The sequence below is a fragment of the Vipera berus genome (genome assembly GCF_964194415.1).
Source record: "Vipera berus genome assembly, chromosome: Z".
Classification (NCBI taxonomy): domain Eukaryota; kingdom Metazoa; phylum Chordata; class Lepidosauria; order Squamata; family Viperidae; genus Vipera; species Vipera berus.
The window spans coordinates 17,572,011-17,637,636 of NC_138205.1; the positions used below are offsets into that span (position 1 = coordinate 17,572,011).

The following is a 65,626-nucleotide window of genomic DNA, read 5'->3' on the forward strand; positions in this document are numbered from 1 at the left end:
AGAACCAGCAAAAATCCAGTTGAAGTTTCTCCATACTCATCATGCAAGCAAAGTTTCGGCCATTAGAAAACTGTTTGTTTGTTTTTCTTTGTTTTGAACCAGAAGAGAATAATATATAGCATTCTGCTCTAGTCTGTAGCCAGGGGATTAAAATGCTCTGGATTATACATTCATTGAGTTTTAACTCTGGTCTTCTAAGAGAAGAGATGGCTTAATTGCCAAGATAGTTTGCAGTTATGGGTTAAATAACATGCAGGTCGTACACTGTGGGATATGCCTTAGAGACTGAGATGGATACAGACAAGACCACACTGTTATTGCCCGAGCCATCTTAATTATCATGAGTTAATGGCAACGAACAACAATGTTCTTTTAAATATGAAATCATTTACCATGCTTTTAGTAACTGATTTTTTAATTTTTTTTAATCTTTTTTGTTTCATATACATAACCTTCTTCCTATTTTCCCCATAATAACAACTCCTGTGAGGCGGGTTGGGCAGGCCCAAAGTCACCCAGTTGACTTTCATGCCTAAGGCAGCACTAGAACTCTCCGTCTCCTGGTTTCTAGGCCAGCACCTCAGTCGCTAGACCAAGCTCTCAGTACTCTGCAGGGATTGAAATGGCAAAGGAAACTGTGACATATTTGAATTGGATAGAGATGCAGATAATCAGAAAGAACTTCAAGAGGCTTTTCTCTTGTAGTGAAGAATGGCTACAGCTAGAGAGGTTTTTGTGTGAAATTTTATGTAGAACTGATCATTGTGCTTGCTTTATAATCTGCTTACTTTATATTCAGGGTGCACCAAAAGTCAAGCCCCATAGGCCAATACTGTAGACCAGTGTTTCTCAACCTCAGCAACTTTAGTTGTGTGGACCTCAACTCCCAGAATTCCCCAGCCACACATCTTAAACTTGCTGAGGTTGAGAAACATTGCAATAGAGGATCTGAAGGAGAACAGCACATCAAAATTTGCAAGCATCAGAAAAAAATGTTACTGTTCTTAAGAACGTTCAAGGATAATGCGTCAAGAGAAAAGTCGTAGAGGAAAATGGCAACCAATTCGAACATGCAATTTATAAAATAAACTGTCTATGGGGTCTGACTTTTGACACACCCTGTATATTAAAAATGGGCATAGGTAGTCCTCAACTTATGACCGGTTGCTTAGTGACTGTTCAAAGTTACGATGCATCCCCAAAAGGTACTTAGGATCTGGATTTGAAGCTCTGATAGCTGTTCCCCTTGGCACGTTTTGGGCGCTTGGCAATCGCTCCATATTTAGGGCCATTTGCAGCATCTTGTGCTCACATGACTGTGATTTACAACTGTTTTTGCTGGGCACTGGTGTTCACATCCAGTTTCTGGCAAAAAAGCACCCTTTGCAGACAACGGGTTTACTTAATGACCTTTGCTTTACCACTGCGGTATTCATTTAACAACCACGATGTTCACTTTATGATGGTGTGCTTAACAAACACTGCAAAAAAGGTCATTCATCTGGCATAGTCATATTATAATCCATTTAACAACTGGCATGACTTATGACCATAATTCTGGACTCAATTATGGTCATAAGTTGAGGACTATTTGTATTACAAATTTAATATACTGTAAATTAGAGTTCTCCCTTCTAAGGGAAGCTAAGTCTTAGTATGCTACCCTGTGTTTTTCAGAGATGAGGAAGGCATGTTTAACCATAAATACGCTGTGCCAATTTCATAAAAATCCAGATCAGCAATGTTTAAACTCTCTACTGAGGAGAACTAGATGCTACATAATTAAAACATGTACTGAAGTCGCGTGTTGCTTATTTTACAGGATTTAACAAAGCTTACACAGGTTTTCTGTTTGCTCTGTTGTTTTGCTTATTGTTGACACTGGAAGGGACTGAGTGGGAGGGGGAAATGGGAAAAAGGAACGAAGACCGCAGGAGAAAAAGAAAAATGGAACTATTTATCAAATAAAGAAATGATTCTTTGGTACGCACACTCCAAAAACACCACACGAGTCAACGTCTGAGCGGGATTAAAAAAGCCTTTATTTCTTATGAACACCCTAAAATAGTATCGAAAACCCCAGGCCCACCCCCCAATCTGGATTCTTGGGTCCCTGCCCCACCCAAGCCCTGCCCCATTCTAGTGTGGGGCACTGCCCCATGACCCCTCCCCAGCGAAACCCCTCCCGCTCAAAGAAATACCACCCCCACCCCCTTAACCCGCTCCCTAAAACAGCATTTCTAAAGTTATTACTAAATTGCCCCCCCCTAGGAAAAGGGACCAAGAGAGACACGAGGAAAAAGAGAGAAAGAGAAGGAAAGAGAGAGAGAGAAAAGAGAATAAAAGCACAATTGGGAGAGTGAGGCAGAAATTATGGACTTCTCGATGGGTGTCTATATGTGAGGGGCATTGTGTGTGTGTGGCTCTGAGTTTCCACGTATGGTTGTATCTCTTGTCTTAATTGACATGTACATCACGGAAGTGCATATTCTGCTGCATGTTTTCAAATAGGCTACGGCTTCTTTTGAGTCCCTACTACAGTGTCACTGGAGCCTCTGCGTTTATGGGACATGAAACGAATTGCTGGCATCCAAGCTGGTCCTCTCTGGGGTGCTATGACCATCCATCCTTGGTTGCTATATAGACTAAGGGGCTACTTCACATAAGACGCGGACTCCAGACCCAGGGATGCACAGCGGAAGGAAGTCATTCGCTACATTTCACAAGTGACAAGTTACTTACCTCATGAGAGGGAAAACATCGAGAGAGCCACAGTCCTACCTACAGTCACTCTTCCGAGAATGCACCGCCAGCGTAGGGCGTATGCATGGGTGGGTGACAGTGACCCTGCCTTCCTGCGCTGGGGATGGAGGCCCTGTGCTTGTGACATTGACTGCGGTTCCTTTTCATTTTTTGCTGTGCAGACTCCTTTCAGCCGCACACTAACTCCGTTTGGTGCAACGTGGGTTTCAGTTGCAGAGCTGGACTACTCTTGTCTGCTGGCATGATCGGTGTGTGCTTGTATGCCTTTGTGCTTGACTGCAGATGTGTAACTGGGAGGGTGTGTGTCTCTGTGTGTGTGTGTATATAGAGAGAGAGAGTGAGTGAGAGATTTTCTTGTAGTTCACTGTTTGGCAGTGTGTGCACCAGTTTGGGAGTGACAGTGTATTATTGTGGCACCTGGCACTGGGCCACTCTTGCTGCTACTGTATTGGAGAACTTGGAGGGTTGGGTGGGACTTTGCAGACCCTCAGATCCAACCCCAGCCCTGAGACAGGACGTCCTGTTCCTAAAGCCAGTGCCCCGCCAGCTTAGCATGTTCTATGGCTGAGTAGTTTGGGGTGTGCCAGGACCAGCTGGTTTTCCCAGAAACAGTCTTATTCCCCTTACATCTCCCTTAGGGCTCTATTAATTTTCAAGAACATGAGCACCTCAAGGAAAAATGATGGGAGGACAGGGAATTACTGACACCACAGTGTTTTTTCATTATTGGTGACAAAATGTCATGAGATCAGTGCTTCCTTTAAATCCCAGCGGTGTTCATGAGAGAAACATATCCAATCTCATGTCTTGGGCCGCATTTCACCATCCAGTTTATTAAAAGCTCCTTCTTTTGTGTCTCCTTCATGGGTTCTCTTCCGACACTTTTAAAACAGATGCGAGAACCGCCACCAGGTCTCTCTTCCTTCAACAACTAGATTTTATTTTTCTGGGGCTAAGCAGCCTCGGTTCCTTTAGCATCTCAATGTATAACTTGCCTCTCCCAGACCTTTGATCATCCTTGCTGCTCCCTTCTGCATCTTTCTCAATTTGTCAAGCTCCTGCTCTGACTAAGGGGCTCAAATGAAGTGCAACGCTTCAAACAAGGCCCTGCAAACTGGCATCACTTGGCTCTGAAATGGCGGCGCAAGGAGAGAATCTGATTACTATGTCTGACTGATGGCCTATCTAGCCCAGGGAGTCCTGTCTGAGAGGCAGAAACTGGAAATTTGGTTCCCCTTCTGCAATGAGACGAGTTTAAATTGGCAGTCTGCTGAAGGTTCACAGATGGAAGAATCCAGTACTTGCTTGGTGGTTCGTTCTGTTTCTAGTCTTCCACACAGAAATAGCAGGAACTCCAGTGAGCCGTCGTCTCCTCCTCCTCCTCCTCCTCCAGAATCCTACTAAGCTTGGCAGACTTTGGCAAGCAGACCACAAACCAGCATTAAACATCAAATGAGGCCTGCCCTCTACTCCAAATGGCTGCATTTGCAATCAAAGCATTACTCTGGGAAATGAGAATTTTTAAACCACCTCCCTCCCTGCAGTGCTCCATCAAGAGCAATTTAGAAAATATAAAACAGTAGATTAATTGGAGCTACTCAACAAGCCCCAGAATCTGAAATCCGCCAACTTAAGGAGGATCCATTTAGTGAATTCCCACCTCCAAAGCTGGAGAAACCCCTATCTTCAGACATAGCTTAATCTTTTGAACTGCCTTCCTTCAGTTATATGGACCAGAAATATTAAGAAGGTTCAGGATCTGTAATTCTGGGCCTGACACCGAATACAGTACTGAGCGTGCCTAGAATTGTGCAGATATGCTCAAACACAGTGAAAGGGAAGTTGGGCAAACACAATGCCTGTGGCTGGGGGGGGGGTGAAATTTCTGAAATAAAGGTAAAATTGACTCCCCTAAACACAAGTGTTTCCTTGGCAGAATCTCTGATCGCCCTATTTGTGGAAATGGAAACTGGGAACTTGGAATAAACCTCAAAATGCAGGGTAGGCAACCTTGGCTTTTTTATGACTCGTGGACTTCAACTCCCAGAATTCCTGAGTCAGCCATGCTGAGGGGAAACAGAGAGGTTTCCAAGCTGAGCCATGCTAGCTCAGGAATTCTGGGAGTTGAAGTCCACGAGTCATAAAACAGCCAAGGTTGCCTACCCTTGGATGTTAAAAGAAAGGTCAAACCAAATGACCAAAAATGGGGTTAGTAAGAAAGGTAGTATCAGCACAAAATGAATGCAAAGAAAAAAGGTTTTGAATATTTCTTCTGTTTATGTCTGTGGATTTCCCACCCGTTTGGTCCCCCAAAGGAAAAACTTCTCATCCTAATGGATTTTTATTAGGTTGTCAGGAGGAAATGGACTGCTATAATAAATTACTTTGGTGACAACTATGCCTGGGCCCTCCCCACCCAAAAGTATCTCCTCTGCCATCCCTCCTAACTCTTTATAGTCACTGCTTGATGTCCTTGTCTTATCAAGATGGCCCATTCTATTTGAGGTCTTGGCGGGGGGGACATGGGCCATACCACCTTGGTAGTCACTTCTGAATGGCTAGTCCTTTGTCCTTAGGGCAGCCAAAAATGGCCAGAAAAATTGAGAATCCTTGACTCATTTTACATAAATCTGGCAGTGGCCTGATGGTAACAGAAGGCTCTACCACCATCCAATCTTATTTCTCCCCAAACTTGGTTAGGATACATGCTACATCACACTAGAGAAAAGTTCTAAATAACAGTGGAAGCAAAGAATAACGTCACTTTTTGTAGCACGTTCAATCCTCGCTGATTCCTGGATAATTGCCATTCCACGCTCCTTCCTCTCACACCTACTTATCAGTCATACTGCAGTTTTCCCGACATTTAATTTAAAATTTCACTCCTTGAGAAAATGCAACAATGGTGGCTAATCACATCCTGTTGTAGTGGATCCCGCCAATCAAAGATGGCACATATTTCTCTGCCAACCTGGCTCTTCCTTAGTTTTATCTGGTACATTTGGCACCTGAAGTCAGATTTCATGTGGGGTTATTTCAAGATCTTGGGCTCTGAAGACAAATTTCCATTCCTTTGACCAGTCTTAGCTATAGATACTCCTTGACTTGCAACCGTTTGTTTAGTGAGTCTTCAATGTTACAAGAGCACTGAAAGAAGTAACTTATGACAGGTCCTCTCACTTTTGAACGTTGCAGCATCTCCACAGTCATTTGACTAAAACATGGCTCCATGTATTTACAACCGTTGCAGCATCCCAGGGACATGTAATCGCCATTTGCGACCTCCCCAGCCGCCTTCTGACCAGCAAAGTCAATGGGAGTAGCTGGATTCCCTTCATGATTGTATGATTCAGTTAACAACTTGCTTAACAAGTGTGGCAAAAAGATCACAAAACTGGGTGAGCCTACTTAACAACTGCCTTGCTGAGCAACAAAATTCTGGTCCCAGTTGTGGGTGTAAGTACGTATGGTGATTTTGTGCTTCTTTTGTATGGGAAGAAGCATAAGAAATGTCTGCAAGAGCACTAGCCTATTCAGTTTCCCACACAAAATGGCACAACTACCCCTTTGCAAGGAAAGGACGGGGAAGTCATACAATCGCATCCACATCTTCCGCTTCTGCCCCTGCTGTGTGCACAGAGAAGCCCAGCACAGTTGGCTTAAGACAGTAGATGGAAATGATCATGTACAGCATTTTATCTATTGCATCAGATTTTTTTCTTCTTCTTTTATTGGCTTTGTTTTGCTCGGTTGAAGCGCTGTGCCCTTTTCGGTCAACTGAAGAGCATCCTAGTCCTGTTTTTCTATCATTTTCTATAATCACTCTCTTAACGTGGAGAGCATCAGTGCACTGGTGGATACGGGGCGCAGGTGTTGTGAGAAGGGACCCTTTTGGATAGGACTCGGGTGGGTTGGGTGAAGTGCGGGGTGGCTGCGATTGTTTCATTTACTTATTTACGTCCATCACAGCACCCAGATTGATGAGTCTGCACGTCTCTGCCTACGAGGTGGTATTTGTTTGCCGTGGGTTGCTATCTCCCTAATGAGGGGAGCCCATGATTGCAAAATTTTATATATGCGATGGAGAAAGGGAAGAAATAAAAAAGTAAGCACAAGAAGAGCAAAGAAAGTGAGGCGGGAGAAGAGGAAAATGCGCAGGAAAAAATATCACAGTTTTCTGTTTGAACAAAGTCACAGTTTTGTCTCCTACCATCCTTTCCCACCGCAAGGTCCAAACAGTCATGTGGGGGAGGCCCTCCACCACCCAACCCCCCTGCCCTGGAGCCTGAGATGGCACTAGCTGCTCCAGCTGCCAATCTGTGGGAGGGCAGGGACTCGCCCCCGCCTGCTGGCACCCTCACTCGGCTCTTGTTCAAAGAGGAGCAGCCCTGCTGTTGCAGTAGCCCATTGCCACCGACCAGAGGACCCCACCCCACCGAAGTGCCACAGAGTGGCAGGAAAGCCCTTTTTCTGGATATAAAAGGTCTGTTATGGAAACGCAGGTGGGAACAGCTCCCCTGTACCCCCACCCCCACCCCCGCTGCAAAATGGCTGGTGCAAGGGATTGGGTGCTTTGTCAGGGGGGCTATTCTGGTGGCACTTGGGGTCGCAGTAGCAGAGTGTTGCCCCTCTCTGAGATGTTGTCTCTGTTCTCCCTTCTGATTTTTGTTTTTTTTAAGTGAGAATATTAGTGGTTCCAGTCCCCACTGTGGTTTTTATCTGTGATACTCTTTTGGTTGAACAATTCCCCTTCTCTGTGGCAGGGAGATATATGACACTGTGCCATCTCTTCTTGGTGGCATTATGGCAGCATGCCCTTGGTGGGTTCATTGGTGGCCCTGATCTGCATCCCCCTCTCCGTGGCCATCTTCGTGGTATTGCCTTTGTTCCTGGAGTTGGGCCACGGTGCCATCTCCACCTTCGGAGTCTCAACCACAATTCAGTCTTTTTTTTCTGTTATTTCATCTTAAATGTCTTTCTCTACCCCTCTCCCACGCCCACCCCACCTGGCGCTGGTCATACCTCGGACTCCAGGCTGGAGAAATGGGCCGAACCGCGCCTGGCAAAAAGCTCCCCGCTTCGACTCACCCGGCGTGGCAGCCACTCCGGGGAGAAGCCACCCTGGTGTCGATGGGAAGCCCCACAGCGCATCATGTGGCAGGAGCTCAGGTCCTCCAGACTACGGGAGGTCGGGTGGAGGACTCCACCGCCTGGCCCCAGCTCGCAGGAATGATGGTGGCAGCGTCGGTGGAAGCCGTGGCGATGCCGAGGAACTAGGCAACTGTAGTGGCTACAGTGTCGATGCTCCCAGTCCAGCCGGCGTTCCAAATGCTCTTCCGAGCAGCTTAAATAATGCAAGGCTTCCTTGCGGCACGGCGGAGTGGGTGGCGGGAGCATTTCAAGGCTCAGGCAGTGCTGGCAAGGACCGTGACACCCGTGGCATTTGGCCAACTTGTCGGCCGACCAGTAGTGCAGAGGCTTGTGTGTGGCAAACAGCTGCCTCTCTCGGGAGGGGTAGGTGCAGAAATAATCTGGCGACTGGTACCAGCAGCTGTGGCCATCACTATCCCTCTCACAGATGTCGGAATCAGAGTCTGAAAAGTCCACATAATGACTTTGGCTGTGCAAACTGGCACCGACAGCAAGCGGGTGAGAATGGCTGCGGCAGATGTGAGCCCGGGAGCTCCTCTCGCGGCTTGACGTGGTTGGGCATTTAGCTTCTGGCTCAGCTCGTGGCAGAGACGTCTCCTCAGCATGTCGGTAACGGGGGACCGGCGGGGAACGTTCATCTTCGTAGGAGAGCCGGGTGTAGCCATACCGGCTTCGCTCTTTCCCGAAAGACCGGGAGGTGCCTCTCTCCAACTCACAAGGGCTTTTAGTAGGATAACTGCTTGTAGGGCCGTCATATTTTTTCACCTCAGAAGCTCGGCCAGCCCCTTTCCCTGTTTGGAAACTTTCATACAAACCCCGGAGAGATTTGCGTTGCCAACCTGATGCCACCGGTGGCATGTCTGGAGAATCTTTTTCCCGCACTATAGCAAAGTAGGACGGAGGGTTTTCCAGCCCACGGGAAGGCTGTGGGGGAGAGAGCTGACAGGGTGCCATTTTTTTGCTACTGACATGATCTGAAAGCCCTTCGGGTTCGATGGGGCCATAGAACCGGTGGAAGCCATCGGAGAAAGGACTCTTGAGGCTGTGGCGTGTTGGTTTCGTGGTAGGGAGTTCTGCAGGTGTAGGGGGGTACAAATCCTTGTAACAGTTGGGGCTACGGGCATGACGCCACCGTTCCACAATGCGCCGTTCACGAGGCAGGAAGCTGGAACAGGGAAGCGGAGGCCCAGGAGGACTGGGCAGGGCTGGGGCTGCCCCTCGCGATGGTCCGTAGGTGTGATTCAGGATGGGCAACTGCTGCTGGTCTGGTATTTTGGGGTCTTCACTGCTACAACAACTATACATGCCCTGGAAGAAATGGGAGAAATAGTTAAACACACACACACACACACACACACACACACACACACGAAGGTTCTTCAACTACAGCTATGTTTTTTACGTCTAGCAAGCAGGCAAAACTACCGTATAATGTAGAAAATGCACTGGAAATTTTGCGAACAAGACAGCGCTCCCTAAAATGACACCTGGGCAGGTAGGACAATAAAATACAGGTGTCCTCAATTTATGACTGTAGTTAAAGCTCAGAATTACAGTCGTAAATCATAGTGGTTGCTAAAGCAGGTCATCCCCTGATGATCCCTGATTTTATAACCATTTCTGTGGCAGTCATTAAGCAAACCCATTGTACCCAATAGGCACTTTTTGTGGAAAACCGGAAATAAACATCAGTTTCCGGCAAAAAAAGTTGTAAAATTCAGTCACATGACTGTGGGATGTTACAAACAGTCCTAAATGTGGGCCAGTCCTAAGCACCCAAAATGTAATCACATGACTATGGGGGGTGGGGGGTGGGGTGGAAGTCTGCCACAACTTTGAACAGTCACTAAGTAACCATTCATAAGTAACCGAATAACAGAGTTGGAAGGGACCTTGGAGGTCTTCTAGTCCAACCCTCTGCTCCAGCAGGAAACACTATACCATTTCAGACAAATGGTTCTCCAAGCTCTTCTTAAGTCAAGAACTATCTGTATTAGTTCTGTATCAAGAAAATTCTAAGTTGTGTTCTCAGCATTATCTTTGAATAGCTTGAAAAAAATGCCTGCCTTCACAGAGATTGCCCAGATAAGGGAAACAATAGCCAAGCTAGCTGAGCTGGGGATCTCACTCAAGTTAAAACACCTTTTTATCTACCTGCAATAGCTCCTGACATACACAACAATAATAGTAAAGGTAAAGGTAAAGGTTCCCCCGCACATGCGTGCTAGTCGTTTCCAACTCTAGGGGGCGGTGCTCATCTCCCTTTCAAAGCCGAAGAGCCAGCGCTTGTCCGAGGACGTCTCCGTGGTCATGTGGCCGGCATGACTAGACGCCAAAGGCACACGGAACGCTGTTACCTTCCCACCGTAATTTTTCTACTTGCATTTTTACGTGCTTTCGAACTGCTAGGTTGGCAGAAGCTGGGACGAGTAACAGGCGCTCACTCTGCTACGCGGCACTCGGGATTCGACCCGCCAAACTGCCGACCTTCTGATCGACAAGCTCAGCGTCCTAACCCACTGAGCCACCGCGTCCCCTACACAACAATAATAACAGTATAACAAATCACTGGTCCCCAGTTTTACACAATTATCTTTTTCTAAGTTCAACTTGAGAATTTCAGTGAGATACAGATGACTCCTCTCACCAACCGTATCACTTCTTCCCCACCTGTCCATTTCCTGTGTCACCTCTGCCACCTAACAGCTTTACTCTGAACACAATAATCCAGCATCCAATTCCTCGGCCAATTTGTCTTTTTTGAGTCTCTTTATATCAAATCCCCAGTTTGACAAGCGTCAGCCTAATGAACCCTTGCATAAGATACCTATTCAAGATGTACCAAGGCAGCGCTGTGAATTCCAGAAGAATTGGATTTCTTTACTTTGGTCAGCCCTATAAATTAGACCAGATTAAGAAACAGACATTCTGTAGGCCTAGATCAGGGGTAGGCAACCTTGGCTCTTTTATGACTCATGGACTTCAACTCCCAGAATTCCTGAGCCAGCATGGCTCAGCTTGGAAACCTCTCCCTTTCCCCTCAGCATGGCTGGCTCAGGAATTCTGGGAGTTGAAGTCCGCGAGTCATAAAAGAGCCAAGGTTGCCTACCCCAGGCCTAGATCTACTTTTACTGGAATAGCTATAGTGACAGGATCTTGTAAATTGGAATGCACTTCCCCTCCTCCCTTTTTTATCGTCATGTGAATTTGTGGGGGAGGGAGGTCTGAAGCATTTTTAAAGTACAGGTAGCCTTCAACTGACAACAGTTCATTTAGTGACCATTCAAAGTTACAACAGCACTGAAAAATGTGACTTATGAATGGTTTCCAGAGTTATGACTGTTGACACATCCCAGGGTCATGTGATAAAAATTTGTCCGCTTGGCAATTGGCTCATATTTATAATGGTTGCCGCGTCCCGAAGTCACGTGATCACCTTTTGTGACCTTCTGATCAACAAAGTCAATGGGGAAGCCAGGTGCACTTAACAAACTTGTTATTAACATTAACAATCGCAGTGATTCACTTAACAACCGTGCCAAAAAAGACTGTAAAACAGGGCAAAATTTACTTAACAAATGACTCGTTTAGCAACAGAAATTTTGGGCTCAGTTGTGGTCATAAGTTGAGGACTATTTGTATCTTCCGTGGTATAGGTCAGGGGTAGCCAACCTTGGCTCTTTTATGACTCGTGGACTTCAACTCCCAGAATTCCTGAGCCAGCCATGCTGAGGAGAAAGGGAGAGGTTTCTATGCTTAGCCGTACTGGCTCAGGAATTCTGGGAGTTGAAGTCCACGAGTCAAAAAAGAGCCAAGGTTGGCTACCCCTGGTATAGGTAGTCCTTGACTTACAATCAATCACTTAGCAACTGTTCAAAGTACCAACAGACCTCCCCAGGGTACTTATAATTCAGCTCTGAAGCTCTGATGACCTATAGCTGACCACATTTTGGATGCTTGGCAACTGGCCCGCATGCAGTGGTGGGATTCAAATACGTGAACAACTGGTTCTCTCTGTGGATGCTGCTTCCAGAAGTCCGTTCTGGGCCTGGGCAACAGAAAATTAGCTACCGGTTCTGCCGAAGTGGTGCGAACCGGCTGAATCCCACCAGTGCCTGCATTTATGGCCAGTTGCTGCACCCCATTCATACGACCGTGTTTTACAATGTTCTTGCTGAAAACTGGAAGCAAATACAGGTTTTTGGCAAAACCAGGCCATAGCAAAGAAGTGGCTCACTTAACAACCATGGTGTTTGCTTAATGGCCACCATAAAACAAGGTCATTAAAAAAGGTCGGTGGCCAGGTTTACAATCGTCATGACTTACAGCTGTAATGGGAAAGTTCTATTACAGTCGTAAGTGAAGGACTACTCGTACGGGCTCCAGCCAATTTGATTGTCAACTTGCATCTTCCTTCTGTCTATCAAGGGTGTCCTCCATATCAGTGTTACACAACCTTGGCAAATTTAAGATGGGTGGACTTCAACTCCCAGAATTCCCCAGCCAGGTCTGTATACAATGACCTCTACAATTTTCCGTCTTCTCTCTTACTCGGTTATGGGAGCACCATGTGAATAATCCCACCCTGAACCTAAGTAAGATAATTTCTTTCTTAGATAATACCACTATTGCAAAGATAATTTCCCCCTACAAATAACCTCCTGCTACTGATAAGACACCATCCCCTCATGTTGCTGAATTTGCCTTTCAGTGTAGATATCTGGCTGCAAAGCAAGACCACCAGGCTAATAAATGGAGAGAAGCAGAGAGGAAGAAGAGCAGAAGGGATGGAAGAAATCCAGTTAGACAGTTAGGATTACAAGAGATCAGTGGGAGCAAGCAGAGAAATCAAACGTTAGATTGGATTTCTGCCACTTGGATGAACTGGAGTCTCTCCCACCATTTTTAAACTTAATTTCAGTACAAGACAACAGCAATTTTAATTGGTATTTATAAAGTGATGGACACGTGCAAATAAAAACTACAGACAGCCCTTGACTTGCAACTACAGCTGGAAGTGAAAGTAAGTCACGCCTGATTTTACAACTTTTTGGATTGCGCTGGTTAAGCGACTCCAGCTCCCCCCCCCCCCCGTTGTCCTTGCTTTTTGGGAGCCCCCAGGAAGGTTAAAAATAGTGATCACATGACCTTGGGACTCTGCAACTGTCATAAATACATGCCAGTTGCCAAGTATCCTGCAACGGTCAAAAGTGGGAAAAACCGTCATGAGTCAGTTTTTTCAGCACCACTGTAACTATGAACAGTCACTAAACGAATGGTTGTAAGTCAAGGACTACCTGTAATCGTTTCTTCCTCTAAAATCACATCAGAGCTTGATGTCCCCTAGGCGTCCTTTAGTGGTCTTTCATGAAAGCTTAAAACTAGGCTTTAAAATCAAATACATAACTCCTCTTCTTTCTCCTTCTCCCCAACTTTTTAGAAATCAGTCACCAACTATCTAGATTTCTTTTTTAAAAATTAGAGGCATGGAGTTGTAGGATGCCGATTAACATCACATTAACATTTGATTGATGCATTTCTTCCTCTCCCCCACCCCCACCCCCAGCCCCAACTTCTGGGAGTGAATCTGGCTTCTCTCAGTGTGTCACTGCATTTGATAGACGTACAAATCAGCACGTCGCCACCTCCAGTTCTTCAAACAAGCCAGCCAAATTTCCCCCCTCTCAAGTTGAATGAAAACATATTTATTCGACAGCATGCTAATAGTCTGCCTTAATTTAAAAAGAAGTGCATTTTTTAAAAAAAAAACAACGTTGAGAATTAGGGTTGTTTTTTTTTAACGTTAAAGGCGCTAACAACCGAGTTACGTTGGCAAGCTAGTTTTTGCTAAAGACTACTACAGCCAGGTTTTCCTTAGAAAAGAGATGCCATTTAGTGACCAAAACATGCTGTGTAGGCTTCAAAGGTGGGGCTACCGTGTTTCCCTGAAAGTAACACCCGGTCTTATATTATTTTTGCCTCCAAAAGAGGCCATTAGGTCTTATTTTTGGGCGGTGTCTTATATTTTTCACGACACCTGCCTTGCCTCACGGCGGCGGCATCAACAGGCCCATCCAGCAGGAGCCTGCATGGCTGCTAGCCCACTTCTGCTGCGTCCACTCGTGGCAGGAGGCCACGTGGCACATCGCACCGCTGCTGCCACAATAAGGTAAGGCAGGTGGGGGAGGGGATGGAGCTGCCCCACATGCTCCACACCCGCTTCCTTCAGCTGCCACCCCAGCTAGGCCATTTCTTGCTCCCTTTCACTCCCCTCCCCAGCGGGATTGCCATGCTTCCGTATGGAGGAGGAGCGGGGTAGGCCTGGTCCCCTTCCGCTGTTTCAGAGCCAGGAGGGAAGTGATGGCGAAAGGCGCTGCTGGAGAGGCTTTCTTTACACTCCACCCCACAGATCAACTGTCCGGTGGCTTCTTCTCCTCCGCCAACTTTCCCATGGCTTGCGCCGTGACCGGGTGGCACAAGTCTCTGCTGCCGCCTCCCTCCGTCGCTGCCACTGGAGAGAACGGAGAACGGGAAGTGGAGTGGCTTTGTGGAGCGACGCAGAGCAGAGAAGAGCACTTGCTCACTGCCCTGCATCGCCCCACGTCTCCGTTCTCCAAATGGCAGCCCCATTTCCTGCCGCTTCTCCTCCCGAAAGTAAAAAAAATTCAATACTAACCTGCTTTCCAGCTCTGGCGCGTTTCTCTCCTGCTGAAACCGAGTTCGTGGGACTGAAAAAATGTTCAGTCAGACCTTCCAACTTCTTGCGGGGGGGAAAAAAGATCTCGGGAGAAGTTGGAAGGTCTGACTGAACTTTTTTTAGTTCCACGAACTCTGTTTCAGCGGGAGAGAAACGTGCCAGAGCTGGAAAGCAGCTTAGTGTTGAAATGCAGGGCGGCAAGCAAGTGCTCTTCTCTGCTTTGCATCGCTGAGCAGAGCCGCTCCGCTTCCCGTTCTCCATTCTCTCCAGTGATGGCGACAGAGGGGTGGCGGAGGGAGGCGGCAGGGAAGGCTTGTGCCACCCAGTCACGGCGGAAGCCACAGGACTGTTGGTGGAGAAAGAGTTGGCGGCTGCCGCCGGGCAGGTGATCTGTGGGGCAGAGCATGAAGAAAGCCCCTCCAGCGGCACACAGCGGCAGTGGAGCCTTTCGCCGTCACTCCTGCCTGGCTCAGAAATGGCGGAAGGGGACCAGGCCTACCCCACCCATCCTCCGTACGGTAGCATGGCAGTCCGGCTCAGGAGGGGAGTGAAAGGGAGCAAGGAATGGCCTGGCTAGAAGGGGCCTGAAGGAAGCGGGTGCAGGGCGCGTGGGGCAGTTCCACCCCCTCCCCCACCTGCCTTGCCTCGTCGTGGCGGCAGCGGTGAGATTGCCACGCAGCCTCCTGCCCCACTGAGGCAGCGAGGTGGGAGAGAGTGGGTGGGGTCCTAGTTAGGGCTTATTTTTAGAATAGGGCTTATATTAGGCCCACCCCCACAAATCAGGGTAGGTCTTTTTTTCGGGGCAGGGTTCATTTTCGGGAAAACACGGTATTACTCAATTTATGTTTATCTGTAGACACGCCCAGATAAAGAGATGGGATTGAGGAAAATAGAAGCAGGAATGCATGACCTAAAAACAGCTGATTCCTATCTCAAGTAGGCTAGCTTCCATGTTCTGAACAAATGATATACAGCAAGCAAACCTGTGTAAGTTGATTTCCTTTGCATGATTTAGTTTTAGGTAATGTCAGACCTAACAGTCGCACTTGCAATCTCGACGACCTCCTTGCTCTTGTTTATGAGTTTCCATATTTCATTGCCTATGTACACACACATATCCTCCAAGCCTCCAGGAACATGGTTTTTTTTTAAAAAAAAACAACAAAAAACAACAACCATAAAATTTTAAAAAATTCTGTATCCATTACTCCTCGGAATATTTGAGCAATGCAATCACTGAATTCCTGCAGCTCTAGATAAAAGGAGAGAAGTAAGAGAAACTGGGAAGACGTTCACGCAGAAGGAAGCAAACAGCTCTGGGGCGTACATGGGAACTGCAGCCTCTTTTAGGAACTCACCCTGCTGAAGGCCAGTAGGAAGTCCAGCCGGCCCGTGTGTCTCATGCAGTGGCGCAGTTTCCAGTAGATGAGATGTTCCCAGGCAAAGACGAGCAGGCTCAGCCCCATGGCTACCAAAAGCATGTAGAAGACCCCTGCCATGTTGTCTATATCCAGTTTACTGCTCATCACCTCAATTTTGTCGTTGTGGCAAATCCCTGACAGCCACAGGCGCTCCAGGAGCTCAATCTCATCTGAAACAAAAGAAGGGCAGTGGGTAGAAAAAGATTGCTGTTGGCCCTTTGAGGTGGTCCAGACAAGAAGCAACATCTGTGAGGACTAATGCTTCCTTTATTGCAAATGGAGCCTTCAAACTTGGCCCTTTTATGACTTGTGGACTTCAACTCCCAGAATTCCTCAGCCAGGCACGGGTGCCTGGCTGAGGAATTCTGGGAGTTGAAGTCCACAAGTCATAAAAGGGCCACGTTTGAAGGCCCCTGTTGTAAAGTGACAGCAAAAGAGTCTTTCAGGTCTGAAAGTGTCTCTCCCCTCCTGTACTTTTCCTCTGCTGAAAATTAGGGAGGATCCCTTCTGAGACGCTTTCTCCGTTCTCCTCATTCAGAGTCTGATTTTTGTTTTATCAGACTGGCTGTTGTCTAGTCTGCAGCTCTTCCTCTCGTCTCCCAAAGTCATTGTCACAAACCATTATGATAGGACCTTGCAGATGTCCTTCTCCCCTGTCCTTTCCTTCCTGCCATAAAATGCAAATCCTCTTGTTCTGGACAGAAATTGATTGCCAAGGCCTCAAATGACCAAGCAGCGCTGACCGTCTCACACAGCCTTCCTTAAGGCGTTGCCCTCTGGTTGCATGAGCAGCATAGGCAGTCCTTGACTTACAACCACAACTGAGCCCAAAATTTCTGTTGTTAAGGGCGACATTGCTTAAGTACGGTAAGTGAGTTTTGCCCCATTTTGTGACCTTTCTTGACAGAGTTGCTAAGTGGATCGTGGCAGTTGATAAGTTAGTAAGCTGGTTGTCAAGGGTGTCCGGCTTCCCCATTAACTTTTGCTGGTCAGAAGATCGCAAAAGGGGATCTTTTGGGATCCCTTGGGACACAGCAACGGTCATAAGTATGAACCAGCTGCCAAGCATCTGACTTTTGATGGCGTGACGGTGGGGATGCTACAAAGGGTGTAACGATGGAAAACGTACATGTCACTTTTTCCAGTGCCGTTGCAACTTTGAACGGTCACTGTTGTAAGTTGAGGACAGCCTGTATACAGGAGGGCTAGAGAAATCTGCCAGTGGTGTTCACAAACACAACGGGGGGGGGGGAGCTGATTCAGGACCAGAGCAATATTGGAAGGCCCTTCCACACTGCCTCACTTCCACTCCTCAAACTTTCATCTACTCTTCTTAATGCTGGCCAGTAATTCTCCTCTCTCCTCTCAACCTCAGCAGCAAACAGCATCATATGAGCGAACCTCAATTGACCAGTGGCTGAACAGAGAAACCGGCATCCAATCAGGGCCACGCATCCTATCAGAACTTAAAGGTTCTGCCTATTTATTTAATGTCTTCTAAATCAGGGCTTTTCAACCTTTTCACCCATTGTACCACTTTTAGGATATGGCAACATCCGAGTACCACCAGTCGCCTAGCAAGGTGTCAAAAAATTGATGACCAACAAAAAAGAAAAAAGTGATAAAGTACAGGTAGTCCTCGACTTACAACAGTTCGCTTAGTGGCTGTTCGAAGTTACAATGGCACTGAAAAAATGAATCAGTTGCCAAGCATCTGAAGGTAAATCACAAGACCCTGGAGATGCTGCAACATTCCAGCTGATCGGCGCTTCTTCTGGGCTCAGGAGAAGCGCTGGGATCAGCACCGAGCTCCAGCTGGAGCCTGGCGCTGATCCTGGCGCTTCCGCTGAGCCCTCACAGCTCCGAAGAAGCGCTGATTCTGGCGCTTCCGCTGAGCCCTGACAGCCCCGAAGAAGCGCTGATCCTGGCGCTTCCGCTGAGCTCTGACAGCCCTGCAGCTCCAGCCGTCTATCGCTCAGGCTTGTGCGGTGCTGCCACCAGTTCAGCTCATTCCCCCACTACCACTTTTCTAGGATGGCCGCATACCACCTGCCAGGTGCCAATGTACCACAGGTGATAGTCGTACCACTGGCTGAAAAGCCCTGTTCTAAATAACCAGAGTAACCCAGGCAAAGACTAGCAAAGGATTACCGTGATACTTCACGATGCAGCCCTGGAATGTTGCCAGGGCTGTTGGGGATTCGGAACGAAGTGAGACTTCCCACCCAAGGGAAATTTGAAGCTTAGACACGCTGCAAAACTGAAGCGGCAGAGGCAGAAGTTGTCTCTGCTGTGAACAATGAAGTTGGTGTGTGACCAGAGAGGTTACGGGTAGTCTTCAACATACAACAATTGAGTCCAAAATTTCCATGGTTAAGCAAGACAGTTGCTAAGTGAATTTTGCTCCTTTTTATGACCTCTCTTGCCACCATTGTTAAGTGAACCACTGCAGTTGTTAAGTTAGTAACACGGTTGTTAAGTGAATCTGGCTTCCCCATAAACACCTGCCAGTTGTTAAGCATCCAAATTTTGTTCATGTGACCACAGGAATGCTGCAATGGTCGCAAGTGTGAAAAATGGTCACTTATTTCAGTGCCATTGTAACTTTGAACAGCCTAAGTGAATGGTTGTTAAGTCAAGGACTAACTGGCTGGCATATCTGGGAATGGTGCAAATGCCAAGATTGGAAGGATAGAGGAGGCCACTAAGGGGCCTCTTTCTATAAACAATTGCTTTAAAAATAAGATTTTCATCAGCTATAATGAATTTGAGTCTGCAGCACTGAAAAATGCAAGTATCATGAATGTTTGAGAAAGTGATGATAAAAACTTAGTTTGCATTTTTAAACTGGAATAGAACTGAATTTTGCTAGCTGAAGTTGAAGCAGACAGCACAACACAATGCCTTGTTCTTTCTCCCTTAATTTTCAGTGCGTGAACAGTGCATTTGCTGCTTGCTGCAGGAATATCCATTTGCTTCTATTATGCTCTACTTGTAAATCAAATTGATATTACCAGTAATATTTCATTTGAAAGAAACTAAGCATAGACTTCTCAATACAGAAGAAAAATGCAATTTTATATTTGACAATTTTTGTTCCAAGTATACAGTAAATGAATAATTAGTGTGTCTTAAAAATCATCAGTGCTAACTAAAGCTTACAAAAAAGATGTTAACAAAAAACATGAAAACATAAGATCAAATAGAACTGATGGAGAAAACTGATTTTAATAGTGAGAAAAAGTAAAATACCTGGGGTATTACTGTGACAAATGTGAACTGTATGTTATTTCAAAATAAATTATGTTCAGACATGGTATGAAATTAAGGACACGTTAAGGTGGGAAAAATTAAAACTGTCACTTTTGGGGAGAATTTCTGTGATAAACATCAATGTTTTACCTAGAATGTTTTTGTTTCAGACAATACCTGTTTTGACAACTGATATACCATTCAGGCAAAGGCAAAAATATATATCTAGATTTTTATGCAGGGGGAAAAACACAATTTAAATACAGAGTGCTAACAAAGATGCAAAGGAAAGAGGAGGATTGGGTTTTTCAGTTTTGAAATTATATTTTGGAGCATTTGTTTGTATGAAAAAAATGGGTATTGCTGAGAAACAAAAGACTTTTAGGATTAGAAGTACAGGACCTGACATATGGATGGCATATATATTTATGCTACAATAAAGTTAATGTGGATTTTAAAAGTCATTTCATTTGACACACCATACTGAGAACATCGAAAAGATATAAACCAAGCCTGTGCCCCAAAACAACTCTGTGGATCTCAGCACAAGAAACATTTTACATAAGAGAAACAACAGGCAAAGATAAATAGTTAACATACTAGAAATTATTGGAGAGTCAGCAACCCCTTTAATTTAACATTAAATCAAGAGAGCAACTAATGGAGTAGGATATAGTTGTCAGTGGTTTTCTCTTTTACAATTATCAAAAATATTTAAAATGGATAGAAAGACTTATGGCATAAAGAAAGGGAAGACAGGATTTGAAGTGCAATTGTGCACTGATGATGAACGTGTAATTGCTAAAATATATAAACTTTTCTTGAAATTTGAAATGAAAGAAAAGCAGGTTAAATAAGATATGTTATATACAAATGAATCAATCTATCAATATATGGTCAAAAAGGTTGCAATTTACATTGTTATGATCTCAAAGTTAATTTTTATAAAAATGATGTATTATGGGTACATGACACCAGAGAAATTATTTAGAAGGTATAAAGGCATTTCAAATATATGGAAATGTGAACAACTTGAAGGCATATTTTATCATGTTTGGGAGATGTGTAAAAAAGCTTTTAAAAATGGATTTCAATACAAACAGAGGATTTTAGACATTCAGTTGAAGCCAGAACCTTTCCTTATGAGACTGATAAAGGATAAAGGGTTTTTAAAAAGCCATGGAAGATTATTTCAATATATGATTACTGTGGCAATTATCATTTGCACAAAGAGGAAAGTTTCAGCATTACCCACCATGGAGGGATATCAGATGAAATTGACAGAATTTGCTGAGATGGCCAAATTGGCTTCTTTGATTAGAGAAAGGTTATTATTGACACTCATCAACCACTGGAAACCCTTTATGGATTATTATTTTTTTGCATGAAAAAGAAAATGATTTTGCTCGCTTCCGGGTGGCAAGGCTTCGCCGCAGGCAGCCATTCTGGCTGTCAGCCCCGTCGTCTCCGTAGAGCCGCCGAAAACAGCGCCGATCAGCTGTTTTGATGGCTCGGAAGCCCGCTCCTCGGGAGAAGAGGAGGGGGTGAGCGCCCAGGTAGGGGTAGAGCTCTCCGGGGCCGCCAGAGCTAAAATTCTGGCGGCTGAAGGATTGAGCCCCCCGAAGCCTGAGTTTGCTCCGGACTGCGGGGCACCTCTGCTCCGGGCTTTTGGAGCAGAGCAGGGCGTCAGCAACCATCCCTGCCAGCAAGAGAGAACTTTAGAGAACTTGGATGCAGGCAGAGCGATACAGGAGAATCAGGTGAAAGTGAATTTATGATCTTTAACTCGGTGGATTTTGTGGAGTTTGATGAAAGTGAAAGTGTGTAGCAAGCAATAGTGGGTGAAAATGGCTGCCAAATCTTCAAAAGTTCCTAGAAGTGCGGGGGCTTCTCCGGTGCAGCAATCTTCGTTACAAGCCTTAATGCCCCCCCCTCTGCACCTGCACCTGCATCTGTACCAACTTTTACAGTTAAAGATTTGCAGGATGTTTTGCAAGAGGCTATGAAAAAGGAATCTCAACAATTAGTTGAACTTATGGATGAGAAGCTTACAGAACTTATGGATGAGAAGCTAACAGAAATGAGGGCAGACATCTTACTTGCATTTCAAGGCATGGCTGTATGCATAGAGCGCTTGGACGAGAGAGTGGAAGATCTCAGCCAAAATAATATCAGATTAGATGCAAAAATGACAGAGACTGAAAATGTGGTGGATAAAATTGACGATGATTTGACCTTGGTACAGTACCACGAGATGGAGAATCAGAGGCTTAAAAGAGGATCCTAAAGAAAATTTGAAAAAAATAGTTTCCGAGGCTTTGGAAGGTGTTTTGGGGCGATCAGCAGACGCAATTATGGAGGATATAGACAAAATTTTCCGTGTTAACTTGTGGATTGCAAGACAAAGGAAATTACCCAGAGATGTGGTGGTTTATTTTACAAAGAGAGCAATTAGAAATGAGGTTATTCAAGCCTTTTGCAATAATAAATTTGCAATTGCTGAACAAGAAGTTTTGATTTTAAAAGCGATCCCTCCAAGAATCCTAAGGAGAAGGAAGGAATTTGCCTTTTTGGCACAAGAATTAAGACGACGTGATATTAAGTTCAGATGGGAGATACCAGTGGGTATGGTGGTGATGCATGAGGGTACGAGACATCGTCTTATTACAGTGCTGCAGGCATGTGATTTTTATAGTAATGTTTTAAAAGCAGTCCCCATACCACTTTTGGAATCTACAAACAAGAATGGTGAGGGAGAGTCTCAATCACGCAGTGAGAATTTACAAGGTGCTGGAGGAACAACGCAGATGAAAGAGAAAGCTACAGGAGTGGATCAAATTTCAGTATCATCAGAGGAGGTTAGAGATCAGAGAATGACACGTGCTGCTTCGAGACGAATGAGATGAGAGCAAGAACAAGAACAGCAGAAAGTCATGATGGCACCTCCAAAACTTACTTAGAGTGAAGCTGTGGGAGGAGCGCGACCTAAGAGAGAGCAGGTGATTTTGGAAGAAGCGCTCCAAAAGCTTCAGGTCGCGAAAGATGGCGACAAAGTTTCTAACCTGGAATGTTAATGGCTTAAATTCACCACAGAAGAGAAAGAAAGTTTTTCAATATTTAAAACAATTTAAGAATGATGTTATTTGCTTACAAGAAACACATATTAGAGCTATGGATCAAAAGTATTTGTTAAACTCAAGACTGGGTACACAATTTATTGCTTCCGCAACGGATAAGAAAAATGGAGTGGTTGTTTATGTTAAGAATACCTTGACAGCGGCGTTAATTGAAGCAGATAAACAAGGAAGATATGTTATAATTGAACTGTTAATAGAAGGCAAGAAAAAGCTTTTGGTTGGATTATATGCTCCTAATCAACAACAAACAGACTTTTATAGTTTATTACACAGCAAGATTACTCAGTGGGATTATAAATCTTGTATTTTTATGGGGGACTGGAACAGCGTTTTGGATGTACAAATGGACAAAGGGGGTTATTTTAAAAGTACTCCAAGTCATGCTAAACTGCCTAAATCTTTTTTTGAAATGAAGGACGATTTGGAATTGTGAGATATTTGGAGAGAAAGAAATTTGCAAGAAAAGGATTATACTTTTTTTCTGATAGACATCAATCTTTTTCTAGGATTGACTTTATATTAATTACTAATGATTTCTTTTCTAGGATTAAGAAGATTAAGATTTGTCCAAGAACTATGTCTGATCATAGTCCAGTCTGGTTAGAGATAGAAAAAGATAATAGGGATAGGCGCTCCTGGCGTTTAAATGAGAATTTGTTTAGAAATCAGGAAAATGTGGAAGAGTGTAAAAAACAGATGAAGGATTTTTTAAAAATTAATCTGCATAAAGGTACTTCTATTGAAATGGTCTGGGATGCTAGTAAAGCTTATATGAGAGGTGTATTAATATATTTGAATAATAAATACAGACGCAATTTGGAATTTAGGAGGAAAGAATTAGAGAATGAAATTAGGGAAAAAGAAAAAGCTTTAATTTTGAATCCATAGGATGTGAAGATTAAAGAGGTAATTAATTTATTAAGGGGACAGTTTGACAAGTTGATGGCTGATCAAGTGGCAACTAACTTACGGTATGTTAGACATAATATTTTTGCAATGCCAATAAACCAGGTGGATGGTTAGCTTATTTGTTAAGGAAGAAGCAAAGGGCTTCTAATATAGATAGAATAGAACATAAGGGTAAGGTAGTATACCAGCAGAGTCTTATCAAAAAGACTTTTGTTGATTTTTACTCTAAGTTGTACGCTAGAGATAAGATTAGCGAGGCAGATATTGATGATTATTTGATGAAAGCTGATATTCCTGTTATCACAGAAGAACAAAAGGAAGAGATGAACCAATTGATAACTGAGGAAGAAATTTTTTCAGCAATTAAACAATTGAAAGTGGGTAAAGTGCAAGGTACGGATGGATTGACTGCTGTGTATTACAAAAATTTACAGTTTGAGATGGTAAAGCCATTAAGGGAATTGTTTCAGACAATTCAAATGGGAGGAGGGGTGCCTCTGTCTTGGAAAACTGCCTTTATTTCTTTGATTCCGAAGGAAGACCAGGATGTCACCCAAGCAAAAAATATAGGCCAATATCACTTTTGAACACGGACTACAAGATATTTGCTAAGGTTTTAGCTAACAGATTAATGAGGGTATTGCAACAAGTAATTCATGGTGATCAAACTGGGTTTATAAGTGGTAGACAAATGAAGAACAATGTGAGGCATATAGTTAATTTGTTGGAATTTTTGGAAACAATCAGATCCCTGCAGAGTTGATCTTCTTGGATGCTGAAAAAGCCTTTGATCAACTGGATTGGCAATTTTTGTTGAAAGTATTAGATAAAATGAAATTTGGGGATAAATTTCTACAACCAATTAGGGCATTATATCAAAAGCAAACAGCCCTCATAATAGTTAATAATAGTTTGACGGAAGTATGCATCATTGAAAAGGGTACAAGGCAGGGGTGCCCGTTGTCACCCTTATTATTTGTTTTAACATTGGAGATATTATTGATTAAAATACGGGGTTTGGATAAAATCAAGGGAATTCAAACTAGAGATCAGGATTACAGATTGAGGGCATTTGCAGACGATCTGGTTGTTACAGTGACTCAGCCTGAAGACTCAGTTGTAGAACTGATGGAGATAATAACGCAATATGGGAAAGTTTCTGGATTTAAGGTTAACATACAAAAAACTAAAATGTTGTCTAAGAATATGACAATATCACAAAAGGCTGTTTTAGAAGAGCTAACGGGATTTGAAATAGTTAAAAGGGTTAAATATTTGGGGATATATTTGTCACCCTCAAATGTAAAGTTATATAAAAATAATTATGAAAAGTTATGGGGAAAAGTTCAAAAAGAATTGGATAGCTGGAAAAAACTACAATTATCTTTATTGGGAAGAATTGCAGCTGTGAAAATGAATGTTTTGCCAAAATTTTTATTTTTATTTCAAATGATACCTATACTTAAAAAGGATTCAAACTTGGAGGAATGGCAAAAAGGTATTAACAAATTTGTTTGGGCAGGGAAAAGGCCACGAGTTAAATTTAAAATTATGCAGGATACGCGTGAGAGAGGTGGTCTTAAAATGCCTAATTTTAAATTATATTATGAAGCTGCTACTTTGTCAGCGATAAGTGATTGGCTTAATTTAACACAAGTGAGATTACTAAATCTTGAAGGCCATGATTTGTTATTTGGTTGGCATGCATATTTATTGTATGATAAGAAGGTGGATAATGTGTTCAAGGTACATATTTTAAGGCATGCTCTGTTGCGAGTTTGGAAAAAGTATAGACACAAGTTAAATTATAAGATACCTATATGGGCAATACCGAAACACGCAATAGAAAATATAAGTGTTGGGTTTAAACATGATGTGACTACATATAAGGAAATTTTAAGTTTGGAAACGAATGTATGGCAATTAAAGCCATATAATATTTTAAGAGAACAAAAGATTGTACAAACTTGGTTTCAGTATGGGCAATTACAGGCCAGATGGAAGGAAGACCAGAAAACTGGTTTTTCAATGATTGATGAAAATTTGGTAAAGCAAATTAGAGATCAAGGTCAAGCACATATTAAAAGGATATATTAGAGATCAAGGTCAAGCACATATTAAAAGGATATCTTGCATTGATAGAAATTGATTCAGAGACAGAACTTGTTAAAGACTGTATGATAAAGTGGGCTCAGAATTTTCAAGAAGTCATTACAATGGATACTTGGGAAAAGATTTGGGTGAGAAATGTAAAGTTTACGCAGGCTCAAAACTTAAGAGAGAACTTTTATAAAATGTTTTATAGGTGGCACTTAGATCCTAAAAAATTAGCAAGTATGTATCTGAACTGCCAGCCCAAATGTTGGAGGTGTGGCGGTGAAGATGCAACGTATTTTCATATATGGTGGACCTGTAAAAAGGTTAAAGCTTTTTGGATTAAAATTTGGTGGAACATGCAAAAGATATTCAAGAAAAGGATAAAGTTTTGTCCGCAACTGTTTTTATTGGGCATTATTACTGATACTACTGTTGTGGACATTAAGCTGATGTTGAACTTAATTACGGCAGCGAGACTTTTAGTAGAGCAATATTGGAAGAAGGAAGAACTGCCGACTATAGAAGAATGGACTTTAAAAGTCTCCAATCTGGCGGAAATGGCAAAGATTTCAGCGTACTTGAAAGATCAATCGCAACAGAGATATATTGTGGAGTGGAGAAGATGGATTGATTATATCCAGAATAAATATGGGACTAAAAAGTTTCATCTAGCATTTGAATAAGTACTGATGTGATATTTATATTGCTTGTAGTTATTTTATAAGAGTTAAAGTGTGATAGATTTAATATTTTATTGTTGTTTGCATAAGGTAGACTATGATTGCTTGTATTTTTATACCCTGTATTGAGCTCTGGGAAGTCGGGGAGGGGGGAGGGGGAAGGGAGGGAGGTGGTGGGGAGGGGGCTGGGAGGGGTTTTGTCTTTTTAAAAAAATGTATTGTAAAACTTTTCAATAAAAAGAAAAAGAAAATGATTTTGTGACTTATGGTTTTGATGATTAAAAAGAATAACGATGATGATGAAATCTTGGAGAGAGAGATTTGATTAGAATTGTATGTATTATTATTACTGCTGAGAGGAAAATTGGACACCATTTTTAATATCTCTTTTCATGTTTCTCTCTTTTTTCCTTTTCCTTTCTTTTCTTACTCTTTCATATTAACTATACCTTTGTCTTTGAATGTACTTATTATGTATGTAAGAGGTATTATAAAAAGTATTTTTTTAAAAAAAAAGTGCACTGAAAAATAGCATTACAGCACATTTCTAGCTGAGAAGAAATATTTTCTCTTATCACAGTGATGCTACTTAATCCAACCTGAGGGCAGACAGGTGAAGTAGATTGTTGTTTGTCAATCTGAGAAGAGAGCGTGGACCATGCATAAGCCTTGAACTTAAAATTTTAGGAATTATTTTAAATATATATCTTAGAAATAGATGCCAGATGCCCCACAGTGGAAGCTGTTACCAATTTAGGCTATGTAGTTTGGGAAATGGCTGCATGGAGATTTGGCTCCAAAGGGCAACATCTGATTTAGAGCATGCAGGGGCCCACTTATAGCATCTCTCAGAAACACCTTAAAGTCATTGTACCTTTTCCTGAATTCGTCAATCTTAAGATGGAGCCTACCTTGCTTTAAGGTGCTCCTGAACTGCTACTTACATGCTACATTTACAGGTACTCTGAATCACATTTGGTACTTTCATTCTAGACCTCTTCACAGTTCAGTGGGGCTATATAGTTTAAAAAAATACATTTTTCCAGTGACACTAACTTGAGAGTATGCACTTAGCCTAATGAATTATGCTCTTCCTTTTAAGCACTGATATATTTCAAAAAGTCCATTTCAGCATTTATTTCCGCCTCCCAATTCATCATTTGCTTCTAACCCACTTTAATTCTGGTGTGTCTCCTTAGAGCAGGGGTGTCAAACTCGCAACGTCACGTGACGTGTCGCGAAGTATCGTGACTTTTTTTCCCATAGCCGGCAATGGGATGGGCGCGGTTTCAGCATGATGCATCCGGCAGTTTGACACCCCTGCCTTAGAACCTGGACCTGATCCGTGAAATCTTACCATCGCTGAGAAACTGAAGCAGGGCCAGGTCAATGGGCCGTTTCCATTTGGACCCTTTCTGCAGGGCAATGCCATAGCCTGTCGTGGCAAAGACCTTCCCACTTCCGATGGTGACAAGTTTGCAACCTTCTTCCTTGCGGGCCATGTAGTTGAGGACAGCTGCATCATAAATGAAGGCGTCCAGCTTCCTGCAGGCGGGGAAAAAAAGGCGGGCTGAGATGAGTTGAGGGGAACCCATAAAAGGTGCGCCTCAGGGAAGGTCGGCTGCAAGGATCTGCGCATTTGATGTCTTTCTTTTGAAACCAATCTAAGTATTTGTTCCAAATAAACCGGACACCTGTTTTTTCAACAGAAGTTAACATTTGTAACTCAGGATTGAACTGTGCTCCCCTTGACACTCTCAGAGCTTGGTTATTTCCTTGCAGATGTTTCATTATCCATCTAGGTCACATCATCAGTGCTAGCTCTGATGATGCACCTAGTACTGATAATGTTACCTAGTTGGGTCATGAAACATCTGCAAAACAACAACAACAACAACAACAACAACAAAAACCAACCAGGCTGTGTCAAGAGCACCGAGAACCCCATACACATTTTTGAATCTTGAAAGAATATAAAGTTTTCTTGGAGTCTAATCCACAAAGCTTAAAAGTAAGTTGGCTTGATAAGATGCCTAGAAGGTTGCATAGCTGTTTTCCTGAGGCAAAATGTGGCTAGTTTAGATAAGCTAACTGGGTTGAAAACCATGTCTAGAGATGGCCAGAAGGAAGAAGCTAGCAAATAATCTGCCAGACTGGTCTGGTAGCCTAGCCGAGTCTATCTTAAACCTCAATCTATGTCAATTAACAGCATAACATAAATATTATTTTATTTATTTCCATTTTTATTATTTTTTACAAATAACTCAAGGGGGCAAACCTATCCAACACACTTTCCTCCTCCTATTTTTCCCACAACAACAACGGTGTGAGGTGGGTTCAGCTGAGAGTGAATAACTGGCCCAAGGTCACCTAGCTGTTTCATGTTTAAGGCTGAACTAGAACTCAAGGTCTTCTACTTTTTAGCCTGATGCCTTAACCACTAAACTGGCTCTTTATGACTGATTAATATCCCTCAAACAGTAAAAAAAAGGCAGAGATTTAAAGCAATAGGAATACAATTCATAAGCCAGTAAGAAAGTCATTTATTGTTAGAATAAATCCTGTCCTCCACCTTTGTTATGTATGCAGGCACCTGCATAGCAACAGCCACCAGGGGGCATTGGCCTGAACGGTTTTGGCGGGAAACCCAGTTTCAGCGGGAAACCTAGGGCCAACCCCATTGGCTGTCCGCTTACCTGGCTAGGTATTTAAGGAGGCCAGGTAACCCTCATCCCTCAGTACGCTATCCCCCTTCCAATAAAAAGCTGAACACGTACTCTGGCTGGCGTCTCTTCCTTGCGTCGGACCCACTACACAATAGTGGCGACGAAGGTGGGATTGCTGCCGACAAGGAGCTGAAGTCACTGGGGGAGCGCTCCGCGAGCTGAAGGCAAAGGCATTTTCTTTCCTTCTTCCCCCCCACGACCGCCAGCCGACCGGACCACGTCGGTCATCGCATCCGCGACTCAAGACCCGAACCAACACCGCGATGGCAAGAGCCGGACAACCCCGCGAATTCGACACCCACCACCCTGAGACATGGGCCCGTTACCTGGCTCACGCCGAACTGTACATGCGGTTGAATCAGATCTCGGAGGACGGCGCGAAGGCGGCAGCCCTGCTCTGCATCGGGGGACCAGCACTCCTGGAGATCGCCGCGAACCTGTTCGCTCCGGAGGCCATCAACACCGTCGCGTACCGGGACCTCGTGGCCAAGCTCAACGCCCACTTCAGACCCCGGCGCTCCAAAGTGGCCGCGAGGTCGCAGTTCGAAAAAAGGGACCAGCGCCCCGACGAGTCCGGTGCCGAATTCCTCGCCACCCTACAGGAAGCTGCCGTCGCCTGCAAGTTTTCGAACTTGGAGGAGCGGCTACGGGACCGTTTGATTTGCGGCCTACGAGACAGGCGGCTGCAAGAGCGCCTGTTCGAGAGAGAGGAGGTTTCGCTCCAGGAAGCCGAAGACGCTATCCTGGCCCACGAAGCGGCCTGCGGGGCCGTCCAAGCAGTCCAGGAGACCCGGGCCGGCAGCTAGGCGGCCAGCATCCACCGGCAGGTCGCCACAGCCAAGGACGACCAGAACATCGACCTCCTCCAGCGGAAGTCGACCCCCGACCAGCGAGTCAGACGCCCAGACAAGCCCAGGCCTCCCAGCAACGCCGCCAACCCTCAGAGGTGCGCAGGGTGTGGTGGGAACCATGTGCGCAGCCTCTGTAAGTTCTGGTCGGCCACGTGTCGGGCCTGCAAGAAAACAGGCCACATAGCTGCGGTCTGTTGTAGCCGTCGCCCCCGAGAGGAGATCCACGAGCTGCAACCGGAGGAACCGCCGTTCGAAGGTACTGGGGCCCCGACCAAAACGCGAATTGGCTTTGTTGAGAGCCGGCTGGCCATTAACCACACGGGTAGCCGCCGGCTGCTCAAACCCAAAATTAGACTAACAATCCGCTTGCAAGGCGTCCCTTGCAGCATGGAGCTTGACTCCAGATCAGCGGTCTCGATCATTTCGGACGAGACCCTTAACTACATAAATAGCCGGAGCAAGCAGCGGATTAAATTACGGCCTACAAATTTATCCCTGACCGATTTTCAGAATTCGCCGGTCAAGGTAAAGGGGGAGGCTACCGTCTCGGTGGGGTTTAAGGGTCGCAAAGAGCACCTGGAGGTTGTAGTGGTAGAGGGCCGGAGAGCCAGCCTGGTCGGTCTAGACTGGTTCGAGGCCCTGGGAATCACGGTCTCCGGGATCCACCGGATCCAGGGGGACTCCGTCGAGGCCGTCTGCAAGGAGTTCGCAGACGTCTTCGACGGGACGCTGGGCAGGTACACAGGGCCCCCCATATCGTTCAAGCTCAACTCGAACGTTCCCCCCGTTAGGGTCCGGCCGCGGCGAGTCCCCTTCGTGCTCAAACACAAAATTGAGCGCGAACTGGATAAGCTGGTGGCCCAGGGAATCCTAAAGCCCGTAGATGGGGGAGAGTGGGAAACCCCAATTGTCACCCCCCTCAAATCCAACGGGGAAATAAGGATCTGCGCCGACTACAAGTGTTCGGTGAACCGTGTCCTGAACCCGCACGCTTACCCGGTCCCCACGGTCAGCCACGTTCTCGCTTCCCTCCAAGGCGGCGCCATCTTTGCAAGGCTCGATCTTGCACAGGCGTACCAGCAACTCATGGTTACTAGGACAACAGCTGACATTCAAACCATAGTAACACACAGGGGAGCATTCCGGGTGAACAGGCTGCACTTTGGGGTCAGCGTTGCTCCTGGCATTTTCCAGGAAGTTATGGAGAAGACACTCAGGGGCATCCCAGGAGTCTGCCCCTATTTTGATGACATCCTGATTGCAGGAGCATCAGCAGAAGAGCTGGCAGGTAGGCTCAGGGAGGTACTGTCCAGGCTGCGTTCAGCTGGCCTCAAACTCAAAGAGGGAGAAATGCAGCATAGGTGTTCCCTCCACAGAATTCTTGGGATTCAGGGTAGATGCCAGGGGAATCCACCCCACAAAGTTGAGGGCCATCAAACTAGCACCCACACCCAAAAACAAGGCAGAGCTACAGGCATTCCTGGGCCTGCTGAACTTCTACCACGCATTCCTCCCACACAAGGCAGCCATTGCAGAGCCACTCCACAGGCTACTGGACAAACAGGCAGCATGGGTCTGGACTCCCGCCCACGACCAAAGCTTCAGGGCTTTAAAAGCACTACTGTCGGATAAGTCCACACTAACCCATTTCATCGAGACAAAGCCCATATGCATCGCATGCGATGCATCCCCTTACGGTGTGGGCGCAGTACTCAGTCACCTCAAGCCCAATGGGGCGCAAATTCCCATAGCATACTACTCTAGGATGCTGTCTGGAGCAGAAAGAAACTACGCCCAAATCGACAGAGAAGCCCTGGCAATCGTGGCAGGAATAAAAAAATCCACAATTATCTGTATGGCAGGGAATTCACTGTCTACACGGACCACAAACCACTCCTAGGCCTGTTCACAACGGACAGGCAGACGCCCCAAATCCTGTCCCCCAGAATGCTCCGGTGCTCCATCTTCCTTGCAGCCTACAATTGCAAGCTGGTGCACAAGCCAGGGAAGGAGATGGGCCATGCAGACGGCTTAAGTAGGTTACCCATTGACACCCCCGAACCAGACCCAGCACCAGCAACACAGATCCTAGCCCTGCAGGAGTTACCAGAATGCCCTCTCCATGCCAAGGACATTGCCAGTAACACAGCCACCGACAACATCATGAGCAGGGTACACTCATGGGTTTGCACAGGGTGGCAGGACAAGTCCCCGGGGCCTGAGTTCCAGGCCTATTTCACCAGGCGCAACGAGATCTCCACGCACAGGGGTTGCCTCCTCTGGGGAAGCAGGGTCATCATTCCCACCACAGTAAGGGGCAGGGTCTTGGACTCCTTACATGAGGGACACCCGGGGGTGGTTAGGATGAAGGCTCTGGCCAGAAGCTACCTCTGGTGGCCAGGGTTGGACAAGGACATTGAGGAACGGGTCAAGGCCTGTTACACGTGCCAGAGATCCAGGCCAGAGATGCCACACGCACCCGTGCACCGGTGGGAGGCCACACACACACCCTGGTCCCGCATCCACATTGACTATGCAGGGCCATTCCAGGGCCAACTGTTCTTAGTAGTAGTGGACAGCCACTCCAAGTGGTTGGAGGTAGTCCCGGTTCCCAACATGACCTCGGGGAGGACAATCCAGGTGCTCAGAGCTCTCTTTGCCACACATGGCCTCCCCGACATAATTGTGTCTGATAACGGGCCTCAGTTTACCGCTAATGATTTCCAGGCGTTCTTGAAGGCGAACTGGATTAGGCACGCCACCTCCGCGCCCTTCCATCCATCGACCAACGGGCAAGCTGAACGGATGGTAAGGACGACCAAAGACGCACTCCGGCGCATCATTAGCGGGGACTGGCATCACAGACTGGCGAAATTCCTACTCGCCCAACACACTACACCATGCGTTGCTACCGGGAAGAGCCCAGCAGAACTGCGGTGGGGACGACGTCTCATCACCAAGCTGGACCGTTTACACCCAGACCGAGTAGCAGCCGAGACGGTTAGGCCACCACCACCACCACCATCATCATCATCATCATCATCTTCATCGCAATCATCACCAGCACACAGAGTTCTCAACGTGGGGGACCTGGTCTGGGCGAGGAACTACGGGTCAGGGCATCCATGGGTTCCAGGGACAGTGGTTGAGAAAACTGGACCCCTCTCTTACATCGTGGGGGTGGAGGGGGACAGACACATAAGGCGACACATCGACCAGCTCAGAGGAAGGGTCCCTGAGCGCACCACACACGCCCAACAGGAAAGCCACACCCCAGGAGAGGTCAGCCCAACCAGAAACAACACAGAGCAGGAACCAGAGGAGGAGGGCCTCCTGAACCCAGCTCTGTTCAACCCAGCACGAAGGCCCCAAGAACCAGCTGTCCAAGCCCAGGGCCAAGCCACACCCAGACGGTCCACCCGGCCCCACAGGACACCTGCCTACCTGGCGGACTATGTGTGCAAGTGACCTCCACACAGTTGCATTGTGTTTTTTGTTGTTGTTGACATACAGTGTACATAGTTGTAGCTAGTTGCAATTTGTTATCGTTGTTATGTGGTTCTTCTCTAAGGGGGGAGAGGTGTTATGTATGCAGGCACCTGCATAGCAACAGCCACCAGGGGGCGTTGGCCTGAACGGTTTTGGCGGGAAACCCAGTTTCGGCGGGAAACCTAGGGCCAACCCCATTGGCTGTCCGCTTACCTGGCTAGGTATTTAAGGAGGCCAGGTAACCCTCATCCCTCAGTACGCTATCCCCCTTCCAATAAAGAGCTGAACACGTACTCCGGCTGGCGTCTCTTCGTTGCGTCGGACCCACTACACAATAACCTTGTTCTTCATTGCTCCCTCAATTTGATCGATTCACTGATGTATATATACCCCTCCATCTTTTCATCTATCTCCTCTTAAATACGTTAGTTCTACAATAATGCCACTTGTAGTTCCTTATATGCCTAATAGCCTGATGTTGTTATTACAGTGAATTTAAATATGTAAATAGCCTGATATTCTTATTACAGTGAACTCATTACAGGCTGGGGAGATGTCTACAGTTTTGCTTCCTTCTAAAGAGACCTTCCTTAGCCATTTTAAGATCTGTGGACTTCAACTCCCAGAATACCCCAGCTAGAAATGAGAAGAGTGGGGTATTCTGGGAGTTGAAGTCCACAAATCTTAGAATTACTAAGGTTGGAAAACACTGTTCTTCAATAATTTTGCACATCACAGCAACAATGTGATGCCTGGATTTGAAGTTGGTATGGGGCCAGAAATGGCAGTGGGCTGCAAACAAAATCAAAATAAGTCTGCAGGAGTTTAAACAGCAATACAAATAATATAACAAATTCCCTTCAGGATAAAACTCACTTTTAACTAAACTAGTGAGACTAATGTATGTGTGTGAGTGTTTATAATTTTCTGCAGAATCATGGGGTAGCTGTTAATCTGTCTTAATTAGTAGCATATATGAATGTGATCTTGGTATATAGGATTAAATAGTAAATCATATATTTATAACATAACCCAGCCAGTTGGCTTTTTAAATTGATAGCAGGCTTGACAGCTGTTCCAATAGCAACGAAGACCCTACCCATACGTCTGCTCAAAGGAGGCTGAGCTCTAATCCCTCCTGTATTATGGAAAATTATATTTAAGTCGCAAAACATTCACAAATGAAAAATTCCCCGTGGCAGTTTTACTAAAAAGCGTAATGCTGCACAATTCTTTTAGAACGGGGTTCCACATGGGGTGGGACTCATTTTATTTAATTTCTTTCCAAAAGAAATCAGCAAGAATTCATATAGACATTCAGAGAAAGCGCGGCTGTGACAAACAGCGGGAAGTAGTAGTAGGCACAGTTGGACTAACATGCATTCATGACAAGATGCAAGGAAGTCACACCCAGCCTTGGCAGATTTATTTCTTTCTTTAAACATAAATACAGACTTACTCTCAGGTAAGTACTGTATTCAGAAGATTTGCAGATACATTGATTGAACTGAAAGGATTCAGAATATTGTGATTGTCCCAAAGCAATCATGTACCACTGATAAAAATGGTAAGAGCCAGTCTAGTATAGGGGTTAATGTGCTGGCCTAGAAATTAGGAAATTATAAATTCTAGTCCCACTTTAGGCATGAAAGACAGCTGGGTGATTTCGGGCCAATAACCAGGAGACTGTGAGTTCTAGTCCCGTTGGCTGGGTGACTTTGAGCCAGTCACTCTCTGCCAGTCCAACTTACCCCACAGAGTTCTTTTTGTGGGGGAAATTGGAGGAGGAGGAAGTACTATAAATGCTCACCACCTTGAGTTACTTATAAAGCAATAAAGGCAAAATAAAAATTAAATAAATAAATAAGCCAGCAGGCTTTGACATTTTTTAGTTTTTAAGTAATACAAGTCCTTGAAGAGACAGTCCTTTCGCATGGGAGAAACACGTCTAAGACGTTGTTTTCTCTATCCCAGTTGTGCATGCTCTGAAAATTTTATATATATATATATATATATATATATATATATATATATATATATATATATATATATATATATATATATATATATATATATATATATATATATATATATATATATATATATATATATATATATATATATATATATATATATATATATATATATATATATATATATATATATATACGGTATATATATATATATATACGGTATATATATATATATATACGGTATATATATATACGGTATATATATATATGGTATATATATATACGGTATATATATATATATACCGTATATATATACGGTATATATATATACGGTGTGTATATATATATATATATATATATATATATATATATATATATATATATATATATATATATATATATATATATATATATATATATATATATATATATATATATATATATATATATATATATATATATATATATATATATATATATATATATATATATATATATATATATATATATATATATATATATATATATATATATATATATATATATATATACGGTATATATATATTTGCCTTTAGAGCTCCTTTTTCACGAGACTTTCAACCGACTCACTGATTAATTGACCAAAACTCACGTTATTGACTTGACTAAGATTTATTTAATAAAAACTAATTAACAAACGTGTGTTACAAGGTCACAAAATAATATGGCTGTGAGAGTCAGCCATGTCACCAGCCACATCCAACAGGCACCCATGACACTTGCTTAATCAAATGTCACACTGCAATCACCACAGCAATTAATATCCCTTTGCAGCTGTGAGTTGCAAAAGCAGGGCGAAACATGCCCCCTTTTTCAGGGTGTATGACTGCACTCCAAGCATAGCCAATCAATGGAGTGCATGTGAGATACATCTAAAACTTGCTGGAATGTGTTTGCCGGTAAGAACTTCAGATGTTACACCTGTAGGAGAAGAGCAGGCAGAATCTGGAGGTGGAGTCAAGTGAGTAATTAGCCTGGAGTCCTTAAGTTCCTACAAAGGTCTAAGTCCAGCCCTTCTTGAATTCCATTAACTCTTATCTAGCACCAATTTAGTGCTGACCAGTAGTTGACTAGATTCTTATGAATCTTCTTAATTGGAATTTAATGTCTGGTCCTGATTCTTTGTACCTGACAACACCAGCTGGAATGTGAGTGACCATATAGACCATATACTCTAGGTCACAGGAGACAGTATTAGAATTAAGGTGGCTAAATGAACACAAGGGGGAGAACAACAACAATCTTGTCTTCCCTACCCCAGTTCTCCCAATGTTATACCCATCTTTGCTGCCATTCCCCCTTTACTTACCCTGTCTGCAGATTTTGAAGTGCATCTTCCACACTGCGCTGGTTGTACTTCCCCATATATTCGTGCATTTCTCCATAGTTGTTCCGAATATTTTTTTCGGTGCTACCATTAGGAACTGTGCCAAATCTCAAAGGAGGATAATGGTGTTGGGGTCTCTGGAACTGTGGAGAGTAGACAAATGAAACAGGCATTGCCAAGCCCATCGTTAGAAATGGAAACACACTCAGAAAAGAAGAGACTAATCCTATGAGAGGATTGGAGGCTTCTGTGTTTTGGCTGAGTGAAATACATGATGTTTGGCTAGCCCTGATCACAATAGACACCATATTAAAAAATAATAATAGGATTTCTAGATATCAGGAGATTCCTGCTAGGTCAGGGGTCATGTAAACCTAGAGCTGGCTGGCTGGTAGATGGATAATTAGGAGGACAGCTCATTGCTGGACTGATGAAAATTTTTGGTTTTTTAAAATTTATTAATCTTAATTAGCCTGGTATGCCAACAAGCCCAGCCTCTTGTTCCAGCCAACAAGCCCAGCCTCTTACTTGCTGAGCTAACTGTACACACGCCCATGCGTGTATGTGTATTGTGCGTGTATATATATGGCCTTGAAACAGAGATGAGCAACGCCCCCTAGAGCTGGACACAACTAGCACAGTAAAAATTCACAGGGATTCCTTTACCTATTTACAATGTATATAAAATATACAATATATATTTATATATTGATTTCTCTTCCTACTCTTTGTATTTTATTTATTTTTTATTTTTATTTTAATTCCATTTATATCCCGCCCTTCTCCAAAGACTCAGGGCGGCTTACAAGCTTAGCAGTAGCCTTCATTCTATGTATATACCTGCTTATTAGGGCTTTCACACACACACCCAAGCGGCATTATTACAAAGTCAGCTTAATTGCCCCCAACAATCTGGGTCCTCATTTTACCTACCTCGGAAGGATGGAAGGCTGAGTCAACCTTGAGCCTGGTGGGACTCGAACCTGCACTAATTGCAGGCAGCTGGTGTTACTATTCTAACCAAAGGACTTTGAGGGTTAGAAAGAATGTTGAGAAATATCAAGGAGATATTTCCAAGGATATAGTCATAGAGTGTCTCCTTTTATTTAATTTTTCTGGCAATCAAAGCTCTGCCCGCAATCTAGGTGAACAATGTTAGTATTTCTTGAAAGCATCTCTCAGGGGCTCCTCACTTGTCACATATAAGCAGGTATAACTGAACTCCAATATCATTTTGTAATTAAAAACAGCTTTGGGAAAAGGTTTTCAGAATCAAGGATGTGAGGCCAAATAAGCTTTTGTATCCCCTTAGCAGAAAAAAACAGCCGTATACGTTATGTGCAAGCGCAAGTCACATAGTAACAGTCAGGAAGAAAGAAAAATAAACACTGTTGATTGCATTTCACTGCTCTAAATATTATTTTTTGAATCTACCTTGTATTTCATAATGGCTCTCCACGTCAGTTTCATGCAGCACAACTGGTTATTAACCCTACAGGTTGTAATCAATTACCAGGTTTACAGTCTAGGTGCTTAAAAGTTAAGAATACTTATGAAAGTGGTCTCTAGAAGAAGCCTAGAGAGATCCTGAATTCCAGATAGTTTGAGGCTGCACAAAATTTAGGTAAAGCTTTTCAAGGCTGATTCTCTCTCTCTCTCTCCACATACATACATGGATATATGCATTTAAACTGAAGATACATACATAACCATACACACATACATTTAAACTCAACATACATACATGCATGCATACATTTAAACTCAAGATACATGCATACATGCACTGTACATACATAAAGATACATACATATATATACTACATACATAGATTTAAATTCAACATAACGTTTAAACAAGATACATGCATACATGCATTTTAAACATACATACATTTAAACTCAAGATACATGCATACATATATTTAAACTCAAGATGTATGTATACATGGATTTAAACTCAAGCTATTTATATGTATATACATATATATATATACTCTGGGGTGAACAGTTAACTTTGTCTTTTATGCAAAAGAAGAGGAGGGCAAATGATTTAGAAGGCTAAGTGCAAGCAGGCCAATGGGTGAAAGTGAGGCCTCCAATAGTCTTGGAAATAGATGGACGCCATGGAAAGATAATTCTAGATACAAAAGGATTCAGTTGTCAGAAAATGATAGTTGACAGAGAGGTGCACAGAGATCAACAATACGGAAATAGACCGGGACATATTTAGAAGGATCAAGGGCAGGAACAGCCTGTTTGTTCTTCAGAAAGCTGTAGAAAAAATAACATCCTTGTCACGTTTCAACCCTCATCAAATTGGTTGCCTGTAAGAGACTGCTGTTGTGGGGGCCCTTGGACCCTTCCTCAGCATGGCACAGGAAACTACCAATTTGAAACCCATCCCTAGTCAGGGAGAAAAAGTCAGAGTGTCAGCACGCCAAAGGGATTGATTCTTTTAAATGAGGATGATGGATAAAGGCTACTCGGTGGCAAATGGCTGAGGAGCCATTAGAGCAGGGGGTGGGGAACCATGGCCCTTTTATGACTTGTGGACTTCAACTCCCAGAATTCCTGAGCCAGCCTGCATTAGAGGGAGAAATGCCTCCAGAGAAAGCTGGAAAGGAACAAGGCGATGGGCGCAGATTATCCGCAGTTTGACAAAACTGTGGATATAATCAAGGAAGGGGGGGGGGGAAGAGAAAGGACCAATGGAGGTGGCTAAGAATATATGGCAAGAGAAGGTGAAGATGCAGAGATGGAGAAAGGTTTGTGATTAAAAACACGAAGAGGCTTGTGATACCTTCGAGATGAACTGGCTTGTTAGGTTTTATGGACTGCGCAACTTTTGACAGAAAAACAAAGGCAAGGTTTCTGTTTTAATAGGCAGCAACTGCTGGAGAAGTTTTAACCTTCAACAGCCACATGAGGGAGGGTCACCGACCAGCAAATAGTTGGGCTGGAGCCAAAGAGAGGGGGAAAGCAAGAATTTCCCTTCCCCCCTTCTTTTATTGTCCCAGCCACCTCTGCCTTTCACCTCTGGAGAGGAGCACATTTCTCTTGATCATACTGTGAGCCGAAGGCTTGCTGGGGGCTTTGAAATGAGGCCAGAGGACCAAGACTTCAGGTTGCCCATGGCTACGAAAGAACAAAAACCGGTGCCTTTCACCACAGCAAGCTCCAGAAGAGCAATGCTGCTCCTTCAAAGCTAGCATCTCCAATTTTATCTGTTTGTTTCTAGCTGCTACCGAAAGATTCTTCGCTGTTGTGTTGTAAGACATTAACAGGCCTCCGCTGTGGAATTTTACACCACTAAATCTGCAGTCCCAGATACGCCTGCCAAGGCAGAAAGCCACCCGCTCCGCGTGGCTTAATTCAGAGTATGAAATCTATCCAGAAATGCCCATTTCAGGCACATTTTGCAAAACTTTCTTTTCTCTACTTCCAATTACCAACTTTCCCTCCCTCCCCACCCAGTGTGAATTTGTTAAACTGAGCTGTTTAATATTTATCTGAGATTGCGTTTCTTGTTGGACATTAATTATGCCTATTAATTACACCCCAGCTTGTTAGCTCTTAACGAAAGAGATTCAATGGGAACCAGGCTGCCATGCCACAGCTGGTCCGATTTGCGTGGCCCCCTCCTTCCCACAGCTGTGGTTGTTCGTCAGGGGCTAATTGCCAGGCGATAATCAGCCACGTCCTGGTTTATAAATACATCCAATACATGCTGGGTATCAACAAGGCTTCTGGTAGAGGGCCTTGTGGAGCTACTAAATGTGACAGATGAGTCCAACAGCGTGTCCATCTCCTGTAACTTGAATCTCCAAAGGTACTGGAATTCAGTTCCCATGCTGAAAGGAAGGATGGGAGTTGAAGTCCAAAGCATTTGAAGGCATCAGGTTGAGAAACACACTGGTTTAGGTAATTTACACCTTAATACACAAACATGGGGAACAAGACCCCTTGCTTCCTTCCATCCAGTCTGTCTGGCTTGCCATTTTTTAAAATCTTTTATTGTAATTTCTTTTATTATTGTGAGCCAACTAGTGTCATTGCAATCAAATTACATACAAATTTAATACTTATTATGTCCGTGTAATCTCTCTCTCTCCCTCCCTCTCCCTCCCTCATATAATCATATAATATAATCACATAATCAGTGCTTTTTTGTAAAAAAAAAAGGTGCCAGAACTCACACATGTCATACAACCCGCCTTGCCTACCCTACAAGGTTCCATCCAAAAAAGGTGCCGGAACTCCGTTCTGAGTGTTCTATGACAAAAAAAGCCCTACATATAATCATATAAAACATATAACCTCTATGTTTGAAATGAAGAGCAAATGGTTCTCACTTAAGAACCACTTGTTCAATGGCCATTCTAACTTGCATTTGAATGAGTGGCACTTATAATCAGTCCTAGATGTTTCAACTGTTATAGCATCCCTACAATGGTCACCTAGCTGCCATTTGAAACTTCTTTGTTGGGACTTCCGGGTGGCAAGGCTCCATTGATGGCGGCCATTTCGACCGTCAGCCCCGTTGTTTTCCGTTGAACTGCGAAAACAGCAACAATCAGCTGTTTCGCAGTTCGGAAATCCCCCCCTCGGGAGAAGAGGGGAGGGGGAGCATTCAGGTAGGGGTAGAGCTCCCCTAGAATTGTTATTCTGGGGGTTGAAGAGTGAGAGCTCCCCCGGAGCCTGAATTAGCTCCGGACTTGGGGACTCCTGTGTTCCAAGGCTTTGGAACAGAGCAGGACGCTGCAACCATCCCTGCAATCAACATTGTATTTTGGATTACTTGGATGCAGGCAGAGCTGTGCAGGAGAATTTTGAAACAACAAGTATATGATCTTTAACTCCGGTTTATACTAAAAGAAAGGAAGAAAGATGGCACAGGTGTGAATTGTCAGTGAAAAATAAAAGGACAAGGAATATATCATAAAATATAAAGACTGAGAAGGAAGAAATTGTGGTTTTTTTTAAAGTCACTCTGCGCAAAATATTTGAAATTGGTCTAAAAGTGAATTTAAGGATTTGGATATTTAATAGGGGAGAAACAAAGTTGCAAGCCGAGTGGAAAAGTGAAAGTGCGCAACGAAAATTAATTGGGTGTCAAAATGGCTTCTAAACCAGCTAAAGCTTCTGTTCCTAGAAGTGCTGGTGCGTCACCAGTTCAGCATTCTTCATTACAGGCATTGATGCCACCCCCCGTGGCACCTGCACCCGCATTAACATTAAAAGATTTACAAGATGCTTTAAAAAATCAATCTCAGCAAATATCTGAACTTATCAATGAGAAGAATAAAGAAATACGAGAGGAGTGGCTTCCGGATGGCAAGGCGACGCCGGAGGCAGCCATTTCTTGGCTGTCAGTCTCGCGGCTCCGTAGAGCTGCCGAAAACAGCGTCGATCAGCTGTTCGGCGGCTCGGAAGCCCCCACCTCAGGAGAAGAGGAGGGGGTGAGGGTCCAGGTAGGGGTAGAGCTCTCAGGGGCTGCCAGAACTTAGAGTTTTGGCAGCGGAAGGATTGAGCACCCCCGAAGCCTGGGCATGCTCCGGACTGCGAGGCGCCTCTGCTCTGGGTTTTTTGGAGCAGAACAGGGCGTTCGCAACCATCCCTGCTAGCAAGGAAGAGCTTTTGAGAACGAGGACGCAGGCAGAGCGATGCAGGAGATTTTGGTGAAGATGATGTTTTGATCTTTAACTCAATGGACTTTGCTGAATCTGCATGTGAAAGTGCATAGTTAACAATAGAGGGTGAAAATGGCGGCTATATCTTCTTATGTTCCTGCCCTGAGGCAGCAGTCTTCGGTGAAAACTTCATTGTCCTCTGCATCTGAATCTTTATCAGCTTTTACAGCAAAAGATTTGCAGAATCTGTTGCAAGAGACTATGGAAAAGCAAATGCAGCAATTTGTTGAGATAATGGAGAAAAAGTTGGAGGAGAAGTTTACAGAGAAATTAAAAGAAATGAGAGCAGACATCACATCTGCAATACAAAGCATGGTTAAAAGCATTGAGATTTTGGATGAAAGAGTGGAAGATCTTGCTCAAAATGATATTAGATTGGAAGCCAAAATGACAGAAACTGAAAATGTAATAGAGAAAATGGATTATGATTTGATTTCGACACAGTATTCTCAGATGGAGTTTGCTTTAAGAATCAGAGGCCTAATAGAAAATCCTAAGGAAAATTTGGAGAAAATGGTTTCTGAGGCTTTGGAAGGGGTGTTGAAGCGACCAGCAGATGAAATAATGCAAGATATAGATAAAATCTTCCGTGTTAATTCGTGGATCGCAAGACAAAGAAAACTACCCAGAGATGTGGTGTTTTATTTTATAAAGAGAATGATTAGAAATGAAGTTATCCAGGCCTCCTACAATATTGATTTTGTAATTGCTGAGCAAAAAGTTCTGATTTTAAAAGAGATCCCTGCAAAGATTTTAAGAAAAAGGAAGGAATTTGCTTTTTTGACACAAGAATTGAGACGACGTGATATTTAATTTAATTTAATTTAATTTATTAATATTTCTAAGTTTAAGTTTAGATGGCAAATACCAGTGGGTATGGTGGTGACCTATGAAGGTACGAGGTACTGTTTTACTACGGAGATTCAGGCACGTGATTTTTACAGTAATGTTTTAAAAGCAGTCCCCATACCATCTTTGGAATTTACAAAGAAAAAAGGTGAGAGAGAGTCTCAACGTTCCAGAGAGAACCCGCAAGTTGCTGAAGGGTTAACGCAGACAGATGTGAAAGATACAGGAGTGGGTCAAATTTCATTATCACTGGAGAAGGCCAGAAATTGGAAGAGGCGTGCTACTTCTGGACGAATGAATCAAGCCTGAAGATTTAGTCACATAATTGTAAGAGACAATAATGTAATAAGGATTATGGGAATTGGAATTGCTAGAAGGACTAAATATTTGGGGATATATTTTCTACCCTTATAAAATAATTATGTAATATTTCGTGTTGCTTTAGTTCTAAGATGATTATGAAAAGTTAATTGGGAAGATTTGTAGTAGTGTTTATTGATATTCTGTAGGTTATGATTTGTTATTTGGATGAAAAATTTTAAGCTTTTAGTTGGATAGAAGAATAGTTTTATAAAATTGATATAAATTGTTTTCTTTGTGATTGAAGTTAATTTGTAATATTTTTATGGGTAATATTGGAATAGGTAATAGAATATAAGAATATAAGAATGATGTGATTATATAAAAATTTCTTAAGTTTGGAAAGTAATCTATGGTATTTTAAGTTGTATAACACATTAGGATAATGTGAATTTAAAGCTTAGTTGGAATGAGGAATAGTTTTAGACAATTGATATAAATTGGTTTATTTGAGATTGTTTTTATTGGGTATCAGATTGGAAGGTATTATTTTGTATTTGAATAATCATTGATATGATATATATATGTATGTTTGGAATTTACCTATATGAGTTAAAGTTTGATAGTTTAAATAGATTAGGATTGTTTGCGTAAGTTAGATCATGATTGTTTGTATTTTTATACCCTGTGTTTTGGTATTAGATTGGAAAGTATTATTTTGTATTTGTATAATTATTGATATGATATATATATATATGTTTGGAGTTTTCTTATATGAGTTAAAGTTCGGTAGTTTAAATAGTTTAGGATTGTTTGCGTAAATTAGATTATGATTGTTTGTATTTTTATACCCTGTATTTTGCTCTGGGAAGCCGGGGGGGAGGGGAAAGGGAGGGAGGGGTTGGGGAGGGTTGGGGAGGGGGAAGAGGGTGGGGGGGAGGGGGTTGGGAGGTTTTTTTTTCTTTTTTTGGTTTGTTAAAGATAAAATGTATTGTAAAACTTTTTAATAAAAAAAAGAAAAAAAAAGAAATACGAGAGGACATTTTAGTGGCTTTTCAGGGACTGGCAGTTTGCATTGAGCATTTGGATGAACGTGTGGAAGAGGTGTATCAAAATAATTTGAGATTGGATGCTAAAATGTCAGAAGCTGAGAATAAAATGGATAAGACTGAGGACAAGGTGGTTATGATACAATATAGAGATATGGAGTTTGCTTTGAGGATAAGAGGATTGAAAGAGGACCCAAAGGAAAATTTGAAAGTGTTAGTGGCAGAAGCCCTGGAACCGATTTTGGGGTGCCAAGCTGAAGAAATTACAGGGGATATAGATAAAATATTTCGTGTTAACTCTTGGATTGCCAGGCAAAGAAAATTACCTAGAGATGTGGTTGTTTATTTTACAAAGAGATCGATCAGAAATGTGATTATTCAAGCTTTTTATAATAATAGATTTAAAGTTGCTGATCAAGAAGTTTTAATCTTGAAAGAAATTCCACCAAGAATTTTAAGGAAAAGGAAAGAATTTACTTTTTTGGCAGATGAATTAAAGAAACGCCAGCTTCAGTTCAGATGGGAGATACCAATAGGCTTGGTGGTGAATTATTCAGGTACGAGATATCGCCTCAATACAGTTTTGAAGGCACGAGACTTTTATTCTAATATACTGAAAGCAGGTTCTCCGCCATCCCCAGAATTTAAAGGAAGGAAGATGGAGCACGACAGAAACAAATGGAGAGTATACAGGGAGATGAAGAAGTTATCTCACGGATGGTTAAAGAACTTCAGCAAACTTCGGAAATTGTGCAGCCCCTGGGATCGTCAGAAGAGGTTAAGGAACAAAGAATGACGCGGGCTGCAACCAGACGAATGAGACAAGAACAAGAAGAACAGAAATCCACAATTATATCTCAAGAATCTACTTATAGTGAAGCAGTGGGAGGAGCGAGACCGAAGAGGCAGGTGCTTGTGGTTTTGCAAGACGCGCTCCGAAAGCTTCAGGTCGCAAAAGATGGCGACAAAGTTTCTAACCTGGAATGTTAATGGATTAAACTCCCCGCAAAAGAGAAAGAAAGTATTTCAGTATTTGAAACAATTTAAAAATGATGTTGTGTGTTTACAGGAAATGCATATTCGTGTATCAGACCAAAAATATTTGATAAATTCCAGACTGGGTATACAGTTTAGTGCGTCTGCTTCAGATAAGAAAAATGGAGTAGTTATTTATGTAAAAAAGAATTTAACAGCCAATCTAATTGAAGCCGATAAACAAGGAAGATATGTTATAATTGAACTTTTAATAGAAGGCAAGAAAATACTTTTAGTTGGACTATATGCACCTAATCAACAACAAGGAGAATTTTATAAATTTTTACATAATAAAATAATTCAATGGGATTATAAATCGTGTATTTTGATGGGAGACTGGAATGGCGTGCTGGACACACAGAAAGATAAAAAAGGTCTTTTTAAAAGTACTCCAAATCATGCCAGATTGCCTAAATCTTTTTTTGAGATGAAAGATGATTTGGAATTGAGAGACGTTTGGAGAGAACGAAATTTGGAAGAAAAAGATTTTACCTTTTTTCTGATCGACATCAATCTTTTTCTAGGATTGATTTTGTATTAACTACTAATGATTTTTTTCTAGGGTTAAGAAGATCAAGATATGTCCAAGAACTTTATCAGATCATAGTCCAGTATGGTTGGAATTGGATAAGGAGAGGAAAGATAGGAGGTCTTGGAGATTAAATGAAAATTTGTTTAGATATGAAGAAAATGTGGATGAATGTAAAAAACAGATGAAAGAATTTTTTAATATAAATATGTATAAGGGTACTCCTATTGAAATGGTTTGGGATGCAAGTAAAGCCTATATGAGAGGAGTGTTAATATATTTGAATAATAAATATAGATGTAGATTGGAATATAAGCGTAAAGAGTTAGAGGAGGAATCAAGAGGAAAGAGAAGGCTCTAATTTTGAACCCATCTGATAAGAGGGCGAAGGAAGCAATTACTTTGTTAAGAGGTCAGTTTAATATGTTGATGGCAGATCAAGTGGCATCTAACTTACGGTATGTTAAACACAATACTTTTTGTAATGCTAATAAGCCGGGGAGGTGGCTAGCTTATTTGTTAAGGAAAAAACAAAGGTCACGTAACATAGATAAGATAGAATACAAGGGAAAAGAGGTGTTTCAGCAGAATTACATTAAAAAGGCTTTTGTTGAATTTTATTCTAAGTTATATGCTGGGGATAGAATTCAAGGTTTAGATATAGATAGATATTTACAAGAAGTGAATATCCCTGTACTTACACAAGAGCAAAGGGAAGGGATGAATCAATTGATAAATGCTGAAGAAATTATTTTAGCAATTAAACAATTAAAAGTGGGTAAAGCACCAGAAACAGATGGTTTGACTGCCATTTATTATAAAAATTTACAGTTAGAAATGGCGGAACCTCTAAAAGGATTATTTAGAACAATTCAATCTGGAGGAGAAGTGCCTCCATCGTGGAAAACAGCTTTTATATCGTTGATTCCAAAGGAAGATCAAGATCTTACCCAAACCAAAAATTACAGACCAATATCGCTTTTAAATACTGATTATAAAATATTTGCTAAAATTTTAGCAAACAGATTAATGAAGGTTATGCAGCAAATGATTCATAGTGACCAAACAGGATTTATAAGTGGTAGACAAATGAAAAATAATGTGAGACATGTTGTAGATTTACTGGAATTTTTGGAGAGAAATAACCAGGTCTCTGCAGCGTTGATCTTTTTGGATGCTGAAAAGGCCTTCGATCAATTGAATTGGCAATTTTTATTAGAGAAGTAGTATTAGTATTAGAGAATTAGTAATTAGTATTAGAGAAGATGGAGTTTGGGGATGAGTTTTTACAACCTATTAGAGCAATATATCAGAAGCAAAAAGCTCAAATAATAGTTAATGGTAGTTTGACAGAAGCATGTAATATTGAAAAGGGTACAAGACAGGGGTGCCCGTTGTCACCTTTGTTGTTTGTCTTAACACTGGAAATATTATTGATTAAGATACGTGATTCAAATAAAATTAAGGGAATTAACATAAGAGATCAAGATTATAGATTGAGAGCGTTTGCGGATGACTTGGTTATTACATTAAGTCAACCGACTCAGTCGGTTGTAGATCTGATGGAGATAATATTGTTATATGGAAAAGTTTCTGGATTTAAGATAAATATGCAAAAAACTAAAATATTGCCTAAAAATATGACTACAGAACAAAAGGTAGTCCTAGAAAAATTAACAGGATTTGAAATAGTTAAAAAGATTAAATATTTGGGGGTATATCTTTCAGTTTCAAATGCGAAATTATATAAAAATAATTATGAATTGTTATGGTTAAAAATACAAAAAGAGTTAGATAGTTGGAAAATATTACAATTGTCTTTATTGGGAAGAATTGCAGCAGTGAAAATGAATGTTTTACCAAAATTTTTATTTTTGTTTCAAATGATACCTATACTCAAAAAAGATTCAAATATGGAAGAATGGCAGAAAGGTATTAATAAATTTGTTTGGGCAGGGAAAAGACCAAGAGTAAAATTTAAGATAATGCAAGATGTACGTGAAAGAGGTGGTCTTAAAATGCCCAATTTTAAACTATATTATGAGGCTGCGGCTTTATCATCAATTAGTGATTGGTTTAATCTAACACAAGGGAGATTATTGAATATTGAGGGATCTGATTTATTATTTGGCTGGCATGCATATTTATTATATGATAAGAAGGTGGATAATATCTTTAAGACACATATATTAAGGTATGCCCTGTTGCGAGTTTGGAAAAAATATCGATATAAGCTAAATTATAAAATACCAATTTGGGCAATACCTAAACATGCAATAGAAAATATAAGTGTGGGATTTAAACATGATGTGACTACATATAAAGAAATTCTTAGAATGGAAAGGAATGTATGGCAATTAAAGCCATTTAATATTTTAAAAGAAGAAAGAATAGTGCGGACTTGGTTTCAGTATGGGCAGATACAAACTAGATGGAAAGAAGATCGGAAAATTGGTATTTCAACAACTGATGAAAATTTGGTAAAACAAATTAGAGATCAAAATCAAGCGCATATAAGAAGGATATATAATGCATTGATAGAAATAGATTCAGAAACGGAACTTGTTAAAGATTGCATGATAAAATGGGCCCAGAATTTTCAGGAGCCCATAACGATGGATATCTGGGAAAAGATATGGGTCAGAAATGTGAAATTTACACAGGCACAAAATTTAAGAGAGAATTTTTATAAAATGTTTTATAGATGGCATTTAGATCCTAAATAATTAGCATGTATGTATCTGAATTATCAGCCTAAATGTTGGAGGTGTGGTTGTGATGATGCAACCTATTATCATATATGGTGGACTTGTAAAAAAGTTAAAGCTTTTTGGATTAAAATTTGGTGGAATATGCAGAAGATATTTAAGAAAAAGATAAGCTTTTCTCCACAGTTATTTCTGTTGGGTATTATTACAGATTGTACTGTTATAGATACTAAATTGATGTTAAATTTAATTACGGCAGCAAGACTCTTGGTAGCGCAATATTGGAAGAAGGAGGAACTGCCTACTATAGAAGAGTGGACTTTAAAAGTTTCAAACCTGGAGGAAATGGCAAAGATTTCAGCATATTTGAAAGAACAATCGCAACAGAGATATATTGTGGAATGGAGAAGATGGATCGATTATATTCAGAATAAATATGGGACTAGAAAATTTCATTTAGTACATGAATAAGTATTAGTATTATATGATGCATTATTAATTAGTTATTATTATTTAGTTATTTAGTTATGTTAAGAGGAGTTAAAGCGCGATAGAATTTAAAGTGTCTTTTTTAGTTGGTTAGCATATTTTAGCTTAAGTTGGTTAAAGTTTATACTCTGTATTCAGCTCTGGGGGAGGGGAAGTGGGGGGGAGGGGGAGGGAGGGAGTTTATGTTTTTAAAATGTATTTTAAAACTTTTCAATAAAAAATGAAACTTCTTTGTTGGTTTCCTACAGGAAGTCACAAATAGTGACCATGTGACTTCTTCACAATGGTGGCATAGGATTTGCTTAACAACACCAAGAAGTGTTGAAATCGCCATCGCGAGGTGACATGGCCACAAAATGTGTCATTGTGCTTTATGACCGCATGACGTAGCTGGTCCCAATTGTTGTTGTTAACCAAGGACTACCTGCATTGGCTACCGAGATGCCTTTTTATGGGACAGGCAGGAGGGTATACTACTTTAAAAAATACAAAACCATGTTGGATTTGTGGCAGATGTAGAGTTGGTAGCTCTTCTGTTTTTCAGATAGCCACGCCATCAGGGCTTGTTCTGATTCTCCAAAGGAAAGATTATCAAATTCAAGGGAAGCACATGCTGGGTAGTGCAAACTATAATATGATGAACACATTTGCTTTCTATACAGGAAGTCTGAAATTTAATTTCATCAAGGTCTTTACAAATAGTTCTCCAGCAATCATAGACTTCATAACTTTCTGGCCTTTTGCAATGGGAAAGAAAAACCTTTATAGGTCCCTGCCTTCCTTTCTTCTTCTGGATAATTCCGTCTTCTCTTTGACTGACATTTCCTGAGCCACTCTTTAGAATACAGAGCAAGTTTTCCCTTTGCTGAGCTGGCCTGATCACAGGCAGGTACATACATCTTCTAAACACTATTTAAAATAACCCTTGCAAAGTCTGAATGGCTCAATCAAAGGAAGGTTATCTTGGAAGACAAGCTGCTTTGCAAGACAATTCACCGAGCTCAGATCTAAGACAATGCAAGCAGACTATGTAAAAAATAAAATAAATCTTGGTTTCTTTCAGGAAATGCTAGATGGAAATGGACAGTGAAGGAAAAACAAAGATGCAACCCTACTCTTAACCTTAAACTGTACCAGTAGCATACCTCTCCCTGATGTTTAAGTTAGTCAAATATCGCAGCAATGGACTTGACAAGGAGTTTTCTGTCACCAGAACCTTCATTTACATCTCAGTTTTAAAAATAGCAGATTTGTCAATCCATTTAACCTGACTGAAGATCAAGTTTCGTTACCTAGTGTCTTGTTTTATTTTAAAGAAAGCAAAACTGTTTTAAAGATGAAGGAGAGCCCAAGAAATGAGGAACGTGAAATGGAATCAGTGCAACTGTGTCTATAAATCTGTCTGGGGATAAAAGGCCAAGCAGATGAGCAGGTCTGCACTTTTTTCCTCATGAACCCCATTCCCCATTCCCTTCTTCTCACCTTCTGGTCACTCAGCCCAGACACCGTGTCAACGTACTCCTCCTGGATCATAAAGGCAGCCAGGTTGGCTGTGTAGCTGGCAAGGAAGATTACAGCAAAGAATGCCCAGATCAGCACCATGATCTTGCTAGTGGTGCCTCTGGGGTTCTCCACAGGCACAGAATTATTAAACACCAACGCCCAAAGCAACCAGATTGATTTTCCAATCGTGAACTTGGAGCCTCCAGTGCCTAGAAAGCAGATGGGGGAACGGGGGTGGGGGAGAAAACAACTTTCAAAAGCTAAACTGACCTGAGAAGGCTCAAAGACCAGTAAGATGCATTGCTTGACTTCCAGAGGGAGCCCAAATTTCCACTCCCTCCCTCTCTCCCCGTAGCAGTGGTATACTCACGTTTGCTGTTGCTGAGGCTGCGGTTGTAGCCCACTGGGCTGAAATATTCAAAGATGAAGACAGTCACTGCAACGACCGTCAGGCACATGACGAACATCATCACCCAAACAGCAGGGCTGTAAGGCTCTGTGGAAAGAGAAATGGGGTGGGTGCCCATCTGACACGCAGACAAGAAACAAAAACAAAACCCCTCCTTCATGAATTAAAATGCTCGTCCCACCTCTTCATTTTCCAGCCTCCAAGTCATATTACCGATACGAAGTTAAAGACGGTAACAAAACATTCAGGACATAAGCTCACTAGTCAGGACAATTAACCAGAGGAATGACAGGCCTCCAGAAATTGTGGGTGCTCCAACATTGGAGGTTTTTCAGAAGAGATTGGACGACCATTTGTCTGAAATGGTATAGGGTTTCCTGTTTGAGCCAAGGGCTGGACTAGAAGACCTCCAAGGTCCTTTCCAGGTTTGTTATTCTGGTATTTAACCAATCAGAGTAGAGCTGGAAGGGACCTTGGAGGTCTTCCAGTCCAACCCCCAGCTCAAGCAGGAAGACCCTATACCATTTCAGACAAATGGTCGTCCAGTCTCTTCTGGAAAACCTCCAGTGGTGAAGCACCCACAACTTCTGATGACAAGATGTTCCACTGGTTAATTGTCCTCACTGTTAGGAAAAAAAGGTAAAGGTAAAGGTTCCCCCGCACACGCGTGCTAGTCGTTTCCAACTCTAGGGGCCGGTGCTCATCTCCGTTTCAAAGCTGAAGAGCCAGCGCTTGTCCAAGGACGACTCCATGGTCATGTGGCTGGCATGACTAGATGCCAAAGGCGCACGGAACGCTGCTACCTTCCCACCGTAGTGGTCCCTATTTTTCTACTTGCATTTTTATGTCCTTTCGAACTGCTAGGTTGGCAGAAGCTGGGACGAGTAACAGGCGCTCACTCTGTTACGCGGCACTCGGGATTCGACCCGCCAAACTGCCGACCATCTGATCGACAAGCTCAGCGTCCTAACCCACTGAGCCACCGCGTCCCTTCACTGTTAGGAAGTTTCTCCTTAATTCCGGTTTGCTTCTCCCCTTTATCAGTTTCCATCCATTGTTTCTTGTCTTGCCTTCTGGTGCTTTCCCTGAGACTAACTAAGCCCTTGTTCTGGGATGAGTGGATGTTACTACGGGGGGAATTGAAGGGTCTTGCATCTCTGATTCTGGTGCAAAGTTTTGGAATAAGAGTGACCTGCAAGCTCTTTGTCCCATCGGCATCACCACCCCCAATGCTTTTTCCCTTTGCTCAAATCTCGGCCTGAGCATTCACCTAGGAAGGCAGAAGGTGAAACAGTTCCATTGCTGCGGGACACCATGACACTGATGCCTGTCTCGACGAAGGGCACAGAGAAATCTATGACTTCAGCTCTTTCTGCATTGATGGTCAGGGATCCAATTGCCATGTCAGCTCGCTTGTAATACACCTGATGGAGAAACAGACAGAAGGAGAGAGAGTGGGCTGGTGTTTCTGAGGCAGGAGACAAATAAACATCCTGAGATTTGTGACCCAGGTGAAAAGATTAATACTGTCTAAAGGCATAATATAAGAAGCAGGAATATATGGTTTTAAGGTGGCAGGGGCAGCTTTCCCATAAGCTGTGATGAAGATTAGATGAGCAGTCACTGTCAGTGAATTGTTAAGATAGTCCCTTTCTTCCGTACAATATCCAGGAAGGCTTGACTTATGACCACAATTGGGATCAGAATTTCTGGTGCTAAGCAAGATGGTTAAATGGGTCACACCCAATTTTACATCCTTTTATTTTATTTTTTTTGCCATGCTTATAAAGCAAACCTGTCAAGCTCGAAGCATGTTTTTGCTGGTCTGACAATTATTGCTTCTCAGCTTGCCAGTGAACTTGGGGGAGGGAAAGGGATCATAATGCAGACTTCAAAATATCAAGAAAGCAGACGGTGAGAACTAAGGACCGTTCACCAGGTGTCTGGCCAGACCCAGAGACACTTTCTCATAACATTTTTCCTCCTAATTGGGCAACGTGACCTGACAAAGGAGGAGGAGGGGGAATTCTATACTTTTACTGTATGAGATCGGGTGGGGTTTTTCCAGAGCTGGTTCTGCTTGTGTGCGTGCCGAAATGATGTACTCAATAAAGATTTACATTAAGAGTTCAACAAGCCTCAAAGATGTTTACTTGGTTGGGTTCGTCAGTCGGAACCTTGACAAAACCACTGCAATTGTTAAGTGAATTATGCGGTTGTGAAGCAAATCCAGCTTCCCCCACTGACTTTGTTGGTTGGAAGCTGGCTGAGGAGGTCACAAATGGCGATCATATGACCCCAGGATGTTGCAGCCACAGTAAATATATGCCGGTTGCCAAGCACCCCAATTTTAATCATGGGACTGTGGAGAATGCTGTGATTGTTGTAAGTGCAAGTAGGAATGCAAGTTACCTTTTCCAGTGCCATTTTAACTTTGAATGGATGCTAAACGAATGGCTGCAACTGGAGGGCTACCATAGAGAAGAACTTAAGAGTCAAGAAGAACAAGAATAGCTAGTGTTCGGGAGAAGCTGAGAACAGGAATAGGAATAACCTGCATTTCTAAGATTTTGTGCAGAAATTGAAGCCCCTCGTTCCCCAATTACCTCTCCAATCATGCCATTCCACATGCCATTGACTTTTTTCCCATGTTTGCCATTGGTGACAAGGTAGAGGTCATAGGTGAATCCCAGAGTTTTCGCCAAACGCTTCAGGATGTCAATGCAAAACCCCTTACAACATCTCTTCTTTAACTGATTGCTGTGAACCGTGCAAGGAAAGGGAAAAGAAACTCAGCGAGTGATTTAGGAACATCGCAGAAAGTAATTAAGAACGAGCATGGCATAGTGGTTAGTGTGGAACCCAATTCCTCAGCCAGTCATAAATTTCATTGGCTGGGACTTTGGGGAAGCCACCTGAGTAACTTTGGGCCAATCTCCAGGAGACTGTGAGTTCTAGTCCCACCTTAGGCATGAAAGCTGACGGGGTGACTTTGGGCTAGTCCCTCTGTTTCTCAGTCCAACCCACCTCACAGGGTTGTTGTTCTGAGGGATACAGGTGGAGGGAGAAGTATGAGTATGTTCACTGCCTAGAATTATTTATAAAAATAATAAAGTGGGATACAAATTAATAAATAAAACCGATAAGAAATATGGAGCTGGGAAAGAGAACAACCTGTAGACCTCCAAGTTCCTTGGGAAAAAGGTAGGATCTAGCTGGAATGAAGCATATAAGTCCCATGAGGTACTCTGATATTTTTCAGGAAGAACAGGATTCAAAGTTTAAGAATAATCTGCCAGGCTTATGAGAAACCTGCTCGAGCATATTAAAAATACCTGTCAGTAAGGTTGAGAGGGTGATGGCAGGGCACCGAGTCACGGATGCAAGTCTTAGTGGCAGGATCAATGTCATCCACAATTACAAAGGGCCTCTCCTCCAAGGTTGCCACCATCAAGTGCTTGTTGTCATCCACGGGTTGTAGGAATTTCCTATAGCGTGACATACTCAGGATCCGTCGCTCCCACCGTCCCACCTGCCTCCCAAGGCAAAGAGAAGAGATTAGACACACCCCCAATCTTCATAGTCCTGCCAGACCCCTAAAGGGACGCCAAATTCATTTAATATACAAGAATTGTTTCAATCCATCAAAGCAGACATTTCTTTCAAAAAAAAACAAGAGCTCCCAAATTCAGCTTCTTATATTACATTTTGAATTTTCCCATCAACCCCTTTCCCTTAAAATCACACTCATCCTTCAACTAACGTCCTTTGGGGACATCCGACTTAGACACAGGTTAAAAAAATATTGGGTAGACAAGAAACTTGTCCTCTGGCCTCACTCAGCAGCTTAGCTTGGCTCAGTGTCCAGCCTCAGCAATTTCCAAAGCTGGAGTCAGGACTGTATACATCAGCCCACTACATTTTTCTGCTGGAGAGAAGCCACATAGTGGTTTGATTTAGCTTGTTTGTGTGAGTAATTAAAAATTCTTTAGTCTCTTTTCTCTGTCGGGAACGCAGAAGTGAATGACAGGGGACAGAATGGAGACCAGAAGGCTCTCTCTGTGTTTCTAGTTCTCAGAAGCTTCCCTAACTCCAAATTCACACGTGCCATGTTTCCCCCAAAGTCACCTTCACTCCATATTACTTCTTCTCTAATCCTTCCTGTCCTCCAATTATCTTTCTTGCCAACCTACAGCTCGTTCCACCCCTACCCCCCCTCCTTAAACTCACCTCTTCCCAAGTCCGATGTTTGCTAAGTGAGATTACAGCCAGAGATGGATTGATCAGGTAGCCGTCCTCGTTAAAGGAGAAGTCCTTGTCACCCCAAGTGACATTCATGAAATATCTGTGTGAAAAGGCAGAAGGGAAGCACTTTGGACAACCCCAATCTGTGTCTTTAACCCCTACTTTCTCTCCTATACTCATGCCTGACACCAAAGACTTTTATCCAATGTCTGAGACAAGAGAAACTCGGTAAGATGCGGACTAGGCTTCTAAAAAGAAACCAAGAAAAAAAAAGCCAGTTTTGAGTAAAGATGCATGACGTGTGTGCGGATTTCAGTTTGGGAGTACGAAGTGGAAGGAAGGGAACAGGTAAAATGGCAGAGAAAAGAAACAGAGCTACTGTCAGAATCCATTTATGTTTCATTTCTAACTCCCTCTGTGCAAACCCAAATCTCACCCCCACCCCCTGACCGGATTCTGCCGTTCCCAAGGAGGAAAGAGAAGACAGGGTAGTTTATTGCCCCATCTCTTTCCCTTAGATGTAACTTTTTGTTTATTCAGCCTGCCTGTTGGCCATCGCAAAAAGACCTACTAAAGGAACACTCTCCCTCTGAACTTCGAACAACTAAGAAAGGGGGTGAGGAGAATTCTGGCTCTTGCCGATGAAAGGAAATCCTCTCCCTCTCTGTTTTACGAGCAAACAAGGAAGGTGGTGGTGGGGAATTCTGGCTTGTATCTCCGGATGGAATGTGAAGGGGAGGAAGTAATTGTGTTGCGAATGGACTGATGGTTCTCCCTTTCCCATGAGGGGTTTGACACCTGAGACTTGACTGATCCGGGACTGACCAAATGGACTGAGGGGTGGGGTCTTGCTCGGGGACACTTTAAAAATATCAATCTGTGAGACAGTTTTCAGATCCTGTCTATTACATCCTCTGTCACCTACATCTTAGTAAAAGTTCCTGCTTGGACAATCTTGTCTCCAAGAGTTTTTCTTTCCTAAGATGTGGATTGGAGTAGGTTCTGACAGCTGCCGTATTCCTTGACCGCTGCAGAAAAGCTAGCTGACTTTTGGGCCCCCTCAGCTAAATCCAAGCAACTTTTCCCACTAATAAACTAGAATATTCTCTACCCACTTTAGAAACAATACAAAGGAATGTCAGCATTCAACTTGCTGTACCCACTGCTAATCCCATACATCTGCCCACCTTACGTCTGTTCCACATAGCAGTCAAATGGTTTTGTCTCGATGTGTGAACGTGCCACTCATTATTGACCACGAGTTGTCTTCTTGTCCAGGTTTTACATCTATCCCCTTTCTATCCCCTTATTATTGGCCAATGGGGAAAACATGAACTGGCATGGGTCTGGCATGGCTTCAATATTCTCCTTGCCTTTTCTCCTGTGCTACATTTCTCCTCCATTTGAATAACTTCAGATAAAAATAATGTGAAATAAAGAAGGCCCAGAGAAACAAATCAGACCAGAGAAGAAGGAAGGTGCTCCTGTCTTTATCCTGTGCTCTACCTTAAATTAGAATTAAACTAGCTGCTTCCATGAATGGGACTGAAACTAATAAATAGAAGGAAACTTGTAATTAAGCAACCAAAGCCACTTCGGCATCCCTTATTCTGGAGACTACGAGGAGGATTATCAGAGCTGTTGGATCTGAAGGTAAAAATACAGCTTGGAACACCATTATGGAAGCAATATTGCAGTGCCAAGGAGGAGGTGTAGTATGGCTATGCTCAAAGACATAACAGAGGAATAGAGGTGGACTCCAGGGGGTTAAGATACAACTGTGGTCCATTCAGGTTTATGCCATTTGTAAATGTATGCACGACGCAAGACTTTTTATTGCTTAAGATGACCCTTCTCCAATTGTCTTGGATACAACACAACCTGATGCCAGCTGGGAAAGGTGAAAGCTGTAGCCAACCCATCTGGGAGGCATCCGATTGTGGAATTAAATGGGTGGAATAATGTGCAAATCAAGAAAAGAATGAAAGTGGAGAAAAAGGCACCGGGTGGGAACAGGTCACAGCTTTTCGTGAAAGGGAATAGTAGATTCCTCTTGATTGTACTACCCTCCCACCTAAAACGCCCTCCCCAGCCTCTTTCCCTGCTAACCGATGTAGATTCTCGTTGAATTGGGTGAGATTGGGTGCCCGGCAGTCGCTGTTGAATTTTGGAATTGAGCCGTAGACTTTGAAGAGGGCTTCAGCCCCTTTGGCAATTATGGCCACACCGTTTTGTACTCTGTGGTAAAGATCGTCTTTCCATCCTGCTGAAAGCACCATGAACAGACCCTCGGGCAGTTCCTCAGGCAGATAGGCAGTTCTACCAAAGTTGGCACCCGCCATGAACCAAATATACCCAGGGCCAGTAAGTTTGACTTCACGAGCAGCGCGGAAGATGCTTTCTGCTTCTTCACGGGAACAGTAGAGAAGGCAAATACGGGCATTTATTTCTCGGAGCTGGCGTTTCAGGCGGGCTCCATCTGGGTCATCGGTAAGGTTAAGGGTCACAGTGCTGCGGCGTTCCCAACCAATGAAGCTGCTGTCGGTCAGGACCTCAATGTAATCTACAAAGTCTTCATAGCCAGGAAACAGGGTAGTAATGACGGCAAATGCTGTCCAGTCATATTGTTCCAGGACCTCAAACATCACCTGCAACTGTTGTTTGGTGGAGGAACCAAGCTGCAGGAACGTGGATCCTTTCTCCTAGGGGTTTTAGAAAGGACAAAAGTGATCAGGCTGAAAAGCAGAAACAGTTTTACATATTTATTTAGTTGTAAAATTTATCTGCCGCCCACGTTATCACAAGGTAATTCTGGGTAGCTTACAATCTTAAAATGAGTTTTTCCCTTGTTTTCTATCCAGATTCAAATAAAACATACAAATTTCCAAATGGGTTTTTTTTTGAAAAAATTTTTATTAGTTTTTATAGGGTTAAAAAGGAGGATAGGGAAATGGGGGTTTGGGATAGGGTAGAGGAAGGGTTGGGGTTGAGGGTTGGGGTTTTCCCCCAATAACATTCAAAATTTGGCAAACAGCATGTTGTCTGGGTAAATGTACATAAATAAAGATAATAAAGCTAACAATAACACTGATAGGTATAATAAAATATCAAAAACAATACTAAATTTTCAATGTATGATGTCATTCTTACTCAAATAAATTCAAAATTGCATATCACATTCCTTTCTCTCTAACTCGCTTATCTAGCCATTGATAAAATTTATTCCAAGTTCTATAGTAAACTAAATGTTCTTTCTCTTTAATCTCTAAAGTTAATCTATCCATTTCTGCACAATCCAATATTTTCTTAATTAATACGTCTTCAGTCGGTAACTTTTCATTTTTCCAATATTGAGCATACATAATTCTCGCTGCTGTCAATACATGTAACATTAAATATCCGTTCTCCTTGTCATAGTTAGGGCCTATCATTCGTAAGAGAAACAATTCTGGTTTAAATTCTATTTGTTTTTTTAATCATCTTTTCTAACCATAAGTGTATCTTAAGCCAAAACCTTTATGCTTTAGGACATGACCACTAGATATGGTAATAAGTACCTGGTCTTTGATTACATGTCCAACAAACATTTGAAATATTTTTAAACATTTTAGCTAGTCTACAAATTTCCAAATGTTTTCAGTTGAGGAGATAAAAGTTCAGTTTTAAGTTCTGCTTTTAACCCAGGCCTTCCCAGCAACTTGTCTTTCACAAAAAATAATTCCCAAAGTCTTTATGAACAGAATTAGATCATCTTGTTAGAACTATTAGCTCCTATCTGTAACAGAAAAGGGGCGTTGCCTTACCTGAACGCCTTTTCTCAGCATGATGATGGAGAATCCACGAATGGCTTAACTCTGTCTTCCTGCCCAGTTAGACTAAGTCAGTCAAACTTGCCACGCCTCTCCTGGGCCAGGAACTCCTCCCAGTCACGACGAAGGCAAAGCAAATGACGACAGTCCGACGTGTTGGCTCCCATACCCCTGACACAGGACCTGACGGACACTAAGGGGTGGGTGTGGATTCTCCATCATCATGCTGAGAAAAGGCATTCAGGTAAGAGAACGCCCCTTCTCCAGCATGATAGATGGAGAATCCACGAATGGGACATCCCAAAGCTGCCCTGTCCCTATGGGAGGGAATCAGTCTGGGCCTGTGTCCCACCCTGTGGCACTACCTGTTGCAGCACTCTCCGGCCGAATGAGGCGTCTGTGGAGGCTAACCTATCCAGTTTATAATGCCTCACAAAAAGGGAAGGCGAGGACCATGTCACCGCCCTACAAATGTCCTCAATGGACACCCTACAAATGTCCTCAATGGACGCCTGTGTCGCCCAAGCCGCAGAAGTTGCAGCACTACGAGTGGAGTGAGCAGTGATACGCCTGGGAACTGACAGAGAATGAGATTGGCACGCCCCTGCAATACAAGCCCTGATCCACCTACATATACGACCTGCTTAATTACTCAGAAGAGTTGACTCAGCAAGATTCTGGGAGCCAAAATTACCACGTCTATTCTGGGCACAGACTAAGTCATGACTGGGAGGTGTCCTGGCCCAGGAGAGGCGTGGCAAGTTTGACTGACTTAGTCTAATTGGGCAGGAAGACAGAGTTAACCCATTCGTGGATTCTCCATCTATCATGCTGGAGAATGAACATGTAGTCTAATTATATTATACCTTGGTAATATTGATCTTTTCAACTCTGCTAGTATTTCTTAATCCCTACCAAATCCCCTCCCCCACATATACACATTTCTGCACATCTAGCAATTAAATTATCTCCTAAGGGCCCTTTTTCCAAATTGTTTTGCCTATAGAATAAGCAGATTTCTGTTAAACAAGTGACCAAGCTTCCATGTATATTCAGGTAGCAGAATAAGCCCAGGAAAGTTATGTTACCTTGGGAGTAAGAACAATGGCTGATCCTCCATTGATGCCAATGATTGGGACTGAGGTCTGTGCTGAGATGAAGTCCAGGATCTGGGCGACGTCCTCCGTTCGTGTGTCATCCTCAAAAACGACTCCATGGATGTGCAAGGAGGAGAGGACATCACAGAGCCGTACAATTAGGCTACGAGGGTTGGTGTCGTTCAGAACGACAGGGATGGGGTTGATCTCCATGGAGAAATTGCGAAAATCCTCAAGTGAGAACCGGGCACTTTCTGGTGTGTAGGTTGAGCCACTGAAAATAATGGGGATGTTGATGGTTCGTCGCCGTAGGTCCAGGAAAGGGCTGGCACAGGCCAGAGCCATAACAAAGAGCATCCTAGCAGCGGGGGTGCCCGGGGGCAGGCTCATCTCGCAGGACCTCTAAGTTCCCCCTGTAGAAGGTTGGAAGAAGAAAGAGACTAGGGAATGAGAAGCAGAAGATCAAAGGGGACAGGGGGCCAATTGTGACCTCAGAGCTCAAATGGAAAGAATTTGGCCTGCTGTTTGGGCTAGTCTAGACTTCCTCTCCCAAGGCAGCTCTTGATGGTGCCCAGTTCCTTTATATCAGGGGTCTTCAAACTTAGCCTTTTTTAATGAGTTGTGGACTTCAATTCCCAGAATTCCTCAGCCAGCGTGCCTGGCTGAGGAATTCTGGGAGTTGGAAGTCCACAAGTCATAAAAGGGCCAAGTTTGAAGACCCCTGCTTTATATCAGAGGTAGGGAGCCATGGCCCCTTTAGGATTTGTGGACTTCAGCTCCCACAGGTAACTCAGGAATTCTGGGAGTTGAAGTCCACAAGTCATAAAAGGGCCAAGTTTGAAGACCCCTGCTTTATATCAGAGGTAGGGAGCCATGGCCCCTTTAGGATTTGTGGACTTCAGCTCCCACAGGTGACTCAGGAATTCTGGGAGTTGAAGTCCACAAGTCATAAAAGGGCCACGTTTGAAGACCCCTGCTTTATATCAGAGGTAGGGAGCCATGGCCCCTTTAGGATTTGTGGACTTCAATTCCCACGGATGACTAAGGAATTCTGGGAGCTGAAGTCCACAACTCATAAAAGGGCCATCGTTCCCCACCTCTGCTTTATATCCTTCTCCTCCTGTTGATCATACAAAATGACATAACTCTTTCTCCCAAACTGCACATTTCCCAATTTCTCTTCCCCTGAAGGGTCAGCCCTTCTGAACTCCAGTCCTGTAGATGTACAGGTAGTCCTCAACTTATGACTACAGTTGAGCCCAACATTTCTGTTGCTAAACAAGACAGTTAAGGTGAATTTTGCCCCACTTTACAACCTTTCTTGCTACAGTTGTTAAGCAAATCACTGCCGTTGTTAAGTTAGTAACACGGCTGTTAAGTGAATCTGGCTCCCGCATTGATTTTGCTGGTCAGAAGATCGCAAAAGGGGGGGATCACACGATCCCAGGACATTGCAGCGGTCATAAAAACATGGCAGGTGCTGAGCATCCAAATTTTGATTAAATGACTATGAGGGATGCTGCAACGGTCCTGTGAAAAACAGTCATAAGTGCTGCTGTAACTTTGAATGGTCAGTAAACAAACGGTTGTAAGTTGAGGACAACCTGTATATGATTGAAATCCCATCATTTCCAGCTAAAAATGAGCAGTTCACCCAGATCTATTGAGCCCAATTCAGAGTCTGAATGTCAGTTGTCAGTCCTTCGCTACGTTTCTACTATTCCGAAGAAGCAGTGGATAAGATTAGGGCCAAATAAAGAAAATCAAGCTAACCGTAACATGGACTGAGCGTAGCTCAATGGAATTGATTCAAATGAGATAGGACTGATAACCACTTAGCTATGGTTATGTAGAGGTAGTCCTTGATTTATGACCACAATTGGGACCAGAAGTTAAGTGAGTCACGCCCAATTTTATGAATTTTTTTTTACCATGGCTATTAAGGGAATCATGTGTTTGCCAAGTCAATCTGGCTTCCCTCACTGTCTTTGCTTGGGGAGGTTGCAAATGGCGATCACGTGTCCCTGGGATGCCGCAACCATTGTGGATACGTGCAAGTTGCCAAGCATCCAAATCGAGGATTACCTGCGCATAATATCATTTCTTTCACTGCATAAAAGTGGACGTTCAGACACTGTGAAATGCTGCTTCAGAAACAGAAGGCTAAGTCCCACAAAACAAAAGCCACATCTCTGGATTTCAAACATGCCTTTGTGTTCCTACCATCGTTCCTACCCAACACTACCAAATTTGGTCATGGATCTCGTCTGGCTGATGCTGGGCCACTCGGTCTTAACCTGACCTACTTCACAGGATAGTTATGGGGGGGGGGGAAATAAAGGGAGACTGTACTTTTCGTCCTCAAGAGAAAAGATATCAATAAATACTTACTGCTTAAGGGCAGGGCATTTTTTAATATACTGTATGAGACAAGAAGCCCTTCAAAGATGAAATTCCCATTTATATTTGGAAACACAACCCAGGAAACTTTGCAGCGTATAATCTTGCTATTCATAAATTTTCTCTCTAATATGAACTATGCAGAAACCACTTCTAATCATTGTGATTTTTTTTATGATGCTTTACCATCCAAATTCTTGAATTACTAGTGGAAGCTACTGATTTACTAAGAAATGAGGCAGGAAGGTTGTGTATGGCAGGAAGATTTCTTTTGTGTGTGTGGGTGTGTCAACCAATCCTTAAACTCCCTGATGTCCTAGGAAGGGAGTGAGGATTTACCCTTTTGTGCCTACAAATTGCAAGTATCTAACTGGGATTATTTTCACCTCAGCTAAGGAAAAAAAGGTCACCAGAAACCTGCAAATTAAAGGCAGAGGCTAAACACACACACACATCCTTGACCTCCCCAGTTCTATCCTTACCATCCAGGTGCTACACAGCCAAGAGAGTCCCTTGGTATGTTAGACAACTGGCGGCTGGGCAGTTTTAAAACTATAATTAACCGCCTGTCTCTATCTCTCTGTGCGCCTGGCAAGCCACTTCTTCACAAGGGAAATACTTATCTCAAGGTAAAATATTACAAAGAATCCTATGTTGCCTTTACTAATTTTTATTACCACTTTTACCCTGAAACAGACTATCTATGTGGCCACTTACCCACACAGCTCTCCACAAAGAGTCATTGCGAGATATCAGTAACCTTAAGCTGCTGATTATTTCCTTTCCTCCTGACATTTCACCCACATTCACCAAAAGTGAATTAGATTGTACGCAGGACATACACAGGACACAAACAGGCGCGCACACACCCAAACATGCAGCCTACAAGAACTGAATCAATTCTCTCTCTCTCTCTCTCCCTCTCTCTCTCTCTGTGTGAGAGAGGGGGAGGGACGGGGGGGAGGGAGAGAGAGGGAGATATAGGAATATAGCCAGCCGTACCAACAGGCTGAAAAATAGCTTTTATCCGTGGGCTGTTAGGCTTTTAAATGGGACATAATCTTATGCAGAATTGACTTGGGAGGCCGGTGTGTGGTGTAGTTGGTTCACATGTTGTGGTAGGATGGAGGGTTTGTTGTCACTGTGTGTTGGGGGGAGAGAGCACGGGGGGAGGGAGGCTCAGCTAATCTCAATGTACACATGTTGTACTTTGACAATAAAGGTTTATTATTATTTATTATTATTATTTATTATTATTTATTTATTATTAACAGAATGGTTTACATTGAATCTTCCATTTGCCTCAAAGCAATCTGCCAAACACAATTGATCGTTAGCACAAACACTTTATAGACACCGTAGAAGCATCTTCCAAGTCTGCTTCATAAATTACACGAAGTATTTTTAGGATGCTCCTCAGAATACAAAAACCTCTGAAAACAACTCTCAAAATAAAACAATACAGTTTATTGAATGAAGAAAAAAAATCAGCATTGGTGGAAAACATGTATTCTCTTATGTGTGGCTTAAAGAACTTACTAGTACCTACGGTTACTTTCTTCCTTCCTATGTCCTTTTATTATGAAACAAGAGCACTCATTCAATGTATAGGTAGTCCTCGACTTACAACATTTCATTTAGTGACCGTTCAAAGTTACAGCAGCACTGAAAAAAGTGACTTATGACCATTTTTCACATTTACGACCGCTGCAGCATCCCCATGGTCATGTGATCGAAATTCAGCCGCTGGGCAACTGACTCATATTTATGACGGCTGCAGTGTCCCAGGGTCACGTGATCCCCTTTCGCAACCTTCTGACAAGCAAAGTCAATGGGGAAGCCAGATTCCCTTAACAACCGTGCTACTAACTTAACAACTGCAGGGATTCACTTAAAAACTGTGAGAAGGAATGTTGTAAAATGGGACAAAATTCACTTAACAAATGTCTCACTCAGCGACAGAAAGTTTGGGCTCAATTGCAATCGTTAAGTCGTGGACTCACTGCATTCGTGGATTGTTCAGATTTGAGGAACCTTCTAACCGCAACAATCAGAAAATATGTTACAGAAAGAGTTTTTCAAATTATCAGGAAGCTAAAAATATGGGCTGGGCTAGAAAGAAAACTTCTGACCACTTTTTCTTTTTATAGCATAGATAAAAGTAAAAGGCGTATCTTTTTTATCAACTGATTTTGAAAGAAATCAGCTGCTACATAAGATGAATCTGCATTCACAAAATGTACATTTCAACCCTATTTTGATACCAGGAACAACTTGAAAGTAAATAAATAAATAAATATTACGGATACGATACTTTATTCTTTTTTTTCGGGGTGTTGTTTTTTTTTTACCCTAAGGGGGTAGGTGCTGGTGAATGACCATCCATCATTTCCACATGAAATATCTGATAGAAGAAGCTTTCTCATCTCACGAGCAAAAATGATTTTGGCTCCCTTGCCCATAAAGTTGCAATGAGAATTGAAGAGCTGACAGATATTGTAAAAATCCTTTACACATACCAAGTGCCGCGGGGATTATAATGTATAATAATATGGCCACCACCTGCCACATTCAAGAAAATCCTATGCCAGCTATGTTAATTCAGGACTGCTCTAATATGCAAATGAGCTCCGGCCCTCTGGCTCACTGTATTATTGTGATGCAGTCCGCAGTGTGAGAGCGAGTTTTTTGCTCCTGGTCCACTGCCACTTGGCACATTCAATTGGTCGCGGTAGGGGGAAAAAACCCAACAAGATAAAGCCCCACTGATGGCAACCGTGCCAACTGATATTTCCCTGCAGTAAAATGGGCAAAATTGCATCAGATGATTGCCAAATCTCTTGATTTGGCAACAGATGGAAAAGGTTAACCATGCAGATCTCATCCACAGCAGAAGAACTCAATTCACATCCGGATGTGCCCAGCACACTTGACCTACCAGTTACCTCCTGCAATGCTAGAGGCCAGTGTTTCTCAGCCATAGTACCTTGAAGATGCGTG

At 42.9% G+C, this 65,626-nt stretch overlaps 1 protein-coding gene across 1 annotated transcript; it reads right to left on the reverse strand.

Moving 5' to 3' along the window:
* Positions 1 to 7,779: 7,779 nt before the first annotated feature.
* LOC308678483 (glutamate receptor ionotropic, NMDA 2D-like) lies at positions 7,780 to 60,616 on the reverse strand (the record flags this gene model as incomplete). Its single annotated transcript, XM_081345694.1, has 12 exons — positions 7,780 to 9,222; positions 15,970 to 16,202; positions 27,465 to 27,652; positions 36,495 to 36,655; positions 50,646 to 50,875; positions 51,037 to 51,162; positions 52,346 to 52,499; positions 53,682 to 53,835; positions 54,411 to 54,607; positions 55,306 to 55,420; positions 57,430 to 58,022; positions 60,218 to 60,616. The coding sequence occupies 12 exons, from the start codon at positions 60,614 to 60,616 to the stop codon at positions 7,780 to 7,782; spliced, it is 3,993 nt and encodes a 1,330-aa protein (XP_081201820.1).
* Positions 60,617 to 65,626: the final 5,010 nt, after the last annotated feature.